The sequence below is a fragment of the Lactuca sativa genome, chromosome 5 (genome assembly GCF_002870075.4).
Source record: "Lactuca sativa cultivar Salinas chromosome 5, Lsat_Salinas_v11, whole genome shotgun sequence".
In the NCBI taxonomy this organism is placed as follows: Eukaryota; Viridiplantae; Streptophyta; class Magnoliopsida; order Asterales; family Asteraceae; genus Lactuca; species Lactuca sativa.
Genome location: NC_056627.2, coordinates 265,489,827 through 265,561,915, shown reverse-complemented (window position 1 = coordinate 265,561,915; position 72,089 = coordinate 265,489,827). Strand labels below are relative to the sequence as shown.

At 38.8% G+C, this 72,089-nt stretch overlaps 1 protein-coding gene across 2 annotated transcripts; it reads right to left on the bottom strand.

The window, feature by feature from the left end:
* Positions 1-38,575: 38,575 nt before the first annotated feature.
* On the bottom strand, positions 38,576-41,679 carry LOC111878136 (probable 1-acyl-sn-glycerol-3-phosphate acyltransferase 5). Of its 2 annotated transcripts, XM_023874658.3 has the most exons (6): positions 41,459-41,679; positions 40,989-41,048; positions 40,739-40,912; positions 39,632-40,307; positions 39,241-39,371; positions 38,576-39,095 (listed from the first exon to the last, which is right to left on the bottom strand). In XM_023874658.3, exons 4-6 carry the CDS (start codon positions 40,192-40,194, stop codon positions 38,686-38,688), a joined length of 1,104 nt encoding a protein of 367 aa, XP_023730426.1. In that variant the 5' UTR covers positions 40,195-40,307; positions 40,739-40,912; positions 40,989-41,048; positions 41,459-41,679; the 3' UTR covers positions 38,576-38,685. The 2 variants fall into 2 exon arrangements, with proteins under 2 accessions (XP_023730426.1, XP_023730419.1); XM_023874651.3 differs by lacking the exons at positions 40,739-40,912; positions 40,989-41,048.
* Positions 41,680-72,089: the final 30,410 nt, after the last annotated feature.

Sequence of the window (72,089 nt, the reverse complement as noted above, 5' to 3'; positions counted from 1 at the left end):
TGTATTCATCGTATGGTTTCCACTCTCATTTTGGTTTTCTCAAATCCTCATTGTATCTATCACCACTCGAGTAGCACACTTGGGCTTTCTTATTTCCATTCTCGTCTAAGTCACAATCTTTTGTCAAATGGGGATCGCTATAGATGTCACAACCGACTTGGATGTCATGTATGTTTTGATTTATTTTCTTTGTACTCCAATCCAAGATGTCTAGTTTAGCGGTTATTGCAACTAGTACATCTGAATCGCCAGTTGATCTTCCTCATGTGACATCGTCTCTTGGATTATGATATTCCCTAGAGTGTTTTGCAAATTCTTCAATCAAAGTATTTCTTGTCAGATTCTTCTTCATAAACGGTCATTGGGAGTCTAGAAGTTGGGGGTGCACACATTGATCCCGTTATAGAAAGTAGATATATCTCGTTGCACGTTGAGTTTATGTTGTGGGAAATTACGTAGCTTAGCAATCTTTGATGGAGGACTAAATTGATGTATGAATTGCTCCTTTAGATTGTTCCATGTCGTAATCGTTCCGAGTGGTAATGATTTTAACCAACGCCTAGCCGCATCTTTGAACATGATTGATAGAATTCTTAGCATCACCTCATTTTTTGTTATCATGGGAGTGTAACACCCAAAGTCTTGAAAGCCCAGAAAGTAAAGGAAACCCTAGATTTAAGGGGAACTCGTCGAGCCCAAGGAGGACCTCGGCGAGTCCGAGCGGGATCTGAGTCGAGGAGTAAGTGACTGACTCGGCGAGTCGGCCAAGGTGACTCGGGGAGTCTGGTCTGTGCGAGGAAAACCCTAAATCCGGGGCTTGGAGCCTATTTAATCGCCTCATTCTTCTTCCTAGGGCTCCTTTACTGTCTCTCACACCCAGAATGCCGCACCCTAAGCCTCCATTGTGTTCATTCAAGCTTTTAGCCATTCTGAGTGGTTTTAAGGAAGAAGAAGAAGTGGGAATCTTTGAAGTGTCAAGGAATGGCCTTGGATCCGAAGTTTGGGGAACATTTCTGAACATTTGAAGGTATTAAGTCGTTCCTCTCCTTTAGATCTTCTTTGGTTATGATTTTTGGGGCTTTTAAGCCATGTCTAAGTTTAATCTCGAGCTTGAGGTCCAGATCTGAGGTTGCTACCTCAGATCCATGCTTGTTTTGGTTTAGAATCCCGTAAAGTATCAGCCATTGAGTGGATTTTGGAGCCTTTGGTCTCAAACCCTAGTTCATGGTGTATTTTGCTTAGATCTCCATCTTCACATGTAAAGTTTGCAACTTTACGTGGGGGATAGGCTTGGGAAGAGTAGATCTACGGTTTGGAGTCCCTGCATGACTTGAAAGTCCCCTGCATGTTGTGGAACCGAATGGACTCGGCGAGTCCTTCGAGTGGACACAACGAGTGGCTTGAAGGTGAGGAGGAACTCGATGAGTGTGATGAACAGTCGGATGAAGATGGGCATGAACTCGGCGAGTTGGATGAACAACTCGGCGAGTTGGATGAAGATTGCTTTGTGCTCGGCGAGCCTGTTCTTAGACTCGGCGAGTCAGGTCGCGTAGTCCCAAACCCTTCAAGTTAAGACTCGAGTCAGCGAGTCGATCAAGGACTCAGTGAGTTGGTCAGGACAGGATTCAGGAATCTGTAGACTCGGCGAGTCAGGGGTTGACTCGGCGAGTCAAGTCGCGATTGGAAGGACTTTGAGCATAAGAACTCGGCGATTCAGTAAGTGGACTCGGCGCGTAGGGTTGACTTGGAAGGTTGACTTTGACCAGGACTTTGACTTTGGCAAGGGTTGGCTTGGTTGACCTTTGAAGGTCAGTTAGACTAAGTAATGTGTTGATATTGGTAGCTCGGGAGCTAGTGGAGCAGCAGTTCGGAGTCAGTGGTCAGGTGGCGGTCAAAGGGATTAGCAGCAGCAGTTCAACAGTATCAGGTGAGTTTCCCTTTGTATGAATGGGTCTACGGCCACAATGCCGGCCCATGTAGTTATGAGTAGAAGACCCGGGGGTTAGCCCTAGGCACAGTATGCTGGTATGATATTCGAACGAGGTCCAATGATAGAGGGCGGGTGCCCAAGAAATGGTTTATGTGATAGTTATACTTGTTGTCTGTGTGATGCTTGTATGTGCCTGGTAGGGAGGTGAGTGGGGGCGAGGTCCCGTATCTCACCAATAGCAGAGTGTGGATGGTGTTCCACATCTCAGTAGCAACAGTCCAGGGGTGAGGCTCAAGATAGGAAAGGAGTGAGGATGGGCGGGGCCCGTATCTCACTATCAGCAGGAGTATGGACGAGGTTCCATGACTCATCAGTAGCAGGACACGGGCGGGGCCCGGAGATAGGCGAGGCCTTAGAGCAAGAGCTGTTAGTATATGTTTAGCTTATGTGATGTTATGTGATATATGTATGTGCTATTATATGTTAGTGGTCGGGGCCCTGTGACAGGCGAGGCCTAAGTGAAACAGATCTGTATCCGAGCGGGGCTCGAAGCCAGGCGGGGCCTGGTGCGGAAGGGCCGATGTAGCGGGCGAGGCCCGAAGTAAGGGGCGAGGCCCCGGATAGCGGGCGTAGCCCAGTATGTGCAGTATGTGGTTATGCATGGTATGTGGTAAGGTGGGGAACTCACTAAGCTTCGTGCTTACGGTTTTCAGTTTTGTTTTCAGGTACTTCCGGTAGCGGAGGGAGGAGCTCGGGGTGATCGCATGGCACACACCATAGATTAGTCAGCCTGGGAATGTTTACTCTGATATTGAACATGTGTTTTGAAAACTTAAACTCAAATTATGATTTGGAATGATGACTTTGTTTAAAGTAAGGTTTTATTAAAAGAAATTTTTGGTCTTGAATTTTGGGTCGTTATAAGTTGGTATCAGAGCCTTGGTTTGAGGGATTCGGGCATACTCTCGGGTGTGCCTGAACTCAAACTGAGGGGTCGGATGTGACAACCCTATATTTTCCAAAAGCATTGTAACACTCGAAAGCTAAGTACAACGAAATTAACCTCGAAAATAAAGCGTTCAAGTATCTAAGTTGGGATGCCTCAAATATTTGATATCATGCCAAGGTTTCCAAAAACATAAAGAACGCTCAAAACCGGGTTATATTGAAGAAAGTATAACCACTCGTATATTTACGACACGACGTTAAAACATTATTTGACATAAAAAGAAAAATCTCAATAAAATACATTTTAGCCTTAAGTATCTAAACAAAAGTCGTAGATCTCGTTGAAAGGTGAGCGTGCATAAAAAGATCGCCCAAATTGGACCTCGTATGAAGAAGTTACGGATTTTCAAAGTTTCTCAACAGTAGTAGAGAGCTAAAAACTCGGATTTAAGATCGAGTGTTATTTAGCTATCGCCACCTAAACGGAAGTTTAAGATCTCCTCAGTGGTAATAAAACGATAAAAAGACAAACGAAAACCGACGTCGAATAAAGAACCTATGAATTTCTAACGAACTTTAGGAGGCCTGGCCTATTAAAAATATATCATTAAAATTAAAGTCAAAACTAGCCGACGGAGTCTAAATGAAAGTTGTAGAGCATAATCTCTGTTGGGCTGAAGATTATTTTGATGTTGCGTCTTTTGGGCTCGATAGTTTAGCCATGTACACTCCGGTTTGGGCCTGTCCAACCGAGAGCCTTTTATGTATTGTATATAAGTTAATGCTTGCATGCATATTAGGTTAACGAAATAGAGGTTAACGATTATAGAGATTTACGAATAGCGATTCATCTAGAGAACAACAGGTTTCTTTAATCGTTCTTGTAACCTACCAATCCTCTACAGTTGATGTTCTTAATCGAGCTCTTCTGAGGATTTTGTTTTAATCATTCGACTCGTTTGATTCAATCTTGTCTTGTTCTTTTTATTGCGTTCTTACTGTTTTATATTCATATACTTGTTCAAGATCTAATCGATCTTCATAGATTAAAGGTTTTTAATCTCATCAATCTCACCTACGCGTGGATATAAAGAACACGAAAAATGGAGCTCGTACGCGAAAGTTACGGAATTTAGAAGAGGACAGGCCGGATTACGCCCCGTGTTCTCTGGGAGTACGCCCCGCGTACTAGACCCAGAGTCGAGTCCCATCGGCCCGCCCAAGCTACACTTAGCTAGCCAGGAGTCGTAAGCCATGACGCCATATTACGCCCAGCGTAACGACGTACGCGCCGCGTACGTGAGTACGCCCAACGTACTCCAAAATTACGCCCCGCGTACTCACTCTTCCAGCACTATAAATAGATGGCATCAGCTGCGAGTTTAAGCACACATTCTCAAATCTCCAGATACTCTCACACCCTTCCAAGCACCAGAGACCATTCCCTCACCTTGGTTTCCGCACTCGAGCCCCCGACGAAAGATTTACGCTGCAGAGATCCCTGAAGAGCCCGACGACGCAACCATCCGCGGTCGAAGTTCTGCTCAACCCTAGCCTCTCTCTTCAAACTTAACGAGTGAGTTCATACCCCTACTTTTCAATTCTTTTCATGTTTTAGGGGGGGAATACAAGTACATTATAAGTCAAAGTATCGTTTTTATAAACATCTTTATGCTTAGAAGGCTATTATATCACCAAGTTATTCTTACTAAATGGAAACGTACTTTTGAGAAGCTATAACGAGCATAGCTAACAAGTTATTCATACATTTTACATATACATCTTGACAAATGAAATACTTTCAAATGAAGTAAAGTCTTTATCATCGTATATCTGTTTATACCAAGTAATGTGAGACATTCAAACTTCAACGTACTCGTATGTATGCATTTCAAGTCCTGTATTATATACCATAATCTCTTGGAGGGAGAGCGTGATACTTGTGTACAGATCTATACGGGATTGACAATCCCACACCTAAGCTGTTAGCTACAGCTAGGCCGGTAGGCCTGGGGTGACAAATGTCATAACAGTTCCAACGCCTGAAGAACGTTGTTACAGGCCATCAGTGTCAATAGCATGGTTATAAAACTCACATAAAAGTATAAAAACAAGTTTGATTTACGAGATTCATATATGCATTACAGTTTTCCATTTTATTGTTAACACCAATTTTATCACTATTATTCAAGTATGGAAAACACTAACGCACTCCAACACGGGAAACTTTTCAATTCATTTATAGAAAATATTGGATTTTCTGAAAACCTCGTTCATCGATTTACTATCAAAAAGGACATACTTTTCAATGCAAAACACTTATGAACTCACCAACTTAATTGTTGACACTTTTTCGAAACCACTTGTATTTCTCAGGGAATCAGTAATACAGGTAACCACCAGCTTTTGGAGAAGGAAACACTAAAGATGTTTTATTATTGAACATTTATCATCTCATTGTAATATTCTTTTGCTAATATGTATAACGCAACAACATACGTTTTCATTATATATGTGATGGTTGTGTTACTTTCTTTACAATATTCAATGGTTGTGATACTACGTGAAGTCATCCATCCCCGAATGTTTCCGCCATTCTGGTTTGGGGGTGTGACAGATTGGTATCAGAGCATTGTTTATAGTGAACTAAGTATATCGAACCACATACGATATACAAACTATAAATAGAAAGGGGACCAAAAACCCTCTGATGAAACATTTTCATGAACAAAATACTTTCTCTTAAAGATATACATTTTTACAAGCATGCATTAATCTCGTGTCATAACAAGTTTTACTAAAAAGTATTAAGGCAAGTTATGACACTACGATTGAGCCTCGGGGTATGTAATCAGATCGAGAATAAATATAGCCTGATCAACTATATTTATCCTGGATTTGACCAACGTACGTCGAGGAATGGTCATAGTGGACAACAAGCCAAGAACTTACCAAATACAAATTAATTTAGTTTCGCCAAATTGAAATATTATAGGAGTATTATTAAAAATAGTTGTACAAATTATAGTTAAAAATAGTAAGTCGTTAAATAGAATTTTCTTTTCTTATAAAGTTCTCATACATCCATCCTAGTACAGACAAATGGCCGGATTCCATTTACCAGGAGATCCCTACTACCCAAACCAAGGCAACGGCGGTTGGATAGAAGAAGACCCGGAGGAAGACCCAGAGGAAATCGAAGAAGAGGTCGAGGAAGAACCCGAAGGGGTTATCGAGGGAGAATTCGAAGTCGAAGTCGGAGAGGAATTCGAAGTCGACGAAGAGATCGAGGAGATTTCTAGCGGGACAGACTCCGAGCCAGAAGTGTTCGACCCTCCCATCCCTTATCCTCCCGAAATCAGACCATATCAACCGGGACCCATTCCCATGTGGGGAAGTCACCTCTACTACTGGAGCCGCCAGCAAGGTGTACGCCCTCCTTTCGGCATGTGCCGAGATTTTTACAATGTCAGTGGGGGAAGCTCAGCTGATCGAGCACTTCCTGTTATTGTGAACGCTATAGCTACCCAGAACTACGAGACGGACAGGCAAGCAGCCAGAGTTCGTGAGGTCAATGCTGCTACCCAAGGTAACGCCGCTGACATCCGTCGTTTGGAAGGACTACATGAGAATACCCAAATCTACACGGGGACACTTCAGAACCAAATGATAACGGCTCTGGCAGATATAAGAGAGATGAAGGAACAACAAGCAGATCTTGAGAGGCGACTGATGGGAGTCAAACGGTCGGATGCCGAATCTAGCTCCAAACGCCGCAAGTAGAACTTGTTCGAGCCCCAACAATTTTGTTATAGATTAGGATTTCGGATAAAAGTTTTTCCCTTATTTCCCTTGTTTTCCCTGTTGTATCCGTAATCGGAGATCTCTAGGAGGATCAAATTTTCCAAACGAAAACATGTAATGTAACACACCTCAGGTGTGACCTATATGTATGAATATGAAGTATTTCTTACCTCTCAAAAAAATTCCGAGTTTTAAATTTCTATGCCTACCTTGAAACCATAAACTAAAGTCAAAACAAATTACAAGATACAACTAACACACGATTGTCAAAACATTAGAAACTTATAGTATTCATTCTTATTTTTCTCTACCAGAACATGCCTCCTCGTAGATCAACACGCAGAAACTCAACTTCAACACCACCTCCACCACCTCCTCCAACTATGGACACCGTTATGTTCCAGACTGCTGTAACCGCTGCTGTAACTGCAGCAATGGCTCAAATAAGCAACAACGGATCGGGGGGAGGAACAAACAGTTTTACAAATGGCCAAGGTCAAAGCCGTTCAGGGGTATGCACTTACAAAGACTTCACCAACGGAAAACCTATTCCCTTTTACGGGACTGGGGGAGTATTGGCTCTATCTCAATAGATAGAGAAAACGGAAGCTGTATTCGAAATTTGTGCATGTCCTGAAGAAAACAAAGTAAAGTTCGCCGCTTTTACTTTCTCTGAACGCGCCCTGACATGGTGGAACGGCCACGTCCAGACACTAACCCTAGTGGTGGCGAACTCCATGGGTTGGGAAAACCTGAAAAGAATGCTCCTTCGAGAATACTGCCCAAGAGGCGAGATTCAGAAGCTTGAACAGGAACTGTGGAACCTCTCGATGGTAGGTTCGGATATAGCAGGTTACACCAACAGGTTCAGTGACTTAATAACACTTTGCCCAGGAATGTTAACCCTAGAAAGCCAAAAGGTCTAGAGATACATCTGGGGACTATCACCCCAACTTCGAGGAAGTGTGTTAGCCTGCAGACCCTTGACCTTCGCCAGCGCCAAAGAACTAGCGCAATCTCTTGTTGATCATGGTGTCTGCCAAGGAGTCACGGCTATAATGGCTGAACCAACCAAAGGGAACAACAACAATGAGATCAATGCCAACAACAACAAGAAGAAGAAATTTTGGAACAAAAGGAAGGGGCAAACTTCGCAAGAACCTTCAAAGAAGCAAATGGTTGCGGTTCATGCTGCTACTACCCCCACCACAACTCCTGCTACCTCTGCACCAACAAAACCATATGCGGGGAATCTGCCCAAGTGCAGCAAGTGCAACTACCATCACCATGGTATTTGTCGCGAGATGCACTGCAAAAACTGTGACAGGAAAGGGCACACAGCCCGTTTCTGTAAAGCACCGGCACGACCAATCACTCAAGTTTCTGGCACTGGAGTAAGCCGGGCGTGTTATGGGTGCGGAGAGACTGGACACTTCAGGAGGGATTGTCCCAAGGAAAGGAATATTGGCGGTGTGGGGAGAGTGCTTGCAGTAGGACAGAGAGAAGCAATAGCGGACCCCACGGTGGTTACGGGTACGTTCCTACTCAACAACACTTATGCATGCATACTTTTTGACTGCGGTGCGGAGAGAAGTTTTGTGAGTCATAAATTCAAACACCTACTTAATCAAAAACCCCAACCACTCAATAAAATATTCACTGTAGAAATTGCAAACGGTAAAACAGAACACGCAAACGATTTGTACGTAGGGTGCACACTAAATTTAAACGAGCGTTTGTTTCGAGTCGATCTTATGCCCATTTCCATAAGAAGTTTCGATGTCATCATCGGTATGGACTGGTTGAGCCTTCACCATGCCGATATCCTTTGCCACGAAAGGGCTGTTCGCCTAAATCTGCCAAACGGCAAAACTCTTGTCATTTATGGCGACAAACCTAGTTCAAGTTTACAAATCATTTCCTGTATTAAAGCACAAAAGTACCTTCGTAAGGAATATCATGCCTTTCTAGCCCACGTAGTAGACAAGAAACGAGAATCGAAAAACATTGAAGATATTCCGGAAGTCTGCAACTTCCCGGATATTTTCCCAGAAGATCTTCCAGGAATCCCACCGGAACGTCAAGTCGAGTTCAGAATCGACTTAATCCCCGGAGCTACCCCTATAGCAAAGTCACCTTACCGTTTAGCCCCAGCCGAGATGCAGGAACTATCCAGTCAATTAAACGAGCTGCTGAGCAAGGGATTCATCAGACCGAGCTTCTCACCATGGGGAGCTCCAGTCCTATTCGTGAAAAAGAAGGACGGATCCTTTCGCATGTGCATCGATTATCGGGAATTAAACAAACTCACGATCAAGAACCGATATCCCTTACCACGCATAGAAGATCTATTCGACCAACTACAGGGAGCAAGCTACTTCTCAAAGATCGATCTAAGATCTGGTTATCACCAACTGCGAGTACTGGAGGGAGACATCCCCAAAATGGCTTTCCGAACACGTTATGGTCACTATGAATTTGTAGTAATGCCCTTCGGATTGACGAATGCTCCAGCAATGTTCATGGATTTGATGAACCGAGTATGTCGTCCCTTCCTGGATAAATTCATAGATGATATACTCATCTATTCAAGAAACCAGGAAGAACACAGCCAACATCTCCGCCAAGTACTGGAAACATTAAGGGCAGAGAAACTTTACGTGAAATTTTCCAAATGTGAATTTTGGATTCGGGAAGTGGATTTCCTAGGACATGTTGTAAGCAAAGAAGGAATACACGTGGACCCTTCCAAGATAAAGGCAATAGATAATTGGACTACTCCAAGAACCCCTACAGAAATCCGACAATTTTTGGGACTCGCCGGGTATTACCGAAGATTCATACCGAACTTTTCAAAGATTGCCAAGCCACTTACCACCCTAACCCAGAAGAATGTGACCTTCGATTGGGGAGAAAAGCAAGACAGCGCATTTCAGACACTAAAGCGAGCCTTATGTAGTGCGCCCATCCTAACCTTGCCAGAGGGAACGGAGGACTTCGTGGTCTATTGTGATGCCTCAACCCAAGGACTTGGGTGTGTCTTAATGCAAAGAGGGAAGGTCATCGCCTACGCCTCAAGGCAACTAAAGACGCACGAAGTGAACTACACAACGCACGATCTTGAACTAGGAGCAGTCGTCTTCGCTCGGAAGATATGGAGACACTATCTCTACGGCACAAAATGTACCATCTTCACTGATCATAAAAGCCTCCAACATATCCTCAACCAGAAGGAACTCAACATGAGACAGAGGCGATGGGTAGAACTACTTAGTGATTATGAATGCGGAATTCGATATCACCCCGGAAAGGCTAATGTAGTGGCTGATGCACTCAGCCGGAAGGAGTACTCAGGTCGCCGAGTGAAATCCCTAACTATGACGATCCATTCACACCTGTCCACGCAAATCAAGGAAGCCCAAATAGAAGCCTTGAAATCCGAAAACGTGACAGGAGAAGCCCTAAGGGGAATGGATAAGAACCTTGAGACCAAGAACAACGGAATTCGTTATTTCATGGATCGAATTTGGGTACCGAAGTTTGGTGGATTCAGAGAAATCGTTATGGACGAAGCCCATAAAACACGATACTCCATACATCCCGGCTCCGATAAGATGTATCTCGATCTCAAGAAGTTGTACTGGTGGCAAAACATGAAAGCCGAAATTGCTACCTACGTGAGCAAATGCCTGACATGTGCCAAAGTCAAGGTGGAATATCAGAAGCCCTCGGGTTTATTACAACAACCAGAAATACCCGAATGGAAGTGGGAGCGGATAACCATGTATTTCATAACAAAATTACCCAAGACAACAAGCAGACTCGACACCATTTGGGTAATTGTCGACAGGTTAACTAAGTCAGCGCATTTCCTACCGATCAAAGAGACGGATAAATTGGAGAAGTTAACAAGGACATACCTCAGAGAAATCGTACGACTGCATGGGGTGCCCATATCCATTATCTCGGACCGAGATAGTAGATTCACCTCAAGGTTCTGGCAGTCGCTACAAAAAGCTTTGGGGACAAGACTAGACATGAGTACCGCTTATCACCCACAAACCGACGGCCAAAGCGAGAGAACTATACAAACCTTAGAAGACATGCTGAGAGCTTGCGTAATCGATTTTGGCAAAGCATGGGACACACATCTACCCTTGTTCGAGTTCTCGTACAACAATAGCTACCACACCAGTATTAAAGCTGCCCCGTTCGAAGCCCTCTATGGCCGCAAATGCAGGTCACCTTTGTGCTGGGCCGAAGTGGGGGACACGCAACTAGCAAAAGGACAAGCGACTGACAACACGCTCACTGGACCAGAAATCATAAGGGAGACTACGGAGAAGATTGTTCAGATCCGAGAACGTCTAAAAGCATCAAGGGATAGACAAAAGAGTTACGCAGATAAGAGACGCAAACCCTTGGAATTCCAAGTTAGAGACCATGTCCTACTCAAGGTCTCACCTTGGAAAGGTTTAATACGCTTCGGAAAACGTGGAAAACTGAACCCTAGATACATCGGACCATTCGAGATCCTTGCCAGGATTGGTCCAGTGGCCTACAAACTTAGACTACCTCAGGAACTCCACAACGTACACCCTACCTTTCACGTATCAAATCTAAAGAAGTGCTTATCCGATGAGACCCTTGTCGTCCCTCTAGACGAAATTGCAATAAATGAAAACCTCCAATTTGTGGAGGAACCAGTAGAGATCATGGATCGGGAAATCAAAAGGACTAAACAAAGCCGCATACCCATTGTAAAGGTCCGCTGGAACGCCAAGCGAGGACCTGAATACACCTGGGAACGCGAAGATCAGATGAAACAAAAGTACCCGCATCTTTTTCCTAAAACTGTAAACTCTATCTTAGATTAAATTTCGGGACGAAATTCCCTTAACAGGGGGATGATGTGACAACCCTATATTTTCCAAAAGCATTGTAACACTCGAAAGCTAAGTACAACGAAATTAACCTCGAAAATAAAGCGTTCAAGTATCTAAGTTGGGATGCCTCAAATATTTGATATCATGCCAAGGTTTCCAAAAACATAAAGAACGCTCAAAACCGAGTTATATTGAAGAAAGTATAACCACTCGTATATTTACGACACGACGTTAAAACATTATTTGACATAAAAAGAAAAATCTCAATAAAATACATTTTAGCCTTAAGTATCTAAACAAAAGTCGTAGATCTCATTGAAAGGTGAGCGTGCATAAAAAGATCGCCCAAATTGGACCTCGTATGAAGAAGTTACGGATTTTCAAAGTTCCGCAACAGTAGTAGAGAGCTAAAAACTCGGATTTAAGATCGAGTGTTATTTAGCTATCGCCACCTAAACGGAAGTTGAAGATCTCCTCAGTGGTAATAAAACGATAAAAAGACAAACGAAAACCGACGTCGAATAAAGAACCTATGAATTTCTAACGAACTTTAGGAGGCCCGGCCTATTAAAAATATATCATAAAAATTAAACTCAAAACTAGCCGACGGAGTCTAAATGAAAGTTGTAGAGCATAATCTCACCTACGCGTGGATATAAAGAACACGAAAAACGGAGCTCGTACGCGAAAGTTACGGAATTTAGAAGAGGACAGGCCGGATTACGCCCCGCGTTCTCTGGGAGTACTCCCCGCGTACTAGACCCAGAGTCGAGTCCCATCGGCCCGCCCAAGCTACACTTAGCTAGCTAGGAGTCGTAAGCCATGACGCCATATTACGCCCAGCGTAACGACGTACGCGCCGCGTACGTGAGTACGCCCAGCGTACTCCAAAATTACGCCCCGCGTACTCACTCTTCCAGCACTATAAATAGATGGCATCAGCTGCGAGTTTAAGCACACATTCTCAAATCTCCAGATACTCTCATACCCTTCCAAGCACCAGAGACCATTCCCTCACCTTGGTTTCCGCACTCGAGCCCCCGACGAAAGATTTACGCTGCAGAGATCCCTGAAGAGCCCGACGACGCAACCATCCGCGGTCGAAGTTCTGCTCAACCCTAGCCTCTCTCTTCAAACTTAGCGAGTGAGTTCATACCCCTACTTTTCAATTCTTTTCATGTTTTAGGGGGGGAATACAAGTACATTATAAGTCAAAGTATCGTTTTTATAAACATCTTTATGCTTAGAAGGCTATTATATCACCAAGTTATTCTTACTAAATGGAAACGTACTTTTGAGAAGCTATAACGAGCATAGCTAACAAGTTATTCATACATTTTACATATACATCTTGACAAATGAAATACTTTCAAATGAAGTAAAGTCTTTATCATCGTATATCTGTTTATACCAAGTAATGTGAGACATTCAAACTTCAACGTACTCGTATGTATGCATTTCAAGTCCTGTATTATATACCATAATCTCTTGGAGGGAGAGCGTGATACTTGTGTACAGATCTATACGGGATTGACAATCCCACACCTAAGCTGTTAGCTACAGCTAGGCCGGTAGGCCTGGGGTGACAAATGTCATAACAGTTCCAACGCCTGAAGAACGTTGTTACAGGCCATCAGTGTCAATAGCATGGTTATAAAACTCACATAAAAGTATAAAAACAAGTTTGATTTACGAGATTCATATATGCATTACAGTTTTCCATTTTATTGTTAACACCAATTTTATCACTATTATTCAAGTATGGAAAACACTAACGCACTCCAACACGGGAAACTTTTCAATTCATTTATAGAAAATATTGGATTTTCTGAAAACCTCGTTCATCGATTTACTATCAAAAAGGACATACTTTTCAATGCAAAACACTTATGAACTCACCAACTTAATTGCTGACACTTTTTCAAAACCACTTGTATTTCTCAGGGAATCAGTAATACAGGTAACCACCAACTTTTGGAGAAGGAAACACTAAAGATGTTTTATTATTGAACATTTATCATCTCATTGTAATATTCTTTTGCTAATATGTATAACGCAACAACATACGTTTTCATTATATATGTGATGGTTGTGTTACTTTCTTTACAATATTCAATGGTTGTGATACTACGTGAAGTCATCCATCCCCGAATGTTTCCGCCATTCTGGTTTGGGGGTGTGACATCGGATAAAAAGTTTTCAAAAATGAAAAGTCAGTTTTGTAAAAGAGAGTTATGGGAAGAAAACAGTTTTAGAAAAGCAAAAATAATTAAGAAAGGAAAGAACTTTGAAAAGAGAAAATGGTGTGGTGCATGCAATCAGCCGAGCTCAAGTAAGTACCCCAAAATACCCATACAAGTTTATGTTATGATTATTAGTTGGTAGAACAGCATGCTAGAATAGGACTAAGGATCTAGGGATGATGCCTTATGTGCCTGTTATTTGTGCTTTTGAGCTGCATAGTAGTGTTGATTAGACAGTAGTAAGATAGCCTGTTTAGGTTATGCCTGACTTATGAGTTTGTGTTGCATGCTAGTTCAGATTCTTGCTATGTGGATATGATTGCTTGAGTATGTTATGGTTAGATTTTCCCTTGTTCGAATGCTGCTTGCTTTGTGCATTGTGGGATTCTGAGTGATGGGAGTTAGCCATTAGGTGGATACGACACGTCACATGCGATCAGGGTTGAATAATCTCAGAGTGTTGGATTTGGTTCTATTGTGCAACTCTTGTTTGAGTCCAACCGTTGTAGGGACGAGTCTTTTACTTGAAGGATTATCTGAGCCTCGTCGCATGTGATGGTATCCAGGTGATGGCTAATTGGCATCACAAGGAGACCTTCAGTAGCTGAGGACTGGTTTGTGTTGAGTCAGAGGTTTCCCTAGGGTAAGCCTAGGATGAGATAGTGATGGGAGCAGTAGTAGTGGTTAAGGGATCTGGTGGAGTCAAAGCAATTCCTGAGGAAAGTACGGATAGATGTGGAAGGTAGTATGGGCTCGTACTTCTGAAAGCAAAGGATCTGTACTCGATTCGGGAAAGGCCGAGACAAGACCAGGAACCTGGTAGGGTATGTTTGACCTCGCATCAGTGAGGAGTATTCTGATAGTGGTTGTGGTATATTTTCAGTATGGTGACATTGCGAGAGAGACCAGCGGGCGGATCAGGCGCCGGAGAGGGATCGGGCTCGGGTTCAGGGGCCGAGCAGCTCGAGGAGCGGATGAGAGAGTTGATATCAGCTGAGGTTACGCACAGTATCCTAGCTCAGACTCCTGTGATCTTTGGCACGGTCAAGGAGGGTATACTGGAGATCTTGGATGAGAGGCTGGGAGCCTTCCGTACTGAGATGATGGCATTGATGGGAGCGCATACTCTGATATTTCGAGAGTTCAGAGCCTACGGGGCACCAGATTATCATGGGGCTAGGGACCCCATTGCTAGCAGCAGATGGTTGGCTGATGTAGCCAACGCTTTTCGTACGAGCAAGTGTCCCGAGGGGGACAAGGTCAGACTCGCTTCCTGTCTTCTGAAGGACAGAGCGAGGGATTGGTGGGAGGAGATTGGTCATGCTTTGGGGGATGATGCCGTGTTGGACGCGATGACTTGGAGCGATTTCTCGGCCAGGTTCAGGGCAGAGTTTTCGCCGATGATTGAGGTGCAGCAGCTGGCGCGAGAGTTTCAGGATTTAACGCAGACTACTGAGACTGTGGCGGAGATCACCGCCAAGTTCAGGGAGAGGGCTCTCCTTGTACCACATTATGTCGCGGATGAGGAAATGAAGAAGGCTCGGTACCATGAGATGTTGAGGGATGACATCAGGGAGTTCGTGAGCAGATCCAGCTGTAAGACGCTGGAAGATATGATTTCTCGGGCTAGAGAAAGGGAGATTGATTTGGAGCAAATCCGGAAGAGGAAGCCGGATGAGGTTCAAGTAGCTGCGGGTTCGGGCAAAAGGCCCACGGGATCGGATTCGAGATCGAGGGATCATCAGGACCGCAGTCGGTGCAGAAAGTGTGGCAGGGCGCACGGGGCGCGTACAGGAGTGGTAGCGGTGGTGAGTCTGGCTGCTTCAAGTGCGTTCGGACTGGTCATTTCTGCAGGGATTGTACGGTTACCGCCGTGCAGGGATCAGACTTGATATGTTTTCACTGCAAACAACGGGGCCACAAGAAGGCCCAGTGCCCCAGTTTGTCTTCGGCAGGACGGGTGATGGCACCCGCCCCTGCAACCTTGAGGATCACGGATGGCCGTCAGGGCCGGGTAGAGGCACCAGCAGCAGGGAACAGGGTTTTTCAGATGACGACAGTGGAGACGCGAGCAACGCCAGACGTTGCAGGTATGCAATTTCCATTCTCAATTATTTTATTTTGTGCATGATTATATTGTTATGGTTCTGCATCATTATCGGTATGAGTATTTTATTTTATGTGCGGTGGATTATGGTCGAGTTATATGCCATCTGCATACCTTGGTTATTTGTATGGTAGTTAGGGGATGTGCTCTATTGAGGAAGGTTTCGAAGGATGCAATAACTGTAACATGCTTGAGAGGGACTTGGTATGTCTCTCTAGATCAGGGTTGTGTAATGTCAGAGATGGATTAGTTAGATCCCTAGCTATGGTAAGCTTGGGTTCCTTAGCAGATTGATTACGGGATGGTAGCAAGGATTGGGATTTCTTTTGAGTATTGAGTAGCAAGGGGTAAGCAGGATCAAAATGGGGGAGAATCCTCCGAGTGTGCCTAGAAGGGAGCATGCAGACTCAGAATGAGTGCACGACCTCCGGGGAGGAAAGGAGTAGTTCAGCGTTTGATGGTTTGAGGATTTCAGGGTTGGGAGTTTGAGAAACTCCCCATCAGCTAGTGCGTGTAATGGTAATGGTTAGTTCATGGTTGGCAATTCGGGTGGTGGATCACCCGTAGGACTCGAGGGAGTCAGAATGAGGATCTTGAGAGCTAATGGCACATGGGTGCCTTCGTGTCGACAGTCAGTGGTAGGAAGTGATGTGAGACTACGGGGCAGCCGTAGCATTCACTAGCAGTCAGTGGTGAAAGTGTTGTAAGACTACGGGGCAGCCTTAGCATTCACTAGCAGTCAACAATGGATGGTGATGTAAGACTATGGGTAAGCCGTAGCGTTCCTTAGTCGCTTCGTTAGCAGAGTTGGGGCGAGGCCCTTATCACCTAGTGATCAGATGGGGATCAGGATGGATAATGGATGAGGATGATAGGGAGTTACCTGTATAGCCCTAGCAAGGTGAGACCTTGGGAGAGGCCGCTCCAGGATATAGTTGGGTGAGACCCGTGGGCGAGGCCCGTATGAGATTAGCAGTGTAGATAAGACCTGGGAGCAGGGTTGCTCAGTAGTACGATTGGGTGGGACCCATGGGCAAGGCCCGAGCGAGGGTGAATAGACTAGTGGGACTAGAAGGATAGAGGCGGGTGGGACCTGTGGGCGAGGCCCGTGAGTTTTAGCAGCGCAGGTGGGACCTGGTAGGGACCTTAGTGTCAAGTTAGGGGATCGGGGATCCCAAGTTTGTAGTGCCTGAGTGGCAGAATTATTTGAGCAGTTATAGGTAGTCGAGGTTTCTTTGGAAGTTCCTGAGAGCGACTAGTGTTGGTGTTGGGACCAGCTACCGGTGGGAGCCGGTAATCCAGATATTGATAGGTTGGTAGGGACCAGAGTGGTCTCAGTTCAACCGGAAGGCAGATGAGGAATGGCAGAAATATCCAGTCAGTAGTAGTGCGGGAAGGTAGGTTATGTTGGAATTCAGTTAGTTGAGTCGAGGGGTGCTCGACACCAAGTTATGAAAAGAGAGGAGTGTCAGTGGTTACTGGCGGTAATGACCCGTACTGGATTTAGCGGGAATAAGGGATTGGTGAAGATAGGATCTTCACAGTGACTGAGGAGATAGTTGTTTTTGGAGCATCACCTTGGGAAGGCAAGGGAATTGCATGAGGAAAGAAGGGGTGAACCCCTATAGGTTCAGTGCAGTACTCGGTGAGTACCCGTCGGATTATCGGCTGAGTAAGTTGTGTTTCCAGAATGTTCAGGGTCAGGGTTGACCCGAGATGGTTATCCGCTGGATTGATGCTAGTCAGAATGATCGGGCGGTAGGCCAGCGAAGGAGGGCAACTAGTGTTGGGATAATTGGTTGGGTATTGCAGGCAGACCGCAGGCGGTGGGCCATAGCAAACTTCGAGGACGAAGTTTAGTTTAAGTGGGGGAGAGTTGTAACACCCAAAGTCTTGAAAGCCTAGAAAGTAAAGGAAACCCTAGATTTAAGGGGGACTCGGCGAGTCCAAGGAGGAACTCGGCGAGTCCGAGCGGGATCTGAGTCGAGGAGTAAGTGACTGACTCGGCGAGTCTGGTCTGTGCGAGGAAAACCCTAAATCCGGGGCTTGGAGCCTATTTAATCGCCTCATTCTTCTTCCTAGGGCTTCTTTACTGTCTCTCACACCCAGAACGCCGCACCCTAAGCCTCCATTGTGTTCATTCAAGCTTTTAGCCATTTTGAGTGGTTTTAAGGAAGAAGAAGAAGTGGGAATCTTTGAAGCATCAAGGAGTGGCCTTGGATCCGAAGTTTGGGGAACATTTCTAAGCATTTGAAGGTATTAAGTCGTTCCTCTCCTTTAGATCTTCTTTGGTTATGAGTTTTGGGGCTTTTAAGCCATGTCTAAGTTTAATCTCGAGCTTGAGGTCCAGATCTGAGGTTGCTACCTCAGATCCATGCTTGTTTTGGTTTAGAATCCCGTAAAGTATCAGCCATTGAGTGGATTTTGGAGCCTTTGGTCTCAAACCCTAGTTCATGGTGTATTTTGCTTAGATCTCCATCTTCACACGTAAAGTTTGCAACTTTACGTGGGGGATAGGCTTGGGAAGAGTAGATCTACGGTTTGGAGTCCCTGCATGACTCGAAAGTCCCCTGCATGTTGTGGAACCGAATGGACTCGGCGAGTCCTTCGAGTGGACTCGACGAGTGGCTTGAAGGTGAGGAGGAACTCGACGAGTGTGATGAACAGTCGGATGAAGATGGGCATGAACTCGGCGAGTTGGATGAACAACTCGGCGAGTTGGATGAAGATTGCTTTGTGCTCGGCGAGCCTGTTCTTAGACTCGGCGAGTCAGGTCGCGTAGTCCCAAACCATTCGAGTTAAGACTCGAGTCAGCGAGTCAAGCAAGGACTCAGTGAGTTGGTCAGGACAGGATTCAGGAATCTGTAGACTCGGCGAGTCAGGGGCTGACTCGGCGAGTCAAGTCGCGATTGGAAGGACTTTGAGCATAAGAACTCGGCGAGTAGGGTTGACCTGGAAGGTTGACTTTGACCAGGACTTTGACTTTGGCAAGGGTTGGCTTGGTTGACCTTTGAAGGTCAGTTAGACTAAGTAATGTGTTGATATTGGTAGCTCGGGGAGCTAATGGAGCAGCAGTTCGGAATCAGTGGTCAGGTAGCGGTCAAAGGGATTAGCAGCAGCAGTTCAGCAGTATCAGGTGAGTTTCCCTTTGTATGAATGGGTCTACGGCCACAATGCCGGCCCATGTAGTTATGAGTAGAAGACCCGGGGGTTAGCCCTAGGCACAGTATGCTGGTATGATATTCGGACGAGATCCAATGATAGAGGGCGGGTGCCCAAGAAATGGTTTATGTGATAGTTATACTTGTTGTCTGTGTGATGCTTGTATGTGCCTGGTAGGGAGGTGAGTGGGGGTGAGGTCCCGTATCTCACCAATAGCAGAGTGTGGATGGTGTTCCACATCTCAGTAGCAGCAGTCCAGGGGCGAGGCTCAAGATAGGAAAGGAGTGAGGATGGGCGGGGCCCGTATCTCACTATCAGTAGGAGTATGGACGAGGTTCCATGACTCATCAGTAGCAGGACACGGGCGGGGCCCGGAGATAGGCGAGGCCTTAGAGCAAGAGCTGTTAGTATATGTTTAGCTTATGTGATGTTATGTGATATATGTATGTGCTATTATATGTTAGTGGGAGGGGCCCTGTGACAGGCGAGGCCTAAGTGAAACAGATCTGTATCCGAGCGGGGCTCGAAGCCAGGCGGGGCCTGGAGCGGCGGGGCCGATGTAGCAGGCGAGGCCCGAAGTAAGGGGCGAGGCCCCGGATAGCGGGCGTAGCCCAGTATGTGCAGTATGTGGTTATGCATGGTATGTGGTGACTAGAAAAAAAAACTTTTTATGGATTTTACCCCACATAATGAATAATTATAAGCTAATAAAACTAAAATAAAATAAAACTATTCCTCGACAACGGCCCCAAGCACTTGATGTGTTATTTTTATACCATTAGTTTTAAAATTAGAAAATCCAGTCAAATCTTAACTAGTTTTAAAACACAAATAGGAAGTGTACCTAGTCATAAAGTAATGTAGTATAAGATAAAAAAGGGTGTCGAATTCTCAGCTATGATTTTGGTTCAAATAAATAAGCTAAAAATTAAACTAAGAAAATATGTAAATTGGGGGGGGGGGGGGGGGGGGTTCTGATGTTACAACTTTAGAAACTTAAGTTATCACTATCAAACTACTAATGCAAACAAAAAACAAATAACTTGATTTTAAAGCAGTATATTTGAATTATTGCCACTAGAATGCAAATCCCTCTAGTTTTCTATGTTTGACATGTTAGAATGTAATGAATTAATGAGTTGGTTACCGAATTTTATGACTACTTATCTTGGTCGGAATTTATAGTACTAATGCTTAATGAACATCTAATCTCAATGATCATGCAATTAGAGAACACAAAATCATTTAAATAAATTCAACTATGAGCGAACGGTTATTATCAGTGACCATGACAATCAATCAAGCATAACATGTATAATTATAATTTTCTAACACAATCAAAGTTAATAATTTATATTACACAAAACTCACTAGTAGGTAATAAAAATCATAACTTTAATATGAAAGATAAATGATCAATCGAGCACAAGTTTAAATCAAACTCACATAATCCTACTAACGAATTCAAAGCATATTAACTAGGGTTCATCTATAGCTAGCGAAGGTAATAAGGTTTTTAGCTTTGCATCATAACTAGAAAATTGAAATTAACGAATTCGAGATTGCAATACATGATATAAAGCAAACCGAAACAAATAAATCGATGAATTATCATTGTGATCTTCAAATACACACTTCGAAGGTGTTCTTCAGCTCTCAACAACGTCTGAGATCGACAAATAACTTGCTCCCCAAGTTGGTGGAAGTTGGCATCCAAATTAGGATTGCAAAACCCGTAATTTATAGATTTTGCATCGCTACAGAGTGGTAGAGGTCTCACCACGTGGTGGTGTTTGTTGGATTAGTGTCTAAGACTGTAACTATATTTGGTAAGTACTTGACCCGGTTATGCATGGTCCTTTTGGGTTGCCTTCACCATAGCAACTTGACAGGATGATTTGTTAAGAGAGAAGAGATATTATTGTTAATATATTATGAGAATAATATATTAAAGAAATAATATTGTTATTTGATTAATATAAGTCATATATTAATTAAGAATTAATTTGGTGATTTAAAGAGGTTAATTGAATAAAGGGGCATAAACTGTCAAATGTGTGATGGTTGTGTTTTTGGGCTATGTATCCTTATGGATATGAGGGTGGACGAAATTTAGGGTTTGGGAACCTTAAAATCGTCAAAGCCTAGTATCTAGGAGGATCTTGGATTGCTTAAGGCCTAAGTTATTCAATTAGGGTTAAAGGTGAAACCCTAGTAGCTCATAGTATAAATAGATCCCTAGGGTGAAGGAAATCGACACTCATGCAAGGCAAGAAACCCTAGGGCCGATTTCTCACCCTCCTCCCTCTCTCTCAAGATCATCTTCTTTCTAGTTGATGTTTGTAAGCCATTAGAGGAGTGACAATTGTGACTCTAAGCTCTAAGAAGAAGAAGTATCAAGCAAGTAATCCAAGGTATTGTTCTAGATCCAATTTCATATGATTAGATTCAATTGTTTACATTAGATCTAGTATTGTAAGTCTTGGATTTAATGCATGTTCAATTAGAGAAACCTAGATCCAAGCAATTAGGGTTTGCATGTGCACATAGGAAAGTTCTTGTTGCTAAAACTCATCAGTGTTGAGTTTCCTTATTGCGCATGAACACATATATCGAGACGAAAGTTTTTTGCATTTTTCTGGAAATTTTTAAGGGCGCGGTGCGCCTTATAAGAGATACGGCATGTCTTCAAGCTTTTCATCCGGTTTTTTTTTCGTCCATTTCAGTTCTGTTCTCCTCCTTTAGAATCCCAGCTTTCATCTTAACTGTAAATGAATGTTTCAAAGCATATTAAGTATCATATATATTAAAATATGACATTTTAATTAAATATATTTAAAAAATTGCCTGATATGGGCATATTTAGTCATATAATTTATGCATTATCTTAATATTTTATGTTGATTTTATCTCATTTAATGAACAAAAGGTACTTAATTAGTTTATAATTTCATTTTTCAGCAACAAAGACATGATCAAAAGGAAAATGAAGCGGAATTGGCGATTGGACGCTTGGATCTTGGATTTTAAAGAAAGAAGGATGTTGCTGGACAGCTTGACCCCTCGTCAGTGTTTTGGCCATATCTCATGAACCGTAACTCCGATTGACGAGATTCAAAATGTTCTGAAAAGTAGACATAATTTCGGACGACTTTCGTGTTTTGAGTAAATGCTGATTCGAAACGTACTCGGCGAGTAGGGTCGATTACTCGCCGAGTTGGTCAGAAGTTTCGCGATTCTGGACGCGCTGACTTGCCGTGCACGGGTTTTAAGTGACGGACTCGCCGAGTAGGTCACTGGACTCGCCGAGTAGCCTCTGTTTTGTGAAAATCTATATAAAGGGACTTTCAGATCGATATCATAGCATGGAGAGAAACCCTAGGAGGCTGAGAAACGATTGGAAGTGCTGCTAGGTCGTGAGGAACTAAAGAATCAACCCTACATTCAATTGTGAAGAGAATCAAGACAATTTTGGTTTATTCTTAGTAACTTTTTGATTTGAATCATGTTTACATACTTTGATTTCGTTTTTGACTTTATGTTTACTGCAATCATGAGCTAAAAACTTATTCTTCTGTTCGGGTAGACAATTTTGTGAACATGGATTGATTATTTGAGTAGGATTATTTTTAATTGGTAATTATGTTTTGTTAAGCTTGTTAAAGAACCTTATGTGTTGACAATAACTATTCTTCTGTTAATAAATCAGTAATTAAGTTGTATGAACATCTCTTAGTTATTAATTTCATATGATTTATTGTGACCACATAGTTGTATGTCTAGGAATAACGAATGTGAAACTAGAATTAACTAGAAGATAGGTAAGTTAATGTGTGGGCTTGTTTGATGAACATCAGCAATAGGTTAATTGAAGGGTCAATTTAATTAACCATTACAAGTCCTACTTAACCCGAATCAATAATCTAGGAAACCCGTTAATTTAGACAACTGGCCATTGCTTGAGTTAATCTGTTTTCTAAGAATTAGGAATAGCAAACGTGAACCTAATTATCTTAATCGGTAGCCAATGAAGAATTAATCCGATACATTAAAATCATCCATGGGAACAAATGAGTCGTACCTAAACAGAAGCCCTCTTTACTATTGAATTTAGTTGGTAATTAATTGTTTTAGTTGCTAGTTAATTAACTTGTGTGTTGGTTATTCTAATTAAGTTTCTAGTCTTGTAAAACTAGAGAAAATCCCCTTTTTGTTATTTGTTTTATTTAGATAATATTAGCATTTATTTTAATTGTTTACCGTTCCCTGTGTTCGATACCCTACTTGCTTGAACTATATTACTAATCGATAGGTACACTGCCTTTCGTGTGTTTATTTTGTGTCTAAGTTAGTAGGATTAAAACTAGTTTGTTTCACACACATCATTGCCTAAAATATATAGTTAAATAAGGTCATATCATCGATAGTGGAGGTGTTGTTGTAGATGTGCAATAACATTGAGGATGTGGGATGGTAAAAACAAGGTTGATGTATTTTATTAAACAAATTTATGAATAGATTAATAATATAGATAATTATATAATAAACAATATTAAAGACAAAATAGTTGTTTTATATCATTTAGGACCAACCATACAATAAAAACAATGGGGATAAAAACAGCGGGGACTGTCAAGTAAAAAAAATAGGAACCAAATTATCCAAACCACATAAACCATTCATGTAATTTACACTTATTTTGATTAAGGATATTGTTTAAGTAATTTTTAGTTATTATCCTTATTTGTTGGTAATCATCTCCTAAACTAGAGATATAGCATAGTCTCTTATAAATAAGGTATTTATCATTATAGTTTCTTAAGTTTTTGAGATTTAATAAAAATTTATAAAAGTGTTTATAAAAATTCCTAAAAACATAACATAATTTTTTATTGTTCTTTGTTACTGTTAAATTTGGTCATTTGTATTTAAGTGTATTTTCCGCTCAGCAGCATTTTTAATCGGGCATGCACAATCTTTTCTACGATATTCGTAAAGGAAATTGAGTAATCCAACTAATTTTTAATGTTTAATTGAAAAAAAGATAACTTATTTTTTTTTAGCAAAAATAACCACTTTATTCGAAATTTGTATTCATATCAAGAAAAAAATGTTTTTTTGACTAAGTCTGGAACTACACTCGGGACTAGTATTCACATTTCGGACTACTGTTCACATTCCAGATTAAAATTTAGGGAAAAAAAACTTTGAAATTTCAAGAACACGTCTGAAATTCGAAGAACAATTCCAGAATTTTGAGATTTTTTTTTTGCTTTTTACTTAAAATTAACAAAATGTTAAACAAATATAGTAAATATGAACTATATATTATATTAGTGCATAAAATTAGACATTTTATTGAAAAACGATTATATTAAACACTTAGAAATTGATATTGTGGACACAAATTGAGATATTTAAAAAAAAAAAAAAAAAAAAAAAAAAAAAAAAAAAAAAAACAACCCACTAGGAAAAAACCAAAAAATAATTCCGAAATTTGAAAGTCAAACCCAATATAGAATATTCTTTAAAAGAAAATTGAAAAGTACTCTGGAAAAATTATCTTCTTTAAAATTTTTATTTACATAGTTAGATTACTCAATTTCTCTATTAATAATCGTTGTTGGTATTGGTAGAGTCAACATTTTTACCTTTGTAGGCATTTTTCATGACCCATCACATATTTTTATAAAACAAATGTATTTGAAAAAGACAATGTTTCTTTAACTAATAATGGTTTTATGATTTTATTAGAAATGATTTACAATTTTTACAGTATATGTAATATTTCTAAATTAGGGTAATAAACATATTTTATTTTAATAGTCTTATAATAGTTTGATCTCGTGAGTCTTTATGGGGTGTTTGCTGGCATACCTAACCTTATGCATCACGGGTTTGCTTAGGATTATGATATAATTTTCTTTTGTTTTTCTAATAAAAAAACTATTTATGTTTTATAATCTGTTAATCAAATTATAATAAGATCCGATTTTATGACTATTTAAAACATGCATCCGACTACCATGTGATACTCAATACTGCAACCATGTTTTCGTTGTATTTATTTATATAACTAAAAATTACTAAGATAAAACATAATGATTCTTACCTTTTATAAATAATTATACTATTCAGTAAATTAACAGAATTAAAATAATATTTTAAAATGAGATTTCATAATTCTGTTCTCGTGACATGCTAGAAAATTTTGAGGATATTGTTTTTGATCGTGGTTTTTTTTTTCGTTTGTCTCATTTTACAAGTTGCAAAAGTAGATGTGTGGTGGAAAGAGATCGACAAAGATTCGAAGTACATATGTTTTATAAAGTAAAAATTCATATGATGCCTATACTTTTTTGAACGTTAAGTAAATAAATATTTACTAAACTGGAGAAGTTATTGATCTTGGCTTCTTGCAAGTGATTATGGCCAATAATGTTGCGTAATGGATCACATGTTTTGATTACGATATAGATCTATCGTCCAAAGAGCTCGAAGCTAACACCATTTTGGGAAGAAAAAAAGTATATAAAAAAAATTATCGCTTTCTCGAGTTTTGTAAAAGTGACAATGTGGTTTTCTTAGCATAACCAAAAATCGTTAAGTGTTAGAAAACTTAAACCTTGACATAGTAAAGCCGAGTGGGCCGATTTTTCAATTCGCAACATGAATGCACACCTACGTATGCAAACTCAATACTAATATATAAACAGACACAAACTAGTTGTAGATTAGTTATATACATTGTAAATCAGCTACTATTAGGGAAATCAAATATGACTAATATATTAAAAACAAAAAGTAGATAACAAACTCAATACTAATATATAAACAGTATTAAAAAGTGATTTTGGTTCATAAGTATGGTTTGGTTATAGCTACCATTTTTATATGGTTGTTTAATAATAATCATTACAGAATATTCACAATTATAATTATAATTTTGATCCATGTTTTTTGGTCAAATTATTATAGAAGGTAATTTTTATGACGGACCATTATAACCCTTTAGAAGGTGTTATAGCGGGCCCATAAGAAAACCCCAATTGTTTAAAGTAATGGATCAAAAGTCATAGGGTAAGATAGGTAAGTTCTTTTATAATCTGGGCTGATTGCGTGATGTTGCTTTATAATATCAGTAACTCAAAAATCTATATTTATATTTATATTGAGTAAATTACGTGAATTAGTCGATCTGCAAGTTTGATCTCTAGTTGTTCTTTTTAACTTGGACGGTCGTTAAGATGTGATTTTATTGTATTTTTTATCACTGTAACTTCTTTTGCTGGCAAGGCATAAGAGTCGTTACCTATGGCCGTTGTGGTCTTGAAATTACCTAATGAATGTCTCCTAACGTCGCGACGGGACCGGTAGAAGCAGACACAAATTGACTCACTACATGAACTGTATGAGAGGACGAATAGCGGTAATATATACTAAACCCTTATTACCTCCGTAGAAGTCACATTCTGGGGAGGCTCGGCTTCTACCCAGGACAAAAGGTGGAGAAGGTTGGGCCGTAGCTACTATACTAGGATAAAAGTATGACCTCTTTAAGATCTAGGATAGATCTTTCCGATGATATCCACGGCCCACCCTCGAAATGGTCAAGGCTGTATAATCGGGTATAACACGGAAGTCGGCTTGTGCTGGATTCCTGGCAGGCATCGCAACTCTTAGCATGTGCTATGTAATCTACAAGGACCATAGGTGTAGTGACAAATAACATGGTTTGGCATGCGGAATTAAAGCTTGCACAATTGAACATGGTGATTTGGGTGCTAAAAGATATATTCGATCATAGTAAATGAGTACAAAAACGGATCTAGTCTAGAGCTTCATAAATATCTCACTCACTAATCACTATGACTACATCTCTCAAGCACACCTCTACAAGTGGACAAACCCACCTTATATAGAGGTGTTTACAAGTCTCTCTCTCACTCTAACTAACAAATGGGTCTAAAGGCTAAAGCACCACATGCAAGTGGGTTTTACAAAAGTCAAACATTTACAAAGTCATGAATGAAGACCTTTGTACCCCAACAGTAGGCCAGTAGTGGCCATCTCTTAGGATCTCTCGAATGACATCTAGTAGGAAGTCTATCTTTTCGGGATGCATGGGAAACAAGATGGGATGTTATATAGAATTTGGTAGCTTATGTGCATGTTAGTGAAATACCTAGTGGTCAAGTCATTCAGCTAATGTATGATTCCTAGTTCGATCAAAAAAACCTTAGAAAAAAGGACAGAGATCTCTAGCCTATTTCAATTTCCGGATCCAGATAAAAAAAAATTACAACGCTGGGAGAAGAACTGCGGATGTGTACGGGCGTAGGTAGGCCAGTCAATAGACTTTCTTTCTCTCAGCAGAAGCACTGGACAAACCCTATTTAGATCTAATAAACTTGCCCCAAAGAAACTGACCAATTGGATCATGCAATAAGCCGCTCTCGACCCTTCGTTTCTCATACATCTTTATGAAAGCCTCTCGCCTTTCGAGATTCGGTTCATCATCAACTCAGTCAGATCTTCTTGGTTTCCCAGTCTGTTGCTTCTAAAGACTGCCCTCTCTCGATTAGATGTTGGTCCAGCCTACTACGAGGATCCCGTATCCAGCAACCCAACCTATATAAATGGCATCCATCAAAACCCCTTTACTAGATTGGAGCTATGAAGCTTACCTTCTTTTTATTAAAAAAGGAAAAGGCTTTTTCAGCTGGTGCGCAGTAACGTACTTCTATTTTCCCATGACTAGTAGGGGTCTCGTGGTTCCTATGCCGCCACCTTTCCCGGTCCTTTTCTTTTAGTGCTTCGACTCGAAGCGATAACTTCTAGCTAGTTCAGTGGATAAGATGGTTGCGCTGCAGCTCACTAAAGAATGGGACGACAGTGGTCCACCAACAAGCTCGTTCTTATCTTGGACGCAGTACATTGGAATCCTGAAGCACCACCACGAACGCTACTGCGCGTCCGCCTGCAGTGCGGTAAGGCACCACCTTGTTATGCCAGCAGCCAACTCCGGTGTGTCAGCTTAGTTATCCTCATCAAACCACTTAATTGATGTCTAGCTTCCCAACTGGTAAACAGTTTCTTTTCCCTCCAAATCAATGAAGACGGAAGAAGTCACTTGATTCTTCTGAAGAACCGGAAGCGAAGCGCTATGCCGGGGCGGGGGGACGAGAAAAGAAACGACTTTGAAGAAAGAAATTTGGGTTCCCAATGCTTATGCACACTAGAAGAGATGTGCCAACCTCGGGATGCTTTACTCCTAACCCCACTAGGTTCTGAGACGGGGCTTAACCTAAGTCTCGGTTAAGAACGATGATGACTTATGTTTCACACGGCGCACGATTCCACGGATAGTTTCATTCAAGATCGTGATGGAGGACATAACTTATGATCATCGGCCAGTTCAAAACAGACCTAATCTTCTCTTGATCCATCTGAATCACACCCTTGCTGATCCAATGGCCAAGAAATAGCACTTTAGTCTGAGTACCCTTACATGTACAACCTCATTTCATGCTACACCTGGAACACTCTACTCAGGGTTCCAAACCTCACTATAAACGATTATGTCATTGAGGTTTTCATGATCAAGGTAAGGCTTTGAGTTATCCGTTTAAGTGCGGAACAAGACTTGAATTAGGATGATATTCATAGAGCAGTTACTCTTTGTGTACGTTATGGAGTCTCCATTCCATGTTGAAAGCTCTTTCAAATAGCATGAGCGTTGAAAGTCTTCAATTAGACTAGAGCGTTGGATTCTTTTTTTTACTTCTTTCAAAGGGGGGATGAAGAAAAGAAGAGAGGAGGAAAGTGGTTCACTGGAGTTTGTCTCTTGAAAATGGTTATTATCTTCAAAGTCTTTTTCTCTATTTTCTTTCATGGTATTAAAGTGTAGCAATAGATGCCTGCTTATGTTGCTTCGGCGGCGTTTCGCCTTCTCTTCGCTCTGGACAGGAACGCTAATGGACTCGGGGAGGGAGCAGGCAAAGCGTGTCGTTTGTAATGGAAAGAAAGAGACCACTACTTCGCTTCTTTGTTGGATCGTCGGCGCGAAAGGCTAACCAAGCCAATGATGCTTAGCTGGTCTTTTCGGATGATCAGCCACACTGGGACTGAGACACGGCCCAGACTCCCGCGAAGGGGCAGCAGTGGGGAATCTTAGACAATGGGCGAAATCCCGATCCAACAATATCGCGTGAGTGAAGAAGGGTAATGCCGCTTGTAAAGCTCTTTCGTCGAGTGCTCGATCATGACAAGACACGAGGAAGAAGCCCTGGCTAACTTTGTGCCAGCAGTCGCGGTAAGACGGGGGACTTAAAAAGATTATATTATCCTTCTTGATTTTTTTTAATTATTTATTAATTAATTTATGTATTTCGTTTTTAATTACCATTAAAGAGACAAATAGGAACACCCCTTTCCCAACCCAACGTGAATATCTATCTCTCTTCGTCTGTATCTAATTTCCCCCGAACCTCCCACCCAACCTCTCATCGTTTTTTCACTCCACCGACATACCCTAACCACCATCGTCTATCTTTTGGTACACAAAGCTACATAGCTATAGACACACTCTCATGAACCTACTCCTCATCTCATTTCAATTCTTATTGTCGAACTCTTTTGCTCCTCTAGAATGTCTCCCACACCTTTTCTAAAGTCACCGGAGAACACCTGAAATCAATTGCAATCTAAAACCAAGAAGTCAATCCTAAAACCTGAAATCAAAGAATTTGAAGCCAATCTGACATCACCTTCATACACATTGCCTTCAAAGCCATCACCATTGTTACTTTTAACAGCCACTACCGTAGATTCTGCCAAATCTAGGGTTTTGATTTCACGATGGCTGCTTTAGGTGGTCCAGGATGATGGTTCGGTTATACGAATGATTTGGGATTTTGTTATTTTGATGTCTGACGATAGAAAGAAAAGGCCGTTGGAAAATTTTAGAGTCGTCAATCTGCACTTGAAAACAGCCAAACGATCTGCATTCGAAAGACATTGTCTGCTCTATTGATATGTACCGCTGTCGGATCACCAAAAACCACCAACACCACCCATAAATCATAGCACAATGGAGTTGCTGGAATACTCCACACCTCATTAATGCTCTTCAACTCCCTTCAACATCGTCGTCAGTCATCATCTTCTCTTATCTACCTTCAGATCTGTTAGAAATGTAATTTTTGGTCGATTCTTGTTTGAATACATTGATTCTAGTTTTAATTTATGATTTAAATTTCTTGTTTGAATGTTTGGTTTTGATTTCTCATTTGAAAGGATTTCTAGGATTTGATTTCTCATTTGAATGGATTTCTGGTGTAGAGTTATCGAGGTTAATCTAGAATTTTCGATCTTTTTTTTCGGTGGGAGAGATGGTTGTAATTTAGTCTAGTGTAGAGTTGGTAGTGATTTTCGAGGACATATTGGTTGTAGTTTACTCCGGGAAAAAGAAACCAGATGGGATGGACATTTAACAATAAATAGATTAATAAACTAACAATAATAAATAACAAAAAAAAAAGATAAAGAAATACACTTAAAAATAAATAAATTAGTAAGGGTAATACAATCATTTCACATCTAGTAGCGACCAAACACGTAACAAAAGTACATTTTAAGAGTCAACCGAGTTAAAAAAAAAAAAAAAAAAAAAAAAAAAAAAAAAAAAAAAAAAACACGCAGATTACCCCAAAGTCGGTTCAAAATACATCATATATCTTAAATTATATTCATTTGAAACACTCATATTTTCAACTTATGTTACTTTATTTTTTCGTTAATCGAAACATTTTACATATACACGATCATCATTTTCATATGTGGTTACTCTATATTACATGTGACAATGATTTATATCCATCGAACTCTAAAAGAAAAAAAAAACATAAATAATAGGATCTTAAACTTGAAAAATATAGTGCAACAAAATAAAACAATGAATATATATGTACAACAACCTACAGCCATAAAATTACAACACTTAATGAACTTAATGAATGAAGAATCCATTTGGGTTTTTCATGTATTTTGATTCATCAACAAATACAAACTTTCCATAAATATGTAAATTTAAAGCGATAAACAAATACATGTAGAGTTATAAATGTTATAATGAAGTTATTAACAATGAGTTTGTAGATTTTTATATAATCTTTAAATTGTATGTTATTTAAAACAATATAATATTTTTTAAATGATTGATGTATACATTTCTCACAATTAAATACATTAGACACCCACCAATTTTGTATCATCGCTAACTCATTACATAATTGTTTTTATGGGGTAATTACTAATCTAGCCAAATTAAAAAAGTCATTAGCAATTTATAGTCAAAAATTAGTAAATGTCCAATTATAGTCCACAAAACCGTAGGTTTTGATATTCGTCTACTGTTTCGCTAAATCGTCTACTGTTTTGTATTTTGTATAAATTTTTTTTTTCATTTTTAGGATACAAAACAATAGGTTTTTTAAAACCTACGGTTTCCTCTCGAAACCTACGGTTTCCCAAACCGTAGCTACGGTTATGGGTGAAAAAATACATTTTTTTTTAAATATACTGTTTTGGGGGTTTTAACTACTGTTTTGGGGAAACCGTAGGTTTTTAAAAACCTACGGTTTTGTATCCTAAAAATGAAAAAAAAAATTATACAAAAACGAAACAGCAGACGATTTGGCGAAACAGTAGTCAACCTATAGTTGACTACTCTTTTGTGGACTATTTTTTGCTAAGTGTTTTTTTTGGCTAATTTTTGTTAAGTAATTAAAGATTTTGGCTATATTTGTATTTTCCCCTTTTTTTTTATCATACATTGGGTCATTCATTATACCCACCACTAACCATTATAGTGGTGGGTGTCACATCATCATCACACTTTCTACCATTAACTATGGGATACATAACACTCCACTTTATTTTTTTTATTTAAACTTAAATAAAAAATACATAAAAATCATATATATTTTTTTAAATACTAGTTTTCATTAATTTAAAATACCAAATTTCATTAATTAAAATAAAAAAATAACATTAGAAATAAAAATTATATTAATTAAAGTAAAAATAATAAAAATTACATTAATTAAAAAAATTAACATTAGAAAAAAAATTACAAAGCTTAACTAAAAAAATTATCCCCTATTCCTACGTCGGACTCGAAGGGACTCCATCATCACAAGAAATAGCTCCAAATCTTCGCATTCGAGGTCGTCCGTCCGCTTTCATTTTCAAGATTTTCATATTGGTTTTTGTTTGTATCACCGACTTTGTTTCTATCATTTTTTGCTCTTCCCGACTCAACATCTCCACCTTCGTTTCTTGAACGTGCACATAACGATCAAATTTCTCTCCAAATTGATCCATAAAACTAGATCCCGAAGCCGTTGAAGCCGCTTTTTTTGCTTTATTTCTTCCAACGGGCCGATGAAGAGGTTGCTCGTCTTCAAGATCGAGCGGTTTGTCGTTGATGTCGAAACGTGTTCGTCCGTCCGATTGTTGAGACGTTCCATCGGGGTTTCTTGAACGCTTTGAACCGGAAGATTGTGAACTTCCTTCCGTTTCCTCTTTCCATTTCAGAGCGTCTTTCAACTTTAGCCAAGGTTTCACATACGAAAAAGCATTGCAGGTTAATGTTGTTCTTTCAAATTGGTCCAAAGCTGCCTTGAAAACATCAAAATCATTTGACCCGTTTTTTCGTATGCTTAGAAGGTTGTTGTAAATTCCTGCAAATTCGGTGCATTTGAGTTGAATATCGCGCCACTTGGAGCTAATTTGATTGAGATTTCAACTTTCACTTCCCGTTGACTCATAAAACAGCGCGCGAACTTTCTCCCAAAAACAACCAAATGTTTGACCAATTGGGTCTTGGGAAGCCGAAATTCATGCCTCGACGAGCTTTTCATCTTCGTCTTTTGTCCATGGAACCCTTTCTTGAGTGGTGTTGGGTCGGGCTGGTTTTTTTTTTTTTTTTTTTTTTTTTTTAGGTTGAGGTGGTGGTGAAGGTTGAGTTTCCGAAACAAAGTCAAGTGAATGAGGGAGTTGTGATGGTTGTAGTTTGAATTGTCGTTGTTGGAGTTGTTGGAATTGTTGGAAAACTTGATATTGTTGAAGTTGTTGTGTTGGAAGGTCGGGAAAGGTTGATATTGTTGTTGGAAAAGTGTTGTTTGTTAAATAGGGGAATCGGTTTGAAGCAAACTGACAAAACCACCTTGAGGTGATTCCATGGCCAGGAATTGGCGAGGGATTGTGTCTAACGCAAAGACATTAACGGGTTTGCGCTTTCTAAAATTTTTTTTTTAGGGGGGGAGGGGGTGTTTTTGTTGGGATCCATTTTTGATTGATATTAAATTGTTGTGTGTGTATTGTGTATAGAGAAAGAAAAGAATTTTGTAAATATTAAGTGTAAAAATGTGGTATATAAGTAAAAATAGAAGTTTAAAAAAAATGTTTAAAAAATTAGTCGTTCAATGGCTACTGGTTTTCTCTTCCCCTATTGGTCATTATCGCATAACCAATACAATTTCGTCGTTTCAATTCGTGATGCATACCACAAGCGACCACGAGCATGAGGGACCACATAGGTCCGGGCTAGTGTGCACGAGCCACAATCGTGGCCACCTAGACCACGGAACCCTTCATGGTATACATACCGGAAGGCCTTAGGACAACATGATTTGAAACTTTACTTTAAAACAAATATGCAAACATAAGTTACATTACCAAATCCAAAAGTTAAGTTATTTGTCGTATGAAATGTTTCAATGTAAGATAAGGTTAGACATTAAATAATCATACTAAACTCAATTTAAATATTTCTATCTTGTTAAATAAAGTATCATAAGTATAAATAAAAAAACTTATATTGAGTTCTAGTAGTTTAACACTAAATAAACTCTAGTTAGAATTTGAATAGTCCTAATTAATATAAATCTTTCATATGTTTAACCAAGAATTTTTTGAAGATGTATATTTTTAGTTTACAATATTGAATATGGTTTAACTAAGAAGATTTATTATGGTGTTGATGAATATTTTATATGATTGAAAATATAACATGACGATGTATCCAATAAAATGTAATAAAAATAAACTCAGAATTTAAAATAGATTTTAATTTTAGAATCATCCTTATTAATTTCTATTTTTTTTATTATGTTCTAAGTATCTGTATCTATATTTATCCATATCTATATATCTTTATAAATTATATAAAGAGTATTCAAATCAATATGGTTCAAGTTAGGTCGTCTAGCTTGAAACATATTCATCCAAAACTTTCAACTAATTAACGAATACTAGTCAAAGTTTTTTTAACTTACAAGACTTAATTAGTACTTATGACACCTAATTGGTTAAAATGAGGATATATAAAGTTCATCTTTGTAGAATAGGATGCTCGAGTTTGAAATGAAAAGAAAGAAGTAAAAATGACTTGAGAACACGTATGTTTACTTTAAAGATGCATGTTTATTTATATTAAACTCAAAAAAAGGAAGATAAAAAAGCTAAAACAACTTACAGTTGCAAAACAGAAGACATGATGCATGCTTAGTGTTCTATCTTAATGTAACCTGATGGAAAGTTATAAAAACCAATTATACCAAAACATTTTATATTTTATCTAATTATATCATCTGTAAGTTATATTTATTATATTGGTTTACAAAATGCAATTTACATCATGACGAGTAGCTCGATAAACACGTCATTGGTGTTCGGCAATGCCAAAATTGTGACGAACTCCGTAGCCAAATGTCAAAGTGGTGTTTGTTTTTTGTCTGCTGTGTGGCCTCTTCTGTCTGTGCCGTGCGCAGACATTAGCCTTCGCAGACTGTTTGTTTTTTTAAAGACTGCAGCCTTCGCAGACTGTTTGTTTTTTTAAAGACTGCAGACCTAAAAATGTAAAAATGTAACATCTTCTGTCTGCGCCATCCTCTTTTTGGCGCAGATGTGTACCGGAGTCTTCTAACATCTTCAGACATCTTCTAGCCTAAAAAAACACATATATCTTTATGTTTTTTAAGTTTTTTTTTTAATTTATATTTTTTCCAACTTTATTAATGATAAACAATTTGAAAAAAAATTTACAAAAATTAAAAAAAAAAAAAACGTTCGACGATACAAATATGATATTTTTGACAAATTTATAAATAAATATTTATTATAATAATAGTCGTTGAAGTTCTTTATATAAATATGAAAAAAAAAATCATAATATATATTCTTATATTTTTTTTGCCAAATTTTGTAAAACATTATCTAATACAGTATCATCAATTTCTCGAGAAAAATATTTATGGTACGTTTTTAATGGATTTAATTGAAAAAATCGAAGTTTATTTTCATCCATTTATGTATAAAATTTTTTGATCTCTAATTATAATATTTAGTTATAACTTTGCAACTAAAGTTGCTAGCTTTTTATCAAATATATACATTAATTCATATTATTTTTATTTTTATTTTTTATACAATAATACATAAAAGTTGATCTAGATTTGTTAATTATTTATAACAAAGTTATAAAAATATTAAAAAGTCACTTTGAAGTTTAAAAAAATCAGTTTATTTAGATTGCAGTATATTTTAATAGTCCGTAAATGTTAAAAAAACAAACAGTTTTCTTTTTTCAGACTGCAGACGTTTGATCCACCTCTTCTTGCAGAGGTCTACATATGGTCCGCAGACTGCAGACATATTGTTTCAGAAAAAACAAACAGCACCCAAGTCTCTCTCTCCTCTTCTCAACCCATCTCAATGACTATTTTCTCTTCTTTTTCTAAATTTTTATCCTATATAAATACAAACCAACTCTACTATCTTATACCACAATAATACTTCTATTTTCTCTTTATTACACTTATATATCTTCAATTTGTCATGCAAACAACAATGGTCTTCCTAAATCGTGGAGTAAACATTCAATATTTTAAACAAAATTTTTATCCTATATAAATACAAACCAACTCTACTATCTTATACCACAATAATACTTCTATTTTCTCTCTATTACACTTATATATCTTCAATTTGTGATGCAAACAACAATGGTCTTTCTAAATCGTGGAGTAAACATTCAATATTTTAAACAATGAGGAAGCCGAAAGTTTATGCCTGAAAACACAATATATATATACAGAGAGACCGTGAATAGTTGGCCCTGACGTCTCATGCAACAAGACTATTTTGACGAGCATGTGACTTTTTAGTGGTACTATTTTCGATGATGATTATGAATGCACATACATTTATATGAACGCATATTTGAAATTGACGAGTGTTGATATTTCCAACAACGTTTAGATGCAAGAGGTATAGTCGGATTTAATCGACTACAAAAATGCACATTCACACTTCGTTAATTAGCATACGACCTGGGCAGTTAATTGCGCCGAGATCTCGGTGAGATCTCGGTGGGATAGCGTTTCGCGGGGGTATGTAAAATTGCGGTTACAAATAGCGGTCCCGAGATTCTCGGCGATATAGGACGTAATTTCACCGCGATTTCAAAATCGAGATCTCATTTTTATCCCGCTATTCACGTTATTGGACTTTTTTGCTGATTTTTTTTAAAAAAATTCTTTTTTCATGTGGACCAGCCCAATATCTGTAGTATTCTTAGCCCAATGTCATTTATTTTCCCAATATCATTTATTTTCGGTACTTCCCTCTATGCTATCGACGACTTCTATTGTTGTACATTTGACAATTTGATATTTGGACTTTTTTAATTTGGTTATCTGGTTTTACATTTTATCTCTTTGTTCTTATCTCTTTGTTCTTTAATATATATATATATATATATATATATATATATATATATATATATATATATATATATATATATATATATATATATATATATATATATATATATATATATATATATATATATATATATATATATATATAACCGCTATCTCACCGCGAGAACCGCTATTTTAAATCACGCCAAGTGACCGTTATAAGATTTTAGACCGCGATAACTGCATAGCATACGACACCCCAAACGATGCATTGGATTTGGATGGGAATTTTAAGATGTCTTTGTGGACCGTAAGGAAAAGTCTAAACAAGCTTTGCAAATCTGTGATTAGGCTTCACGCTCTACAATATTTACGCAAGCCTACTTACAACGACGTCTAGACATCTGACAATTGTCTGCTCATCATGAAAACGTGCATGGCTTTCTTGGAATGCTCAGAAGCTTGGAGTGCCTCGATTGGGCATGTGTCTATCTATGTTTTCGTGAATGGGAAAACAGAAAGGATTTGCAATAAATAGCAATGTACTTTTTGTTTTTGACACATCATACACACCATCTACTTTTTGTTTCACCTTATGTTTTTGCAGAATATTATTATTAGAAATCTTCAATTTAAAATGCATAATGTTAAAATCTTTCTATTTAACCTTTCCATATACCATTCAACTTTCCTTTTAATGTTGATTATAAGGTTAAGCTTTCATTTTTTTTATAGCATTCAACTTTCATTTTAATGTTAATTATAGCATTAAACTTTTATCTGAATGTTAATTATATCGTTTTAGTTTCAATAACTACAACATTCAATATTCATGTTATTGATGATTATAGCATTTTACTTTTTTTTCTTTTCAATTATAGCATTGGCCTTTCATTTCAATGTTTGATTACAAGTATATAATTACTTTTTCTAAACAAAACTTATATCTTGTTAATTTAATAAAATTCTATATACTTTTGATTTTTCATTACCATTTTTAATTATCAGTATTGTTTTTTTTCTTACCCATGGTTTCACAGGTTGTAACCTAGTTATATATATAGTAGACGTAACTAAATCTCGGAGAAACAATAACTATTTAAATTAAACAAGGTCTTATCTCACTACTCTTATATGTTAAACCTAACTTTCTACAAAACATACATCATTCCTAACGACATATACTCCAAAAACCCCATTATATGTTAAACCTCCCCACCCCTTCACTAGAAAGTATTTTCTGATTTCATTTTCGATTGAAACAATGGTGTCTCAAGATGAAAGATATTAAGACAAAAAATTGTTATTTTATTCCCAAGACACCGCATGATGTAAACATAAAAATCTTTAAGCTTCACAAACAACACAAGATTCCACAAAATACTCTCCGGAACCTAAAGCTATCATAGATACCAAAAAAAAGTAATTTCACAAAATTAAAAGCATTCCACAGATGCCATTATGCAAAATACAAGAATATTTCATGATAATGTTGCAAAAAATGGTCATCCGGATATAAATCTCCTATTTTGGTCATTTAATGAGCAGCCATATATATTATAGCAGGATAGAAAAGAGAGAATAATGATATGTTGTTAACTTGTTGTATGTGATATTTGTTGATGATAACAAGAATTGGTATCTATACACCCAAATGTAGATTGTATTGTTCTAATAAAATGCAACTTAGTCATGACTAAAATCATTCAAAAGCTTAGTGATTATGGTTCTTGCTCTCAAGTCTCAATATAATATTATTAAAACATATATATATCTCTTCCAACTATTTGTCTATTGATACATAAAACATAAAACATAAAACATAAAACAAACCTTTTCACCAATTAAAAATGGGCGAAGGTCGGATATTAAAATAGGTAGCTGACCCTAAATATGCACACACTAACGATATGTACACTTTAAACCAGACAGATGAAAAAAAGGTTATAAAAATACAGATGAAGGTCAAGATGATTACCCCAACAACATTCAATAGGCATGAGACACCAGCAATCTCCCCTTCTGTTCCTTGATGAGGAAAACATCCTCTCGACTGAAAATCCAAAAGCAATTTGTCCTTTTTGGAAAACGTATCCATTAACCAACAACCAATCTTTTCTTCAGACTCTGGGATATCATTCACTACAATACGCCTGACATGGATATGAACTTCTGAAGGGGCCACCCCACACGCATTGTCTAAGAAAGTTGGGCAACGGTTTTTGTACCCAATTGTGATGTCATAAACTGCAACATATATATATATATATATATATATATATATATATATATATATATATATTAATATACCAAAAAGAAAACAAAGTCTTTTAAAAAGTAGATTAATTAAACGCATCATTATAATACTATTACTTGCTGGAATAAAGAGTACCTGCATCCAAACAGTCCCTTAGTTCCTCCATGCAGGCAGCAAATCCCTTTGTTTTTGGGAGTAGGACACTGTGTAAGATAGGCAGCCCGTTTTCAGATGCATATTTTTGGCTCCGAATACACTTCTGTTCACTACACCAGAATAAATATATAAATAAATATAAATTAGTCAATGATGTGATGGGATATATCAGAGGATGACAGAACATAACAGGTTGTACTGTGTTTGTGTTTGGTATGAACTGAGACTGACAAAACAAGTTGTACTGTGTTTGGTATGTAGTGGACTAGAGACTGGGACCGATGTCAATGGGACAAAATTTTGCAACTTTGTGGAAAAGACGTGAATGCCCTCCTATCTTGTGTAAGAAAAAAGATGAAATATGTATTACGTGAAATCGGTGCCTTCAGGGAAAACAGCAAGCCAGAGAGGATCTTGATGATTTTTAAAAGTTGAAAGCATGTTTCGCATAGTTGACTCGTCAACTTCCCATTTTCTCTCAACTGAAATGAACTCCAAAATGTGAAAAGCCCAACCAAATACAGGCAGCTTCATTAAACTGCTCTTGAGGACATATTTAATATACCCTAAACGCCCTTTTCGCAAGGCGAGATCCCATAAATACATCCAGTCAACTTCAGTTCTGTGGTTGGCAATGATCAAGACTCTCTCCTCCCTTTCTGGAAGAGTTTCTCCAGAAAATATTACTTTAGTTTTGTTTATTTTCTCAAATAAAAAAGGCCATAAAGCTAGCCAGCTTCCAAAGAAAAATGCTGTTGCTTTTCTGCTGTAATGTATGCTGAAAAATCTCAAGATCACAGCTGTGAAGAAACCACAGAAGACCAATATCACAAATGCTGTTGAAAGCAAGATTAGTAAACAGAACACACCACGTAGGACTCTTAATGGAGTCAGAGCACGTGTTTCTTGTTTGTTACTACTCTCAACAGCCATCTTCTTTCCACAGTTTCCAAAAAAACAACTTGATACTTCAATACAGTGTCAGTGAAACCAATGTTACAAAATTACAAATGAAGAACTTAGTGGCTCTACAAAAATTATAGCTCCTGCAAGAAAAGAGCTTATTAAGAACCTTACAGTGGATTGAAAATAGCATTGCATGCAAATTGCACTAAATGCATAGTTGCCTAATAACTCATAAAGAAAAGAAATGAGAAGAAGATTGAAATTGCAGAGGTCTCCTATCAATGGAAGCAGCCTCTTAACCATTGTCTTTTGTAAAAAGTCATTATTTAGTGATATGCTATATACTATGCAATCAAGAGTGTCTTGATTTGTAGTATTTTGGTTCAGTGGTGCTTCCCATTCTTAGTTTGGTTTTAATCTAAGATTAGTGTAGTAATTAGTAGATAACTATATTTTGTTACTACAATTGCTCAGTGTTCATAACCATATATAATTAACTTATTTTAGGTACCATATTGTAATCAACTTTGAAGATACAAGTGTGCAATGCATTAGTACTACTACTTATTACCACTATGTTCTCAGTGGGGAACTCTGTCAAACACTTGGTGCTCATAAAAAGTGAAAAGTAATGGCGTTGCATATCTTGTCCCCTCCTCCTCCCAAAAAGTAGCATGGACATAGCATCAATGTGAAACCCATTCCCCAAAAAAATGCAAACCCAGTTGAAACTGACCCAGGAAATCTAAACAAGTCGAAGAATGGATCAACAAACAGAGAAATGGAAAAAAACTGAAAACAGAAAACGAGCATCAACTCACCTAGGAGTACATGAAAAAGAGTAGCAGCTAGAAGAGCTGCTGCTAGTCCATTATAATGCCCTTAAACAGTCCAAGAAATGACACCAAAATGGACAAAAAGTAAGATCGAGTGAAGAAGCTCAAATTCAAGTTACGCATTGAAAAAAGAATAAAATAATCAACGTGGACACAGATCCCATTTTGGAATTGCGCCGCCAAACTAAACAAATCAATTAGCGAATCTCATTAACGACACAAATAATTAAATATATCGATTTAGACTATACACATGCAACTTCAATATAAAATAAAAATGCACCTCGTTCTGCTACTAAACCTAGTGAAAATCAAACTCCAAATGATCTAATAAGAACGCACAATCTTCAAAGCAAACAGTGGTAATAGGCAATAAGAATCGATCGTACGAAGATATGAAGTTTATGCAACTGTTGAATCATTGTAATATACATAAAATAACATTAGATACAAACCTAAGAAGGAGATGATGACGGCCTTATTTCTTGATTGAAGCGTTTTAGGGTTTAAATGGCACTGTAACGGCAATGGCGATCAGCTACAGTAACTCTTACCCAAAATCTTTAGAGTTCAAGAGAGAGAAAGATAGAGCGCTCTGCATAAATTCCAGTTGGATTCTTCACCGCCTTCAGCTTTATTTTTTATTGACGAAAACGAGAAAGGCTCGGTAATTGTTTTTTCCGTTATTCCACTTACTTAAATTGAGTAAGTTAGGGGTGTTTGGGCGTTATTTTCAAAATCACTTATTGATTTATGTTTTTTAAAAGGTTAATAAGTTAAAATGGTGTTTGGTAAATATTACTTTTCTAGTGTAAAAAAGAATAATCATTTTAAAAAGTCAGAAATTTTTTATTTTACAAAAAATCAATAAGAAGTTTGAGAAGAAAATCTCACATTAATTTTCATGTTCAATCTCAAGTGAAAAAAAGAGGTTTTTTATATTATTCCACTTGCTTCAATTAAAGGAGCTATTCTTACACAACAATTTTTTACCGCAAACAAAAAATTTAGGGATTCTAAGCAAAAATCCTTAAATTAAAGAAGATTGCGAAATTAGACTTGGAGTAGAAATCAAAAATAAAATGGTTGTGTGATGAAAACTCAAACTTTTTCACAACACGTTAAAGATTAAAAAACAGAAAATTTTATTTGCAAGGGCTTATGATTAATGGAAACTAGTTCACTTATGTTTCAGCTATCAAGACAAAAGTTTGGCGATTTTTTGGGCTCAAATTTCAGGAACGCTGTCAGGATCATCCTTATTTTACTAACTCTAGATTTAAAATTCTCTCTGTTGCACAGGTGTTTCTTGGAGGCTCCTTTTCAGCGAAGTGAAGTCAAAGAGGCCATTTGGAATTGTGGAAGTGAAAAGGCTCCAAGCCCCGACGAGTTTACTTTCAACTTCTTCAAACATTTTTGGCCTTTTATTCAGGACGACATAATGAGGTTTGTGAAGCACTTTGAAGCTTTTGATTGTTTATCTAGAGAAAGTAACTTGTCCTTTATAACTCACTTGCCCAAAACGAAAGACCAACTCTCGCTTCATGACTTTCGGCCCATAAGTTTAATTGGAAGTGTTTATAAGATTATCTCCAAGATCCTCACCTCCGGATTGATTAAAGAGGGTTATCGGGACGGTGATTGACGAAGTTCAAACAACGTTTATTGGAGGTCGATGTATCCACGATGGTCCAATAATTATTAATCAACTAAGTTCTTGGGCGAAAAAAAAACAAGAAATAAGATGTTCCTCCTCAAGGTGGACTTTGACAAGGCTTTGATTGTATAAATTGGAAGTACTTGTTTTCAGTTATGAGGCAAATGGGTTTTGGCAATATTTGGATGCGGTGGATCAAGGGATGTCTCTCGTCCTCTAAAGCTTCCGTTATCATCAACAGGTCGGCTACTAAATAATTTCCTATTACTAGGGGAGTCCGTCAAGGAGATCCTTTATCGCCTTTTCTTTTTGTTGTCGCTACGAAAGGTTTAAGTGTTGCCATGAAGTCCACCTATGATCGCTTTTTGTTTCATGGGGTCAATATTCCAAAAAATGGCCCCTCGATCTCTCATTTGTTCTATGCCGACGACGCTCTTTTTGTTGGTGAATGGGCTAGATCCAATTTCTCAAATTTAGCGAAAATTCTAAAATGTTTTCATGCAGCCTCCGATTTAAAAGTCAATTTTAACAAGTGTAAGGTGTATGGTATCAGGGTCTCCGATAGTAAGGTGGCTACATGTACACGGGTGCTCAGATGTGATGCAGGTTCTCTTCCCTTCGATTATTTAGGGGTGCAAGTGGGCGCTAATATGGAGCTCAAACATAACTGGAAACCTATAATCGAGAAAGTCCAATCTAAGCTCTCCGTCTAGAAGGTGAAGGCTCTATCTGTTGGCGGGCGGTTGACTCTGACAAAATCATTGTTAGGCAGTCTTCCTTTATATCATTTTTCTTTATTTGAAGCCCCTAAATCAGTTATTGGTCATCTTGAAAAGTTACAGAGAAATTTCCTTTATGGTGGATTTGAAGACAAGAAAAAATATGTTGGGTTGAGTGGGAAGTTGCTATCGGTCTTAAAGAGAGAGGTGAACTTTGAGTGGGATCTTTTGATGGAAAACGTAGGTTACAAAAATTATGCTCTAAGCGGAAAAACACTTAATAATTAAATGATTAAGGCACATGCAACCTAAATGGATTTATGTCTTTCACATAAAGGCAACATACTATAAATTATCAAACTACAATAACCCCAATGAAATCAGAATTCATAAAGGAAGATTACATAGCTTTTGATTTGTTATAGTAAACAAATCTAAAACCCTTCTTCAAAGATTTGGAAGCAAGCACCATAAATCTCGTACCTCTGATGGTTCACACCCAACCCTAACAACTAGGAGACTTGAAAAGAGAAGAGAAAGAAGATCAAATTTCCAGCCTTGCTCTTGAAAAAGGAGTGGTCAAAATTTGAAGGTCAAGGGTTCCTTTTATAATGCAACTTGGAAACCTTAGATAACCCTCAAATGAATAAAATAATATTAATTCAAATTGGTAATCATCTAGCTTCTTATTTATTTGCAAGGAATATTCCAAATTGTCACACCCCAAAACCGGAACGGCGGAAACGTTATGGGGTGGATGACGTCATGTCAAGTATCACAACACATGCATTATAGTAATCAAAGTACAACAAAACATTGCATTAATAGTAATAATTTTTACATGGTTACATTACAACAATTCAAAGTATACAAGCAAATATAATAAGTACAACAAGGTACTAAGCCGTCTTCATCAACAGCTCCGGGAGTGTACCTGTCTAATGCTAACCTGAGAATACAAGTTATTTGAAAAGCGAGTATCAACATTTTTACAAATGCTGGTGAGTTCATAAGTATTTAGTGACATTTATCCAAATAACTTTATAAAGTAGTAGTTTAAGTGTTTACTGTGTATTAGAGTTCTTTCCAGAAAATCCTATATTTTCTTTAATAAAGCAGCCTTCTACCAAGACTGGTCAGTGTTATGTGGTAAAAAGTAGTTTTCCCTTAATTGATATCATTATCAAAATACTGAATTTGATTATTAAAGAAAGCAAGAGACAACAGGGAAATAACATAAGCCTCAGCAGTGAGGACTGCTGACTAAGGCAAAGGAATCATAGACTCTAGGAAAGTATTGAACAAACGACATGCCTGGTTCAGTCTAACAAGTGGAGACACAGACCCCAGAAGGCACCAAATGAAAGGTACAACTGGTAAGGTCTAAAACAGTGAATACAGACCCCAGACAGTATCAAATGAAAGATACGTCTCGTAAGGTCAAAACAGTGGCTCTGAAAATGAGATACCAGCATACAATGTAAATTGCCGGCAAAATACCGTTACCTTCAGGCCAATGAATTATAAGGTAACCCGGGATACTCGTGTAACAACCCGTTATCCCGGGCATTATAAACCGAGTCTTGTAACCCCTTTTGAATGTAATGGGAATATCATCGATAAATGAATTGTTCAAAAGCTCTGATTTGGAGTACGCTATGTAGTAGATATCGTCTTAAAGGTTCCAAATAAATAAAGAACACTAAAATCTGAGTTATGGCGAAGAAGCTATGACCATTCTAAGATTTCTGTCAAAACCGACAACACCGATCAAACGAAAAACGCAAAGTTTCAATACGATAACATTTAGCCTTAGGTATCTAAATGAAAGTCATAGATAACATTAAACCGTGAGCGTACACAAAAAGAACGTCCAAATCTGACTTCGCATGAGGAAGTTATGATTTTTCAAAGAAATTCCTTAAAAACGATTAGTTATAAAATAAATAATAAAAATAATTTTGGAATTTGCCAACGGAGTCTAAACGAAAGTTGTAGATCGTAGTCTCACCTACGCGTGGATATAAAGACCATCGAAAACGGAGTTCGTATGAAGAAGATATGGATTTTTGAAGTTTATTAAATAAATTAATTATTTATTTAATTCAAAATTCGGATATTATCCGAAGAGGAGTCAGCGTCCTTCTCCGAAGTACGCGCTGCGTACTCCTGTACGCCCCGCGTAACCGAGAGGATTGGCCTCGGATCGTCCACGTCGCCATATCCGAGGAAGCCGACCCGTCCGACCCGTCCGACCCGACGTCCCATCCGACCCACCTCCCCAGCAACCCGTCCCATCCGACCCGAGAACCCAAGAACCCGTCCCATCCGAACCGAGGCAGTCGAGGCTTCGGTCATGCATGACGTACGCGTACGCAGCGCGTACGAGCGTACGCCCCGCGTACCGAGGCAGACCTGCCTTCCTATAAATAGAATGCGAGGGTTTCCAAAGAAAGGGTTCATTTCTCTTCTCTCTCTCTCAGCATTTCCTCGTTTTCCGTGTCCGTTCAAACCCGAAGCTCTGGTCTTTTTGGCTCAAGTCCCGAAGGCCGATTCTACTCCCGAGATTCCCGAGAATCCCAAGAAAAATCAGTTTCCCGAGACGAAACTCTGCTCGGTTTTCCACCTCACAATCTTCAAACTATCAAGTGAGTTCATATCCCCTTTGAACACTCTTTAAATACATTTTAAATGTTTTATACTCTTTTTGGGGAGGAATACAAGTTAACACATGACTAAATTCGTGTGAAACATTAACCTTTTGATATACTTTTCATACTGTTGTTTTAACTATCTTGTGAAGTTATTATGATACAAAACCCCTCACAACACAGCTTTACCCTCTTTGGGATATAATATGTTTATAAATAGAAATATGTTTTATTTATACGTTTACATACAAACACATCATATCAAGGGTAACATTCTTTACTAAGTCATTTCATGCATTCAAAGAACTTATGATTATGCTTTGTCAAACATTGTGAAAGAGGTTAAACTTTGCATACAAACTACTACCTTATTACGGACTTAGTTGAGAATCCATGAGTCGTGTATATCTTCAAACGTTACTTTCTTTATTAGAAAATAATGCTACAAGTCCTGTCTATAACCAGAGTCTCCCGTTCGGAGAACGTGTCAAATGTGTATAGATCTATACGGGAAGTCATGATCCCGCGCCCTGACTGTTAGCTACAGTCCGTCTTTTGGGGTGACAGTTGTCATAACGCTACGACGCCTGAAGAACGTCGCTACAGGCATATTATGTTTAGTATGGTTATAAAACTCATCGGATATACAATTATTATGGTATTATGCTTTTATGAACAAGTAGTCATTAAAACTACTCTTCATTTAATAAGGGTGATTTTCGTATAGCTTTACTATGTAAAACTATGACACGACTTACAAGCACGTCGCTTGCTTGCAATTTTCGGTCTTCAAGACTGCCAGTTATGTCAGGAAAATAAGGGTTTTTCCTGTATACAAAACAAACAACTAATAGGACGTCATATTCAGTATCATAACAGTTCATACACACCCCCAAACCAGAACGACGGAATCGTTCGGGGGGCGGAGGACGTCATATTCAGTATCATAACAGTTCATAGAAAGGAAAGTACACACCACCATAATATAAATATGTTTGAAAAGTTTACATGATTGCAGGTGTTACATGTTTGCAAAAGAAATCAAATATAAAATGGCGATCCAAAATATGTTACTAACGCCAGTGCGTTAGTCTTCAGAAGTAGTTGCTACCTGGCTAGCGGTTTCCTGTGAATACAAGTTATTTCAAAGAAAAAGTGTCAACATTTAAGTTGGTGAGTTCATAAGTAGTGTTTTGAGAAGATGTATGCCATTCGAAAGTGTTTGCATGTTTTCCAGAAAAACCCTTATTTTCCCTATAAAAGTATGAGATGCATATGGATGTTCATGATGTAAATTGCAACTATTTGTACCGAGAAAATCCCTTATTTTCCTATTAGTTGTTTGTTTTGTATACAGGAAAAACCCTTATTTTCCTGACATAACTGGCAGTCTTGAAGACCGAAAATTGCAAGCAAGCGACGTGCTTGTAAGTCGTGTCATAGTTTTACATAGTAAAGCTATACGAAAATCACCCTTATTAAATGAAGAGTAGTTTTAATGACTACTTGTTCATAAAAGCATAATACCATAATAATTGTATATCCGATGAGTTTTATAACCATACTAAACATAATATGCCTGTAGCGACGTTCTTCAGGCGTCGTAGCGTTATGACAACTGTCACCCCAAAAGACGGACTGTAGCTAACAGTCAGGGCGCGGGATCATGACTTCCCGTATAGATCTATACACATTTGACACGTTCTCCGAACGGGAGACTCTGGTTATAGACAGGACTTGTAGCATTATTTTCTAATAAAGAAAGTAACGTTTGAAGATATACACGACTCATGGATTCTCAACTAAGTCCGTAATAAGGTAGTAGTTTGTATGCAAAGTTTAACCTCTTTCACAATGTTTGACAAAGCATAATCATAAGTTCTTTGAATGCATGAAATGACTTAGTAAAGAATGTTACCCTTGATATGATGTGTTTGTATGTAAACGTATAAATAAAACATATTTCTATTTATAAACATATTATATCCCAAAGAGGGTAAAGCTGTGTTGTGAGGGGTTTTGTATCATAATAACTTCACAAGATAGTTAAAACAACAGTATGAAAAGTATATCAAAAGGTTAATGTTTCACACGAATTTAGTCATGTGTTAACTTGTATTCCTCCCCAAAAAGAGTATAAAACATTTAAAATGTATTTAAAGAGTGTTCAAAGGGGATATGAACTCACTTGATAGTTTGAAGATTGTGAGGTGGAAAACCGAGCAGAGTTTCGTCTCGGGAAACTGATTTTTCTTGGGATTCTCGGGAATCTCGGGAGTAGAATCGGCCTTCGGGACTTGAGCCAAAAAGACCAGAGCTTCGGGTTTGAACGGACACGGAAAACGAGGAAATGCTGAGAGAGAGAGAAGAGAAATGAACCCTTTCTTTGGAAACCCTCGCATTCTATTTATAGGAAGGCAGGTCTGCCTCGGTACGCGGGGCGTACGCTCGTACGCGCTGCGTACGCGTACGTCATGCATGACCGAAGCCTCGACTGCCTCGGTTCGGATGGGACGGGTTCTTGGGTTCTCGGGTCGGATGGGACGGGTTGCTGGGGAGGTGGGTCGGATGGGACGTCGGGTCGGACGGGTCGGACGGGTCGGCTTCCTCGGATATGGCGACGTGGACGATCCGAGGCCAATCCTCTCGGTTACGCGGGGCGTACAGGAGTACGCAGCGCGTACTTCGGAGAAGGACGCTGACTCCTCTTCGGATAATATCCGAATTTTGAATTAAATAAATAATTAATTTATTTAATAAACTTCAAAAATCCATATCTTCTTCATACGAACTCCGTTTTCGATGGTCTTTATATCCACGCGTAGGTGAGACTACGATCTACAACTTTCGTTTAGACTCCGTTGGCAAATTCCAAAATTATTTTTATTATTTATTTTATAACTAATCGTTTTTAAGGAATTTCTTTGAAAAATCATAACTTCCTCATGCGAAGTCAGATTTGGACGTTCTTTTTGTGTACGCTCACGGTTTAATGTTATCTATGACTTTCATTTAGATACCTAAGGCTAAATGTTATCGTATTGAAACTTTGCGTTTTTCGTTTGATCGGTGTTGTCGGTTTTGACAGAAATCTTAGAATGGTCATAGCTTCTTCGCCATAACTCAGATTTTAGTGTTCTTTATTTATTTGGAACCTTTAAGACGATATCTACTACATAGCGTACTCCAAATCAGAGCTTTTGAACAATTCATTTATCGATGATATTCCCATTACATTCAAAAGGGGTTACAAGACTCGGTTTATAATGCCCGGGATAACGGGTTGTTACATCATCCCCCCGTTAAACGGAATTTCGTCCCGAAATTTAATACAAGGTAAGAGTTTTAGGGGCTGAGGAAGAGATGCGGATACTTCTGTAGCATTTGGTCTTCCCGTTCCCATGTGAATTCGGGTCCTCTCTTAGCATTCCATCGAACTTTTACTATTGAAATGCGACTCTGCTTGGTCCTTTTAACTTCCCTATCCATGATCTCGACGGGTTCTTCCACAAAGTTGAGATTTTCGTTTAATGCGATTTCATCGAGTGGAATTAGAAGTGTTTCGTCGGACAAACACTTTTTCAGGTTCGACACGTGGAATACTGGATGCACTTTGTTAAGCTCGATTGGAAGTTGGAGTTTGTAGGCCACTGGACCAACTCTCGAAATGATTTCGTAGGGTCCAATGTACCTGGGATTTAGCTTTCCACGCTTCCCAAAGCGTATCACGCCTTTCCAGGGTGAGACCTTCAGTAGCACACGGTCGCCAATCTGGAATTCCAAGGGTTTACGTCTCCTGTCGGCATAGCTCTTTTGTCTATCCCTTGAGGACTTCAGTCGTTCTCGTATTTGCACGATCTTTTCGGTAGTTTCTCTGATGATCTCTGGACCAGTAAGGGTGCTTTTAGTGACTAGACCTTTTGCCAATTGGGTGTCGCCCACTTCCGTCCAGCACAGGGGTGATCTGCACTTACGGCCGTAAAGGGCTTCGAACGGAGCGGTCTTGATGCTAGTATGATAACTATTGTTATAAGAGAACTCGACCAAAGGCAAGTGAATATCCCATGCCTTGCCAAAGTCGATTACACATGCTCGCAACATGTCTTCCAAGGTTTGGATCGTCCTCTCACTCTGTCCGTCAGTTTGAGGGTGGTATGCTGTACTCATGTCCAACCTTGTTCCCATGGATTTTTGCAGTGACTGCCAAAATCTGGAAGTGAACCTGCTGTCTCTATCTGAGATGATGGACATTGGTACTCCATGAAGTCGTACGATCTCCCGGATGTAGGTTCTTGATAGTTTTTCCATCCTATCGGTTTCCTTGATAGGTAAGAAATGGGCTGACTTGGTTAATCTGTCGACGATTACCCAAATAGTATCTTGGCCACTCTGAGTTTTGGGCAGTTTGGTTATGAAGTCCATGGAAATCTGCTCCCATTTCCACTCAGGTATTTCGGGTTGTTGGAGTAGGCCTGAGGGTTTTTGGTGTTCTATTTTTATTTTGGCACAAGTTAAACACTTGCTCACATACGTAGCGATCTCCGCTTTCATGTTTGGCCACCAGTAGAGTTGCTTGAGATCTAGATACATCTTGTCTGACCCTGGGTGTACGGAGTATGGGGTCCTGTGTGCCTCGCTCATAACTACCTCTCTGAATCCCCCAAACTTTGGTGTCCAGATCCGGTTCATGAGGTAGCGTGCTCCGTCACTCTTGATTTCTAAGTTCTTGTCCATTCCTCTAAGGGCCTCACCTGCCACGTTTTCGGGTTTCAAGGCCTCTAATTGAGCTTCCTTGACTTGCGTTGATAGGTGCGAATGGATCGACATAGCTAATGACTTCACTCTCCGGCCTGAGTACTCCTTTCGACTAAGGGCATCGGCTACGACGTTTGCTTTTCCCGGATGATAGCGAATATCGCATTCGTAATCACTGAGTAGCTCGACCCATCGCCGTTGTCTCATGTTGAGCTCCTTCTGATCGAAAATGTGTTGTAAGCTCTTGTGGTCGGTAAAGATAGTGCTCTTCGTTCCATACAAGTAATGTCTCCAGATCTTCAGGGCAAACACTACTGCTCCTAGCTCAAGATCGTGGGTCGTGTAGTTAACCTCATGTGTTTTCAACTGTCTCGAGGCGTAGGCGATGACCTTACTTCGCTGCATCAGAACACATCCGAGTCCTTGGTTTGATGCATCGCAATAAACTACGAAGTCTTCTATTCCTTCGGGAAGGGATAGTATTGGTGCGGTGCATAAGGCTCGTTTGAGCGTTTGGAACGCTCTTTCTTGTTTCTCTTCCCAGTCAAAGGCCACACCTTTCTGGGTTAGGGTTGTAAGAGGCTTCGCTATTCGTGAGAAGTTCTGAATGAACCTGCGGTAGTAGCCAGCGAGACCTAGAAATTGGCGAATTTCTGTAGGAGTCTTCGGTGCTGACCAGTTCTCAATGGCCTTAATTTTGGATGGGTCCACGTGGATTCCCTCTTCGCTTACCACGTGTCCTAAGAATTCGACTCTTCGGATCCAAAATTCACATTTCGAGAACTTCGCATAAAGTTTCTCTTTTCGTAATATCCCTAGAACTTGTCGCAGATGATCGCCATGCTCTTTCTTACTTCGGGAGTAGATCAGGATGTCGTCAATGAAAACGATGACGAACTGATCCAAGTAAGGTCGGCATACTCTATTCATCAGATCCATGAAGACTGCGGGCGCATTGGTCAATCCGAATGGCATCACCACGAACTCGTAATGTCCGTAACGAGTTCGGAAGGCGGTCTTCGGCACATCCTCCTCTAGCACTCGTAACTGGTGATACCCGGACCTCAGATCAATCTTAGAAAAATAGTTCGCCCCTTGCAGTTGGTCGAATAGATCATCTATGCGCGGTAGAGGATAACGATTCTTGACCGTCAGTTTGTTGAGTTCTCTGTAGTCGATGCACATTCTGAACGATCCATCTTTCTTTTTCACAAACAACACGGGTGCTCCCCATGGTGAGAAGCTCGGTCTGATGAATCCTTTTCCCAGTAGTTCATTCAGTTGACTGGATAGCTCCTGCATCTCTGCCGGGGCTAATCGATAGGGTGCTTTGGCTACTGGGGTAGCTCCGGGAATCAGATCGATTCTGAATTCGACTTGTCTTACGGGTGGTATCCCTGGAAGGTCCTCGGGAAATACATCGGGAAAATCGCATACGTCGGGCACATCCTTGATGTCCCGGACTTCGCGTTTCACGTCTACAACATGTGCAAGAAATGCGTGACACTCCTTTCGTAAGTGCTTCTGAGCTTGGATACTTGAGATGATTCTAAGAGTGGTACTAGGTTTGTCGCCCAAGACAAGGAAGGTTTCGCCGGTTGGCAGATTAAGGCGAACGGCCTTATCGTAACATAGAATGTCCGCACGATGTGAACTCAGCCAATCCATGCCAATGATGACATCGAAACTCTTAATCGAGACTGGCATGAGGTTGATTTGAAAGGGATTATCGTTTAGAGTTAGGGTGCAGTTTAAGTATATCTCTTTAGTGCCTTCAGTTTTCCCGTTGGCCATTTCTACTATGAACGGTTCACTTAATGATTGTGGTATTGGTTTTAGCATGCTTTTAAAGTCGTGACTCACAAAACTCCTTTCCGCTCCACTATCAAACAAAATGCATGCATACGAGTTATCGAGAAGAAACGTACCCGTAACAACAGTAGGGTCCGCAATGGCTTCATCTTGTCCCATTGCGAAAACTCGGCCTCTTCCGCCGGTATTCCTGTTGTTTGCCTTCGGGCAGTCCTTGCGGTAGTGCCCTGTGCTCCCGCACTCAAAGCAAGCACGGCTTACTCCGGTATTAGCAGTGGGGGCGGATTGTTGGGTTGGCTCCTTGCAATAGCGGGCTGTATGACCCTTCTTATTGCACCTGGTGCATTGAAGGCCATGACAGAGACCGTGATGGTGGAAGTTGCACTGGTTACATTTCGGTAGCTTTCCATTGTATGAACTTGTGGGGGCAGAGTTGGTAGGTACAGTAATAGCGTGGGTCGCTATCACTTGTTGTTTCTTGGGGTTCTCCTGGAGGATTTGTCCCCTCCTCTTGTTCCAAGGCCTACTCTGTCCCTGAGCCTCCCTAGGTGGATTTGCGGCTGTTGTGATGGTACTCTGTTTCGCTCCGTGATCGATGAGTCGTTGCGCCAGGCGTTTAGCGCTGTTGTAGGTGATAGGGTTGGAGGCTAGGACATGCCCTTGAATCTGGGGTGACAACCCCCAAATGTACCTTTCGACCTTCTTTGATTCTGGGTTGACCATGGTAGGGCACAAAGCAGCGAGATCGTTGAACCTAGCTGTGTAAGCGACTAGGTCAGACCCGACCATTTTCAAATTCCAGAGTTCCTGCTCAAGCTTTTGCACCTCACCCCTTGGGCAGTATTCTTCCAGTAGTAGTACCTTCAGTTCTTCCCAACTCATGGCGTTAGCGACAGTGAGCGTCACTGAGTTCACATGGCTTTTCCACCAAGTGAGGGCTCGATCTATGAAGGTGCAAGCAGCGAACTTAACCTTGCTTGTTTCTTGGCACGAGCAGATCTCGAAGACAGTTTCGGTCTTTTCGAACCATTGCATTAGTGCAATGACTCCGCCACTGCCATTAAAAGTCTTTGGCTTCGAGTTGGAGAACTCCTTGTAAGTACACTCTCTAACATGGCCCTGGCCGGTGCCACTATTGGGATGATTCGTGCTGCTTCCTGTACCTCCATTGGCATTGGAGTTTATTTGAGAGAGGGCTGCTGCTACTGCTGCGGGTATCACCAGTTACGAGTGCTAGAGGAGGATGTGCCGAAGACCGCCTTCCGAACTCGTTACGGACATTACGAGTTCGTGGTGATGCCATTCGGATTGACCAATGCGCCCGCAGTCTTCATGGATCTGATGAATAGAGTATGCCGACCTTACTTGGATCAGTTCGTCATCGTTTTCATTGACGACATCCTGATCTACTCCCGAAGTAAGAAAGAGCATGGCGATCATCTGCGACAAGTTCTAGGGATATTACGAAAAGAGAAACTTTATGCGAAGTTCTCGAAATGTGAATTTTGGATCCGAAGAGTCGAATTCTTAGGACACGTGGTAAGCGAAGAGGGAATCCACGTGGACCCATCCAAAATTAAGGCCATTGAGAACTGGTCAGCACCGAAGACTCCTACAGAAATTCGCCAATTTCTAGGTCTCGCTGGCTACTACCGCAGGTTCATTCAGAACTTCTCACGAATAGCGAAGCCTCTTACAACCCTAACCCAGAAAGGTGTGGCCTTTGACTGGGAAGAGAAACAAGAAAGAGCGTTCCAAACGCTCAAACGAGCCTTATGCACCGCACCAATACTATCCCTTCCCGAAGGAATAGAAGACTTCGTAGTTTATTGCGATGCATCAAACCAAGGACTCGGATGTGTTCTGATGCAGCGAAGTAAGGTCATCGCCTACGCCTCGAGACAGTTGAAAACACATGAGGTTAACTACACGACCCACGATCTTGAGCTAGGAGCAGTAGTGTTTGCCCTGAAGATCTGGAGACATTACTTGTATGGAACGAAGAGCACTATCTTTACCGACCACAAGAGCTTACAACACATTTTCGATCAGAAGGAGCTCAACATGAGACAACGGCGATGGGTCGAGCTACTCAGTGATTACGAATGCGATATTCGCTATCATCCGGGAAAAGCAAACGTCGTAGCCGATGCCCTTAGTCGAAAGGAGTACTCAGGCCGGAGAGTGAAGTCATTAGCTATGTCGATCCATTCGCACCTATCAACGCAAGTCAAGGAAGCTCAATTAGAGGCCTTGAAACCCGAAAACGTGGCAGGTGAGGCCCTTAGAGGAATGGACAAGAACTTAGAAATCAAGAGTGACGGAGCACGCTACCTCATGAACCGGATCTGGACACCAAAGTTTGGGGGATTCAGAGAGGTAGTTATGAGCGAGGCACACAGGACCCCATACTCCGTACACCCAGGGTCAGACAAGATGTATCTAGATCTCAAGCAACTCTACTGGTGGCCAAACATGAAAGCGGAGATCGCTACGTATGTGAGCAAGTGTTTAACTTGTGCCAAAATAAAAATAGAACACCAAAAACCCTCAGGCCTACTCCAACAACCCGAAATACCTGAGTGGAAATGGGAGCAGATTTCCATGGACTTCATAACCAAACTGCCCAAAACTCAGAGTGGCCAAGATACTATTTGGGTAATCGTCGACAGATTAACCAAGTCAGCCCATTTCTTACCTATCAAGGAAACCGATAGGATGGAAAAACTATCAAGAACCTACATCCGGGAGATCGTACGACTTCATGGAGTACCAATGTCCATCATCTCAGATAGAGACAGCAGGTTCACTTCCAGATTTTGGCAGTCACTGCAAAAATCCATGGGAACAAGGTTGGACATGAGTACAGCATACCACCCTCAAACTGACGGACAGAGTGAGAGGACGATCCAAACCTTGGAAGACATGTTGCGAGCATGTGTAATCGACTTTGGCAAGGCATGGGATATTCACTTGCCTTTGGTCGAGTTCTCTTATAACAATAGTTATCATACTAGCATCAAGACCGCTCCGTTCGAAGCCCTTTACGGCCGTAAGTGCAGATCACCCCTGTGCTGGACGGAAGTGGGCGACACCCAATTGGCAAAAGGTCTAGTCACTAAAAGCACCCTTACTGGTCCAGAGATCATCAGAGAAACTACCGAAAAGATCGTGCAAATACGAGAACGACTGAAGTCCTCAAGGGATAGACAAAAGAGCTATGCCGACAGGAGACGTAAACCCTTGGAATTCCAGATTGGCGACCGTGTGCTACTGAAGGTCTCACCCTGGAAAGGCGTGATACGCTTTGGGAAGCGTGGAAAGCTAAATCCCAGGTACATTGGACCCTACGAAATCATTTCGAGAGTTGGTCCAGTGGCCTACAAACTCCAACTTCCAATCGAGCTTAACAAAGTGCATCCAGTATTCCACGTGTCGAACCTGAAAAAGTGTTTGTCCGACGAAACACTTCTAATTCCACTCGATGAAATCGCGTTAAACGAAAATCTCAACTTTGTGGAAGAACCCGTCGAGATCATGGATAGGGAAGTTAAAAGGACCAAGCAGAGTCGCATTTCAATAGTAAAAGTTCGATGGAATGCTAAGAGAGGACCCGAATTCACATGGGAACGGGAAGACCAAATGCTACAGAAGTATCCGCATCTCTTCCTCAGCCCCTAAAACTCTTACCTTGTATTAAATTTCGGGACGAAATTCCGTTTAACGGGGGGATGATGTAACAACCCGTTATCCCGGGCATTATAAACCGAGTCTTGTAACCCCTTTTGAATGTAATGGGAATATCATCGATAAATGAATTGTTCAAAAGCTCTGATTTGGAGTACGCTATGTAGTAGATATCGTCTTAAAGGTTCCAAATAAATAAAGAACACTAAAATCTGAGTTATGGCGAAGAAGCTATGACCATTCTAAGATTTCTGTCAAAACCGACAACACCGATCAAACGAAAAACGCAAAGTTTCAATACGATAACATTTAGCCTTAGGTATCTAAATGAAAGTCATAGATAACATTAAACCGTGAGCGTACACAAAAAGAACGTCCAAATCTGACTTCGCATGAGGAAGTTATGATTTTTCAAAGAAATTCCTTAAAAACGATTAGTTATAAAATAAATAATAAAAATAATTTTGGAATTTGCCAACGGAGTCTAAACGAAAGTTGTAGATCGTAGTCTCACCTACGCGTGGATATAAAGACCATCGAAAACGGAGTTCGTATGAAGAAGATATGGATTTTTGAAGTTTATTAAATAAATTAATTATTTATTTAATTCAAAATTCGGATATTATCCGAAGAGGAGTCAGCGTCCTTCTCCGAAGTACGCGCTGCGTACTCCTGTACGCCCCGCGTAACCGAGAGGATTGGCCTCGGATCGTCCACGTCGCCATATCCGAGGAAGCCGACCCGTCCGACCCGTCCGACCCGACGTCCCATCCGACCCACCTCCCCAGCAACCCGTCCCATCCGACCCGAGAACCCAAGAACCCGTCCCATCCGAACCGAGGCAGTCGAGGCTTCGGTCATGCATGACGTACGCGTACGCAGCGCGTACGAGCGTACGCCCCGCGTACCGAGGCAGACCTGCCTTCCTATAAATAGAATGCGAGGGTTTCCAAAGAAAGGGTTCATTTCTCTTCTCTCTCTCTCAGCATTTCCTCGTTTTCCGTGTCCGTTCAAACCCGAAGCTCTGGTCTTTTTGGCTCAAGTCCCGAAGGCCGATTCTACTCCCGAGATTCCCGAGAATCCCAAGAAAAATCAGTTTCCCGAGACGAAACTCTGCTCGGTTTTCCACCTCACAATCTTCAAACTATCAAGTGAGTTCATATCCCCTTTGAACACTCTTTAAATACATTTTAAATGTTTTATACTCTTTTTGGGGAGGAATACAAGTTAACACATGACTAAATTCGTGTGAAACATTAACCTTTTGATATACTTTTCATACTGTTGTTTTAACTATCTTGTGAAGTTATTATGATACAAAACCCCTCACAACACAGCTTTACCCTCTTTGGGATATAATATGTTTATAAATAGAAATATGTTTTATTTATACGTTTACATACAAACACATCATATCAAGGGTAACATTCTTTACTAAGTCATTTCATGCATTCAAAGAACTTATGATTATGCTTTGTCAAACATTGTGAAAGAGGTTAAACTTTGCATACAAACTACTACCTTATTACGGACTTAGTTGAGAATCCATGAGTCGTGTATATCTTCAAACGTTACTTTCTTTATTAGAAAATAATGCTACAAGTCCTGTCTATAACCAGAGTCTCCCGTTCGGAGAACGTGTCAAATGTGTATAGATCTATACGGGAAGTCATGATCCCGCGCCCTGACTGTTAGCTACAGTCCGTCTTTTGGGGTGACAGTTGTCATAACGCTACGACGCCTGAAGAACGTCGCTACAGGCATATTATGTTTAGTATGGTTATAAAACTCATCGGATATACAATTATTATGGTATTATGCTTTTATGAACAAGTAGTCATTAAAACTACTCTTCATTTAATAAGGGTGATTTTCGTATAGCTTTACTATGTAAAACTATGACACGACTTACAAGCACGTCGCTTGCTTGCAATTTTCGGTCTTCAAGACTGCCAGTTATGTCAGGAAAATAAGGGTTTTTCCTGTATACAAAACAAACAACTAATAGGAAAATAAGGGATTTTCTCGGTACAAATAGTTGCAATTTACATCATGAACATCCATATGCATCTCATACTTTTATAGGGAAAATAAGGGTTTTTCTGGAAAACATGCAAACACTTTCGAATGGCATACATCTTCTCAAAACACTACTTATGAACTCACCAACTTAAATGTTGACACTTTTTCTTTGAAATAACTTGTATTCACAGGAAACCGCTAGCCAGGTAGCAACTACTTCTGAAGACTAACGCACTGGCGTTAGTAACATATTTTGGATCGCCATTTTATATTTGATTTCTTTTGCAAACATGTAACACCTGCAATCATGTAAACTTTTCAAACATATTTATATTATGGTGGTGTGTACTTTCCTTTCTATGAACTGTTATGATACTGAATATGACGTCCTCCGCCCCCGAACGATTCCGCCGTTCTGGTTTGGGGGTGTGACAACTCGTAACCATACTGACTAGAGTACCAGACGCCCTACAAGCGTCTAAAATATGACATTTGTCACCCGTTGGCTTGGTAGGCCGGGACTGTAGCTAGCAGTCTGGGTGCGGGGGTGTCAATCTCGTATAGATCTATAAACACAATGTCCGCTCTCCCTACAGGAGATTCTGGTTACCAAATAGACGACGGAGAAGACCGTGTCCTGAAGATGCATCCCAAACAGTGGGTAGAGACTTCCAAATAGTGGGTAGTGTGTAAGTGCTGAACTAGAGGTAGAGACTTCCAAATAGTGGGTAGTGTGTTTCTAATGTAAGTGTAGACTAGAGGTAGAGACTCTTAACTGAACTAACTAGAGAATTCCTGTATATCCATACCCATATACATAATATGTAACTAATTAATCAAACGACCTTCGGACGGCCATCCGATCCCACCAGACCACATCTCAACGAAGAAAAGGAAATAGGGCGGACGAGCCTTCCTAAGTCTTTCAATCATTACTTATATGTACCTATATAAGCACAGACATACATCTAACTACGACTTAGTGTGTATCAAGTAGAAGTGATTCTTGTGAAGTAGGAGTGTCTAACAAGTGAAGTAGGAGCGGTCGCAAGTGAAGTAGGAGTGTCGAACAAGTATAAGCGTATCACGAAGTAGAGACGACAATAAGTGAAGTAAGAGTGTCTATCAGGTATAAGCGACTACAAGTATAAGTGAAATAGAGACAGTAACAGGTGTAAGCGTATCAGGAAGTGAAAGCGTTATCAAGTAGGAGTTTACAATAAGTGAAAGCGAAGCAGCTGTAACTAACAAGTATAAGTATTCGACGTGAAAGAGAAATTTGATGAAAACCTTGGAAAACCTTTATATTTAGGAAAATCGAATTTTGTATTCTTTGGTAAAATTAGTGTGAAAACCTTTAGAAATCCTTGGAACCATTATAAATCGGTTTGAAATGATTTTGAATAAAACAATATAAGTAAGAGTTTGAAACAGTTTGAAAACCTTTTTGAAAGTCATCATAGTATCCTACTCGGTAAAACAGTGTACAGTGTGGTAAAATCTTGTGCATGCGGGTTATCAATCACATGTGATTGATATGATAACTGGCATGTTTAACTTGTATTCCCCCCCTATAAAACATGTAAAAACATATAAAAGGTTCATTCAGGGGTATGAACTCACCTGGTGTAAGTAGGTCCGACGAAGGTGCCGTTTGGGTATTCGGTGTCATGTAACGACTCGAACACACTCAATGACCTATATATCATATGATTGTTGGATTAGTGTCTAAGTCCATAACTATTTTGGTATGTACTTGACCCGATGGTGCATGGTCCTTTTGGGTTGTCTTCACCAAAGCAACTTGATAGGATGAATTATGGAGAGAAAGGATTAAATATGATTTATTAATATATTATGAGAATAATATATTAAAGGAGAAATCATATTGTTTAATTAATATTAGCCAATAATTAATTGGTAATTAGTTTTGTGACTAAAAGAGATTAATTAAACTTAAGGGACTGGAATTGTAATTATAAGATAATTGCAATTAGGGCCATGGATTGCCTTTTATCATAAGGTGGGCGAATTCTATGGGGGAAGCCCATATGAAATCGTCCAAGGCTTTAAGAAAAGGGCTCCATGGGTTGCTTAGGGCTTAAGCAACCAAATTAGGGTTTCCTTGTTAAGATAACCCTAATAGCCTTACTATATAAAGACCCCTTATGCCTCAAAAACGTGGACAAGCAACCTTCTAGGGTTTTCACACGTTTTGGGCAGCCTCCATCCTCTCTCCTCTTCATCCTCTTGCTTATGGTGTTTGTGAACCATTAGAGGAGTGACACTTGTGACTCTAAGCCTTCCAAAGTCAATTCAAAGGAGGAATTGGGATTGTTATTGCTACATAACAATCAAGGTAATATCTTAAACCTAATTATATGTTAATATTGATTTCCATATGCTAGAATTAGGGTTTATAGTCTTGGATTCAAAGCATGTACAATAGAGAAACCTAGATCCAAGCATTAGGGTTTGTATGAGCACATAGGATGTCTTATGACCAAAACCTATCAGTGGTATCAGAGCCTAGATTGGTTTCTATTGTATTGATGCTTGATATAATTGGAAAATTCGATTTTTGGATTCTGGAGGCTGGACTCGCCGAGTCCATGGCTGAACTCGCCGAGTCCATGCAAACTCGACGAGTCAACTCGTCAGATAGGCGGATTTTCGGGATTTTTACCTATTATGACTTAGGATAATTGCCATAATTGTTTAAACTTAATAAAATTCGAATTTTGTTAATCCTTTATGATTATCCTTGTCAAAATAAAAGATTTTGGTCATCTAATTAGATAATTGTTACCTTATTTGATATATGTTAAGTTATGGAAATTATTTGATCATTATCTTGCAAGAATTTGAACTAGATCTAATTAGATAACCACCAATTATAGTTAATTGCCTTATTTGAATTATGTGATCTAGAATATTCTTGACAAAGTTTGGAATAGTTTCAAATTAATCCCTTTAGGTTTTATATTTTAAATTTGAACCCAAAGTTTTGTTGTTTTGAAATTTAAATAGTTAAAACCCTAATGTTTTGAAAAAGGTTTCAAAATTTGCCCTCAAGTTTTGGAATTTAAATTTTGATTAATTGTTTAATTTTGATGTATATTTAAATTCTAATCCCTAATGTGTTGAAATGTTTCAAAACTTGCCCTCAAGTTTTGGAATTTAAAAGTTGATTAAAAGTTTAATTAGGAATGTTAAATTCTAAAACTAGTATAGTTTTGAAAAAGTTCAAATCACACCCTTATGGTTTATTAATTAATTAAGGTGTATAATTAATATAGATTTAATAAATCCATAAAAGTTTAGGTTTACAATTTAATTGAATTAAAAGTATAATTGTTAAATTAGACCACCTAATATTTTAAAAGTATAAAATACACCCTATACTATATATATAACATTAAAAGTCTAACATTATATATATGTATGAGTAAAAGTCAGTCTTACCGTTAGTAGGCCTCATTCACGAAGCTAGTCTATAAGGGGTGTTTAAGGAAATTGCCTATAAAATGGCGATTGAATGGGTATCCACTCTTACCCACCGCACTCTTGACTAGTGGAGGGTCGTTAGCCGAACGGGTAGGATAGGACGAAACCTTCCATTATAAGTATAATGAATTACTAAAGTAACTAAATGTTTTCATAAAATTCCCAATCTTAGTTACTTAGGCAAAAGTGAATTGATGCAATTCCATGAAATTACACTTTGTGCCCTTGCGAAGACGTTAGTGGAGCGTGTGTGGTTAACCGGCACACTAAATGGGTCTAAGCAAAGGTAGCAAAGGGTGACTCAATGTTTGTCATAGTTCGGTGGAGTGTGTGTGGTTTACCGGCACATCAAATAGGTGACTGTAACATGTGAGGGCACCATGTAGTTTGCATGGTTATTCACACCCGCTTTGTGATCCTCGGCATCCCAGTCACAAACAAGAGGGGCATATAGAGATATAAACATGCCATTGAAAGTTCAATGTATCTCAAAGGATCTAGGAGTTTTCATAGATTTAAAACTTAAATTTCTTTTTCGTTTTTCATGGTGGAAATTAGTGAATCGTCATTCACTTACCTTCAAATATTCTGCAACTAAATTACGACATCCCTTTTTTAGGTTGTAGCGTATTGTGTTGGGTCCTAGCCTTGGAATTTCATTTGGGTGATCTACCAAGGACTCAATCTATCTACTAACTTGAATTCATTTTTCTCCCGTTTTGTAGATGTCAAAGTTCGACAACTATGATCTTCTCAAATCCCGTGGAACAAGCATTCCACATGAAGATGATATTCCACGATTCGATCGAGGAACAAGAGATCATGCTTCACTTCCTCCTCCTCCTCCAATTATTGTCCCTAACCCACAAGTTCAAAGGCTTGAAAAGTTCAAGATCACTCAAGCCTTTTTGGCAAGTAAACATAAAGAAGGAAAGTCCGTGTGTGCACACGTCCTAGGGATGAAGTCACACATTGATAAGTTAAGAATGTTGGGATCCGTTGTCTGTGAGGAAATGGTTGTTGATTGGGTTCTTCAGTCACTTCCCAACTCATATAGTGAGTTCTTAAGAGAGTACTATATGATGAACTACGACGTGACCCTTATAGATCTCACCTATATGCTTATTGCTGCTGAATCTGCAATGATTTGGCGCTATAGAAAAGCAAAGTTGATTGGTGAATCTGCCTTCGAGACCTTTATGGAAATAGAAAATGGCAACGAAAGACATGCTATGATCGAAAAGTTTGATCATAAGAGAAAGGCGATGTCTAAAGTAGTTCCATGTCCTGTTCCAAAAGAGTCGATTTGCTTTTATTGCCAAGAGAAGGGGCATTGGAGACGAAGCTTCCCCATTTACCTAAGAGATCTAAGAGATGGGAGAGTCGAAACGTATGGCTCTAATATAGGTAAAATCCATTTACTAACTCTTTTAAGCTTCTATTCTAGATTCTTAATACATAATGTAATAAGATTACAATTGATGTTTTGTAGGATCAAAGAAAAGAAAGGGAGCTTAAGGGAAGAAGTGAGCAAAATCTAACCGTAAAGGAATGGATTTCGATCGCATTTCTCGAAGATTAGATTCTTGAGCTACTACTTAGAGTTAGAATTAGATTGCTAAGAAAGATGTATTAGCATAAGTTTTCAAATGAGTTGCATTGTAAGGACAAATTTTTTCCGCAATAAAATAAATTTTGATTTTAAATTTTATTTATTTATCCTTACAATGGCGTGTATGAAAATTTGATGTTAAAATGGTTCTATTATTAGCAATAATGGATTTGGTTCTTATTATGTTATTTATGGAAAGTCGAGAATTTACCAAATAGGGAGAGTTTCTCATCGCCTAAGTTTCAATTGGACAGAAACTTGGAATCATGCAACGTGGATGCACGATGAATGAGAAATTTCGTATTTGGAAATTAGACTAATTCATTGACAAAGTGTCAAGTGAAGGACTAGGAGATCGAATACACAAAGTTGTGTGATCAAAGTCCACCATAAGAGTAACGAGATATTCGTCATGATTTACTAAAGGTTTAGTAAATATGATTATACTTATAAGATTAAGTGTAATTATGAATTGATTGAAAAGGTTTAAATCAATAGTAGAACGAATAACAAGAATCAAGTAGGCAGAGAGATAAAAGTTTCTCCATTCTAAGAAGAAGGGAGAGTACCTTTTATGCTTTATGATAGGTCTGAATGATTAACAACCATATCTCAATTGATCCTCTAAGTGAGTCTTGGTACAATTGTATGTCCAAGAAGAGGAATCAAAGATTGAAGAAATGGTCAAATCAAGAAGTCAATCATACTTCGTTCCAAAACAAGTCTTAGAGTTAAGATTGTGACAATGAGTGAAAAGTATTAAGAAGGTTTAAAACATTCATTAAATGTGGTAAGTTGTGATGTCTTAGATAAGACAAAGATCAACTAGGACCAATTTATGAGGAGTTTTGATAAAAACTACACTAACTCTTGAATATTTGTTTGTCAAGAAATGGTTATTGACAAGAGAACCTTATATGTCAAGGAGTCAGTGGGAGTCTTAATGGTCTTGAAAGGTCTCAAGAACAAATCAAATAAACCTTATCGATCATCACTAGCACACGAGTTAAGGTTTACAACCTATCGTGATGACATTATTTTGATTCTGTACCAATCCAATCGAGTTAATTATGCATGAGAGTTCTATGAGTTCTCATTTTGAACGCATAAAAGGCAAAGCACCTTAATCAATGAAAGGTACATTGATAAGAAAAGGTGAGCTGCTTAACTACTTGGAAGACATGGTGGGCAGCTGTGCTACCATAAGGCAAGAAATCAAGATTAAGAAAGCTCGGTCCATATGAGTTTGAATTTGTCGTAAACTTTAGTTTTAACAAATTCACATGGATAAGAACACATACACCGCTCAAATCTAAGTGTCATAAGATTTCCTCCTTCATTAAAATGATTGTGAAGAAATGCTTTCACTAAGAGAGATTTTAAGAAGATAGTGATTGTAAAATTGCATTCTCAAATTCAATCATGGTTACGACATCCCTTTCCATAATTTGAATTGTGAGGTTTGGCAATTAGTCTTAATTGTTTAGACACACATATGAACTATCGAAGGCAAAGGTGTATAAGTTCAAGAAGCATTGATAAAGGATTATCAAAGCACTAAGTATTAGAAACATGAACTTAAGAAATTCAATAAGTATTGTTTTCTGAAAGTTAAGATGTTTATGAATACATGTCGAAGCTAGTGGGAGCATAAGTGTTATGTTTTATAATAATCATCATGATAGTGGGAGCATAAATATTATGATTGAATGATTATTAAGGAAAGTATTGCAAGGTTAGCAATATTAATTATAGAAAACAAGAGTCATACTTTGCAAAGTTGTAAGAGTTGAAAGGTTGTTTTGCTATAATTAAGGGAGAGAATATTATGCTTCATTTCAAATCTAAAGGATTAGGTTGAGAAATGTTAATAAATTTAGTCAAAGGTACATAGTGTGTTCTTAAAATTTCGATTATGATTACGGCATCCCTCTTCACAACTCGAATTTTGAGAACATAGCAAATAAAACATTATGCGTCGTGTCCCATACGCTTCGGGTATAGGATCGATTGCAAATGCTTTAATGTTTGACCATTCTAAAATTTTCCAAATGTCGAGCGCATTTAGAGGGAAAAGGGACTAGAATTGGTTTTGACTAAAACAATTAAACAACTATCAAAGGACAACCCAAAGTTCAACGAGGATTGTTCGCTTGTGAGTAGTTGGAAGTATAGTATTGGAAAATATGGAAATGTTTCCATATTGGATGGACCGTATCGACATCATTACGAATAGATAAGATTCTATTAAGAATGAGTTGTCATATGGAACATATGGAAGTGTGTCCATATTGGGAATTGAATATTGAGAAATCTATGACTAGATTAGAAACTTCTATGCAAAAGGATGTTCAAAGAATGTACTTTGAGTGAGAGACATCACGTATATGGAAATGTCTTGTAACAATCTCCGATAGAGGACTTTGTAATATCATTGGCAATAGTCTTTGTGACTTTGGTGCAGTGACATTACGAAATGATAGTTGCATAGAATGTTAGAATCTAGCATATTCTATAAGTAGCAAGAATTTGATATTCTTTGACTTATGAAAAACGGATTTGGAGTTGTGAAATGAGAAGGATTGGAAATGTGTTCAATGTGATCTATTTCACAAAGTAAGAACCATAGGTAAACATTGTGTGCATGCTAGGAGCATGGGACAAGTGTTGAAATTCAAGTAAGAAGTTGATTAACCGAAACGACAAATAATGAGTAATCGATATGGTGATAAATAAATGGTGTTTTATTTATACTCAAAGGTTTGAGGCCATATGGGATTAGTATTATTCTTGTGTTTCACTTTGCATGTTTTGACTTCCAGAATAATTGAGTTTATTAAGAATAATCGAATTATTCGAACGGGCCGCAGTCGTTCATATGTTGGAAGTAGATATGAATGAAGACTGTCATGAATTGGTGTGTGGATTGTCTAAAGAGCATTAGACATAAGCAAATGTTTGCTGCAACGTTCATGAGTGCTTATGAATATGATTTGAGCATTGGATTAAACCCACGCTCACTTGGATCACTCCATGAAATTGTATCACGAGTGATTGGTGAGACGATAACATCTTATATTCTTGAAACCGAGATGTGTAAGTTGTATCTTGCGAATCGGTTGCACATTGATAATATGTAAACGCACCAGTAACTTGGTGTTATAAAACATATTGTTGTGTGTGATTTGGTGCGTGAGTGCAAGCGAGCATTGTATCAAAGTTTATCCATTCCTTTTATTCAAAGTAGGATAAAAGCGATATCTTTGGGCCCCTCGATGGTTTAGTGATGACAAACGTAAATGCTCGGCCGGGCTAGGGCTAATTTGATTTGTTCAATTAGTCTGTCGTCATAAATCAGAAATTGAGAAGTAGTACAAAGAGAATGATTTGAAATCATATCTCATATGATATCTAGAATGGAGGAATATATGATCCCTTATCTAAGGACACGCGTTTTTGATAGGATTAGAGTTGACAGCGGCTTTGGAAAGCTACGATTGCAGATCGGGATCCGAAGTCATACACAGAATAGTTGTTAGACTTATCCAAGTGGGAGACTGTTGGATTAGTGTCTAAGTCCATAACTATTTTGGTATGTACTTGACCTGATGGTGCATAGTCCTTTTGGGTTGCCTTCACCAAAGCAACTTGATAGGATGAATTATGGAGAGAAAGGATTAAATATGATTTATTAATATATTATGAGAATAATATATTAAAGGAGAAATCATATTGTTTAATTAATATTAGCCAATAATTAATTGGTAATTAGTTTTGTGACTAAAAGAGATTAATTAAACTTAAGGGACTGGAATTGTAATTATAAGATAATTGCAATTAGGGCCATGGATTGCCTTTTATCATAAGGTGGGCGAATTCTATGGGGGAAGCCCATATGAAATCGTCCAAGGCTTTAAGAAAAGGGCTCCATGGGTTGCTTAGGGCTTAAGCAACCAAATTAGGGTTTCCTTGTTAAGATAACCCTAATAGCCTTACTATATAAAGACCCCTTATGCCTCAAAAACGTGGACAAGCAACCTTCTAGGGTTTTCACACGTTTTGGGCAGCCTCCATCCTCTCTCCTCTTCATCCTCTTGCTTATGGTGTTTGTGAACCATTAGAGGAGTGACACTTGTGACTCTAAGCCTTCCAAAGTCAATTCAAAGGAGGAATTGGGATTGTTATTGCTACATAACAATCAAGGTAATATCTTAAACCTAATTATATGTTAATATTGATTTCCATATGCTAGAATTAGGGTTTATAGTCTTGGATTCAAAGCATGTACAATAGAGAAACCTAGATCCAAGCATTAGGGTTTGTATGAGCACATAGGATGTCTTATGACCAAAAACCATCAATGATAACATATGTTCACATACAATTAGTATATTTAATACTAATTAAACAAATATACGCACTCAAAGGAGCGGAAAACACTTTGGTTAAGCGTTTGGGGTGTCCCGGGTAGCGTCTAAAGGTGTATATGGCTTAGGAATGGAGTTTACTCTCCGAGAGTAAACCCTTATTACTTAGTTTACGGCCCAGGGACTACTCACCATGAGTTTACGGCCGTAAACTCATGGTGAAGGGTTCTAGTGTGTTTAAGGCTTCTAGCTTGATCATGGAATTATTCTAGGTCCAATTCCAAAAGGTATGAGTGGGTTTAGGGTCTTTAAGGGCACTATAATGGAGTTTACGGCCCAGGGACAACTCCTAAGGGAGTTTACGGCCGTAAACTCTCATTTCTTGAGTTTATTGAAGTTTCAAGCCCCTAATACCTTCCTAGCATTTTATAGAAATAGTCTAAGGCCATTTGGGGGGCAAAAACCACATTTTTGGCTTGGTTTGGGGAGTTTACGGCCTTGACACATGTCTGGGCCGTAGACTCCTTTTAATCCTCCAAATCCTTATGTTTAAATGATCTAAACCCAAGAGGATAAGCCCCTAATTTATGTATGAAGCCCTAGGGTGGGTTGGGAGTGTTTTTGGGGCTTTATGACATGTTTAAGAGGTGTTTACGGCCTTGGCATATGCCTGGGCCGTAAACTCTCTTTTACCCCCTAAAATCATGTGATTTAATGTTTAAACACTCCTAGGCTAATCCCTTAATTTATTTCCAAGCCTTTAGGGACATTTTGGGGTCATTTTGGCCTCATTTAAGGTGTTTACGGCCTAAGGAGGAGCTTAGGCCGTAAACTCCTCTTCCATAGCTTCTAAGTCCGATTTTTAAGCGAAAAACACGAATCAATATGTTTAAAACAAGCTAGGATAAGCGGACTTACGATTTGGAAGCGTTTGGTTGCGGATTTGGGGCGAAAACGGGTCTAGAGAGAGAGTATAAAGAGAGAGGGTAAAAAGTCTACAAATGGGGTTTACTCCCCTTTATATATTGGTGGGAGTTGGAGCTCAGTGGAATTCTACCAAATACTGCCGTTAAACGGGGCTTTTGGTCGCGCCCGATTTAATGGTCGTAATAATAAAACTAACTTTTCCAATTAAATGGAAATATGTATTATGTGTTTTTATTTCCTTTTATCACGACTTAACGGCATATTAAATGTAAACAATTGGAATGTTTATTAAATTTACGACCTCTAATTAACGGAACTTTTTTTTATAAACTGGAATATTCCGTTAACGGTAACGGGGAAATGTAACGGGACAACTTGGGTTGTCACACAAATGTCCTGGAATACCCTAGAAACCATCCACCCCTTCCAAGGAAGGTTATGGAACATCTCTTGTTCAACTATTGAGTAATTACACTTTAACCCATGCACTTTTAATTAATCCAATTAACCATAAAATTAATTCTAATTAATTTCTGATTAATTCTTAATTAAATATTACTATTTCTAATTAATATATTATTTTCATAATATATTAATAAATTCATTTATTGTTGTTTATTAATCATGTGATTAATCAATAAATCAGTCTTTCTATCTAAAAGTCATCATATTCGATTACTAGGTTTGAGGACAACCCAAAAGGACTTTGCTAATAATTATAGTATATACTAATTCGGTTATTGGCTTAGACACCTACTCCAACAATCACCCACTTGGATAAGTATATAACTGCAATTACCAGTATAACTTTTAAATTAGACAACAAAGAGTGCTTCCATAGCAATTGTCGAACTTTGAACTAAACAAACATTAGTCATAAGATAAGTGATCAAATATTCCTCCGCTCTTCTAGATATTAAATGGCCATGAGACATGGATTAGAATCAATCTCATTGTCCAGAAATTTTGTTTCCCGATTTCTTGATTTGTGATGACGTCATAAGACTTCTAATTGAACACATCAATTTAGTCATGGATGGAACCAACACTATAAGTCAACACCAAATCACCGAGGGGCCCAAAGATATCGTTTTTTCTCGTTAAGGCAAAAGGAACTAATAAAATTTGACTCATATGCTTGTATCTTTTACTCACCAAATCGCACATGTCACTACGTTTTATAACATCATGTTACTGATGCGTTTTCGCAATACCATTGTACAATCAAATTGTAAATTACAACTCCTATATCTTAGTTTTAAGAATATAAGACATTGTCATCTCACAATTACTCAATGTCTATGCAGTTATCGCGGTCACTTGTCGCGATATAAAATAGCGGTTCTCGCGGTGGGATAGTGGTTTATATATATATATATATATATATATATATATATATATATATATATATATATATAATCACAAAGAGACATATAAAATGTAAAAACACATAACATAGTTATACAATGTCGACATCTACATAGCATATATTAAAAGAGTCTAAATCAAATTTCCAAACAAAAGATCAATCACAATCCACTGGTTCGACTTTCGAGTCAACATCGTCTAATGCATTCACTTCTACATCAAGGTCCACATAAACATCATCTTCCACTTCAACTCTAGTCTGGTCATTATCATCATCATCATCTCTATAACGCTCCCTTTTGATCCTCGTACTAGGCCCGATGTCTACATTTCCACCCATCGTTTCTCGCACATCCGACCAAAGAAGACCATCACGTGAATCCACAAAGTCTTGAAGTTCATCCTCTGTCGGTATCGTCCACTCATCATTCTCCTCTACATCTCTCAATAAAATAGGATCAGTTTTGTTGCTTTTTAGAGATTCAAATCTCCTTTGTAACCTTGTGTTATATTGGATAAACACAAGGTCGTTGAGTTTTTGCTGTAAAAGACAATTCCTTTTCGTGGAGTGTAACTAAAAGAAAAGAAATATGAAAAGTTATTTAGAGTTTCAAACTTTCTATTAAACTAATGTAATCTATAATTTATAAAAAAAATTGTTAAAAAGACTTGCATTGTCAAATGTACTCTAATTGCGTTCAGAAGGTGAAGCACTACACGTTTCACTAAGGACCTTGATAGCAAAATTTTGAAGCAAATGAGTATCGATCCCATAAGAACGCCACCATATATCTATATCTTATAAATAAACATAAGTTAAAATAAGAAATAATAAGATTTGATTGCATTATAATTTTTTACTTATATGGTGCAACTTTCATTCTACTTCTTTTAGAGGTTGCAGATCCAAATTGGCCTTCTGAATCAATGTAGATATTCATTGTTGTCTTAAAAGATCATTCCCATCTTCATCAGGAACAAGACGGTCGATGGCAACATATAGTCCCGTCACTATATCTTTATTTTTCTCAATCTCTGAATTTTCTCCATGAAAAATCGCAGGATTAAGAAAACATCCAGCTGCACATTCATTAAAATATTAAAACCAAACAATAAAAATAATTTTTAATTTCCATCAATAAGTGAAGTTTTATACCTGCATGTAAAGGATGATGAAGTTGGTCATACCATCTTTGTTAAATTATAGACAAAACTGTACTCTCCATCCTTGCATTAGGCCCACCTTTTAGAATTTTGTTTATTTGCTCTTTTGCTCGACTCCTTGCATCATAGATATAACCCATGCACGGTTGATCTTACCTATCAACCAACCGAATCATATCTAACAAAGGTGCAAATACTTGGTAAGAGAAATACACATCGTCCCAAAATGCTTGCTTTGCAAATATCCTCTCCACCTTCATTCCCACAACTTTATTTACAAAGGCACATTTTGTCCATTGTTCAGAAACAAACAACACTTGAAGATGGCGATTCTCATGTACACTATGTAAAGTGTAGTACTAAGTGGCAAACCTAGTTATACAAGACCTGTTCAACTCTTTATTCTTGGCCAACTTTCGCATCATGTTCAAAATTCTTCCATGGTTATAAATGTAAATCACAATCGCTCTTGCATCAGTCAAAGCACCCTTTATCTTTTTTATTTTTTCCCCGATATGTTGTATCATAAGGTTCACATAGTGTGTTGCACATGGAGTCCAAAACAACTTTGGATGTTGTTCTTCTAAAAATTTTCCTGTAGCTTTATAGTTTGAGCCGTTATCTGTAAGAAACTACAAGAAATGAAAAAACAAATATTTAATTAATACAAGTAAATGAAAGTTAAAAATAAGAAACAAGATAAAAAATCAATAGATAAGTCAACTATTATGTTACATGAGCAATGTTTTCCTCGCCAACATCTTCAATCACCTGATTAATCATCTTCACAATTAATTGAGCATCCTTCACATGCTCTGATGCATCAATTAACTTAAGA

Excerpts from the sequence above, each read along its gene's own strand:
- LOC111878136 (XM_023874658.3), bottom strand. The coding sequence starts at position 40,194 with ATGGCTGTTGAGAGTAGTAACAAACAAGAAACACGTGCTCTGACTCCA. Across the intron at positions 39,372-39,631 it reads CCTGAAGGCACCGATTTCAC|TGAACAGAAGTGTATTCGGA; the intron begins GTAATACATATT and ends ATTCTGGTGTAG. Across the intron at positions 39,096-39,240 it reads AAGGGACTGTTTGGATGCAG|TTTATGACATCACAATTGGG; the intron begins GTACTCTTTATT and ends TATATGTTGCAG.